Source organism: Engystomops pustulosus, chromosome 5, assembly GCF_040894005.1.
Source record: "Engystomops pustulosus chromosome 5, aEngPut4.maternal, whole genome shotgun sequence".
Lineage (NCBI taxonomy): Eukaryota > Metazoa > Chordata > Amphibia > Anura > Leptodactylidae > Engystomops > Engystomops pustulosus.
The window spans coordinates 150,801,770-150,870,535 of NC_092415.1; the positions used below are offsets into that span (position 1 = coordinate 150,801,770).

General features: G+C 41.4%; 2 protein-coding genes across 3 annotated transcripts in view; one reads left to right on the forward strand and one right to left on the reverse strand.

Moving 5' to 3' along the window:
• Positions 1-5,273: 5,273 nt before the first annotated feature.
• On the forward strand, positions 5,274-50,943 carry CDCP1 (CUB domain containing protein 1). Its single transcript, XM_072153406.1, has 9 exons — positions 5,274-5,593; positions 25,364-25,570; positions 29,741-30,094; positions 31,737-32,093; positions 33,274-33,489; positions 34,811-35,200; positions 37,921-38,289; positions 45,173-45,257; positions 46,068-50,943. Exons 1-9 carry the CDS (start codon positions 5,545-5,547, stop codon positions 46,510-46,512), a joined length of 2,472 nt encoding a protein of 823 aa, XP_072009507.1. The 5' UTR covers positions 5,274-5,544; the 3' UTR covers positions 46,513-50,943.
• Positions 50,944-61,424: 10,481 nt separating this feature from the next.
• CLEC3B (C-type lectin domain family 3 member B) overlaps positions 61,425-68,766 on the reverse strand; it is a 10,075-nt gene continuing 2,733 nt past the window's right edge. Inside the window, exons 2-3 of one of the 2 annotated variants that reach the window (XM_072154817.1) lie at positions 63,289-63,387; positions 61,425-62,098 (exon numbers count right to left, since the gene is read on the reverse strand). In XM_072154817.1, the coding sequence (XP_072010918.1) occupies positions 61,698-62,098; positions 63,289-63,387 (500 nt within the window). In that variant the 3' untranslated portion in view covers positions 61,425-61,697. Of the gene's footprint in view, positions 62,099-63,288; positions 63,391-68,766 lie in introns of both variants that reach the window. The other variant, XM_072154816.1, reaches the window with a different exon arrangement.

Below are 68,766 nucleotides of genomic sequence, written 5' to 3' on the forward strand. Positions count from 1 at the left end.
TACGGTAGCATCGCTATAACACATATGTTTTGTAAATCTAAAAGCAATGTATTTAGGCAAATCTCCTTTCCTCAGCTGTATTGTGTTTTAAAATACAATATAAATGCTACATGTGAACACACCCCAAGTGTACATGTTCTGTTCAGACAAGCAAGCGAGTACATGTTTTAAGTGAAGATGGCAGACAATGCTGATTGTCCAATAGCCACAGTCACTGTCTGCTCAGCCAAAAGGAATGAAGATATGATTTTTGAGATTGCTTCAAAAAATTAAGAACTTTTTAAATGTAAGCCTTAATCTTCACACTGTGTAGATGTATATAATAACCAGCAGATGGCGCCAGTTTGCAGCTGTTTTTAAATTAATACAATTTTCTCATCTCATGATCACAGTATTTGCTCTCAGTGGGGAAAAGTGCAAAGCTACTAGGCAAGATGGAGTTTTATTCTCTTGCAGTGAGTTTATTGCTCCCTGCCCTCCTATAACTTTAACGCCTTTGTGACTGAGGGTCATTGGGGTCTGAATGTCTAGGTCAATTTTTGCATCTCTATTCTGCTCTTTAAATAATTATATCTTTGGAACCGTTTTACGTATCATACAAGTATACATCGCATTAGTCTACACACCACTGTTTCAGATACTCACTGAAACACAACAATGTACAAATCTTTCCATTATATGTTTTCTCATTAGGATATACCCCTGGCTTCCAAATACTAATGCAAAATACAGACACATGAGAATTTGTCTCAGATCCTATTGCAATGTACAGGAACATTATGTAAGAACATTATGAATGATATTATACAAATGGGATCTCAGCATCTTGCAGAACACACTGCTGGAAATCCAGCCATGTGTCCCAAAATTTAGCCTACCTGTAAGCAAAGTTGCATTGTCAGATCACAAAAAAACAAAACCTGGGGTCCTTTGTTTGAAGTCAACATGTAACCATTTTATGAGGTATGCTCACATGCTGGTGACAGAAGAAATGATATCTCTAGCTGCAAACTCCTGTAGGAAAAGGACCAGCTCTATGGTTCAGGCCATGGAGCCATGGAAATAACATTGTATGAATTGTGTCTGCTTTTTTTTTCTCTCTTTTATGAGATTTTTTAGTGTAAATTTGGCAAAATTTGTGACTTTTACACTCATTTTGCCTGTTGCCGCAACAGGGTTTCACACTTTTCCGTCTGATTTATCATAAAAAAAACAGATGTGTATTTCTGAAAAAGTTTCATGTTTTTGCACAATCATGGTAAAAAGTTGCAATTTTTTGTGGAAATTAACCCCCGGCCAGAGCAGGTGTAGGCAAAGGGTTTCTTAAACCTCTACAACCAACAGACTCACATGCCTCATTTATTGACAATTAAGAGAAATCAAGCAGCACAGTTATAAATAGAAAAATATGGAAACGATCCAGCGCATATGGTAAGAGATCCTCCGATTTTTTTAATAGATTCCATTAAATTGTAATGTACAAAATCACATAGTCCAGTGATGGCGAACCTTTTAGAGACCGAGTGCCCAAACTACAACCAAAACCCACTTATTTACCCTGATGTGCCAATGTGCCATTTTAAGCAGTAACTTACTGTTACCTGTTCTTCCACTTATTTAATTGTATCGGCCGCCTGAGGCCACCAATACAGTTGAAAGAAGGAGGGCAAATTCAGACTCTCATTGTAGCTTCTCTCCAGGGTCTCTCTGCTTAGGAAGAATGGTGGGTCCAGAATGAGGACCTCCAAAGATAATGCACTTCGGTCAACACCTTCTCACTTTTCAAGCAGTTCCAAACAGTCAATAAAGTGTCGCTGTAAAATAGTGCTGAGAGGAGCATCTCATAAGTTGCCTGTAACTGTGGGAAAATGTAATGGATTTAATCCTGTTTGGTGAACTCTGTCCTTTGCTGATGGCCTGAGTGCCCACAGAAAGGGCTCTGAGTGCCACCTCTGGCACCCGTGCCATAGGTTCGCCATCACTGACATAGTCCAATGCTCTGCGTCCATGCAGTAGACTACAGTTTACACACTCTTAGTCATGAAAGCTCCTGTGTGAAGTGGAAATCGTGTGAAAGCGCCCGGAAGCATTAAAAACGCAACATTAGACTGGTGTGCAAATGCCTTTTGCAATCCTAATCAGATAAAGCAATTGTCTTCTGCACTCTTAAAAACGCATAAAAATTGGGAAACTACTTCCTAGCAAAATGCAGATGCAAAAATGCATCACGAAATGTAATGCAATTAGAAGTTGGTATATTTTAAAAAAATGCAATGCAAAGGCAAAAATGCTACGTAGAGACAGGAGGGCCGCAAACACATAGATTTAAATGTAAATGGAACGGGAGTGTCTTTCTAGATGTGTGAGAAGATATCATTGAGCAAAGCGGTTTCTCCAGTCTTAACTCCATTCCTGGTTTGGGCATGGGAAACTGCATCTGAACGTGAATGTGCCCTTAGACTGGCGGCACACGTGGCGTTCTGAACCTGTTTTTGGGCAGTTCTTAAGCAGTCTGCTAAAAAACGCTCGCGTTTTAAAATTTTTTTTTTACCAACTATCTTAATTAAAATGGGTCAAAATCAAATGGGCGTTCAAAAAACACATGAGTTTTTCAAGAAATCATGCGTTTTTTAACGGACTGCTTAAAAACGGGCCAAAAATGAGTTCAAAACGCTCTGTGTGCTGCCGGCCTTAATCTTTTTGGATCTGTAAAAGTTTTGACTTGTAAAACAGCATCAAAAACATCACAAAAAGACCTTGGGTAATTTATCTAAAAAGCTACGATGTATGGTATGAAAAAGTTGTAATTGTGGCCCACTGTACTGTTTGCACTACTGGGATTTAGCACCCTACTTGCCCTCAGTACAATGTTTAAGACCTTAGACTGGCATCACACGTGGTATTGTGAACCTGTTTTGGGGCCGTTTTTAAGCAGTCCATTACAAAACGCATGTGCTTTTTTGAAAACGCATCCATTTTTGACCGGTTTTACCAATTATATAGTCTTTTACTAACCCTGTCCAGTTCTAGGCACCGGTCCATAAAAAGGATGCCCTGGAGCTGGAGAGGGTTCAACATAGAGCCACAATAAATGATAAGGGGTATGGAGAGTCTCAGTTATGAGGAAAGATTAAAACATCTAGATTTATTTAGTCTGGAAAAGAGACGACTACGAGGGGACATGATTAATCTATATAAATATATGAATGGTCCATACAAAAAATTTGGTGGTAAGTTGTTTCAGATTGAATCAAATCAAAAGACGAGGGGTCTCTGTTTGGAGAAATCAAGGTTTAATCACCAGAGGCGAAAGGGCTTTTTTACTATGAGAACTGTCAATCTGTGGAATAGCCTGCCTCAGGCACTGGTCACAGCAGGGACAGCAGAGAGCTTCAAGAAAGGTCTAGATACCTTTTTACACCTCAATAACATTGATGGTTATATTATATAGAATTATTTCCCCTAAATCCCTTCCTCATGCAATCCCTTCCCTTCCTCGGTTGAACTTGATGGACAAGTGTCTTTTTTCAACCGTATAAACTATGATATTATCTTAAGGCTGCGGTCACACGTACCTCTAGGCGTCCGTTCATAAGGCGACGCTAGCGCACAGGGAGAGGTCCTAGGCCCGAACGTACATGCATTTCCAGGGAAACGCATGCGATTGATAAGCCGATCGCATGCGTTTCTCTGGAAACTCATGTGCTTTCGGGCCAAAGACCGCCCCCTGTGCGCTAGCGTCGCGTTATGGACGCCTAGCGGTACGTGTGACCGCAGCCTTAAGATAATTCATAGTATCATAGTTTATACGGTTGAAAAAGTATAATCATCAAGTTCATCAAGTTCAACCGAGGAAGGGAAGGGATTCGATGAGGAAGGGATTTAGGGGAAATAATTCTATATAACATAACCATCAATGACATAGCATTTTGAATGTGTTTTTGGCCCGTTTTTAAGCAGTCAGAAACCGCATGCATTAAAAAAGGCATGCGTTTTTTGAAAACACATCCGTTTTTGACAGGTTTGAACCATTATCTTAATTCAAACTGGTCAAAAACGCATGCGTTTTCAAAAAACGCATGTGTTTTTGACGGCTTCAGCCTTGATCACATGCTGAGGTTACATTGGGTTTTCACTACAGCTGCTAAAATGCAGTGTAACCTCAGCATGTGATCAGGGCTGAAGCCTTTGGCTGGTGGCACATGTGCCGTTTTGTCTGCGTTTGCAAACATCGGCGGCTCGTTCCCGATTGCAGGCGTTTGCAAACGCAGACAAAACGGCACGTGTGCCACCAGCCTTTGCAATGCGTCCAAAACGCTTTAAAAAACGTGATGCAACGCACCGTGTGAACGTGGCCTCAAGGTCGTAATTAAACAGCTCATGTGCCTGAATTCAGCCATAGTTCTTTGAAAATAAAAGCAATTCTTTGCAGATTTTTCTTGAAAGCATTTTTGCAACAGAAACCTGGTTCCTACAGATGTTACAAATTAGTAACAGGGAATTATGAAACACCCTACAAACAGATGTTTTGGTAAAAGCAAACAAGCTATTTAGTTTATTGCGCACTACAGTACACATTGCACATATACATTTTGGTGGCATTTTCATTGCGTTCTGAAATGCATTACAACAGCTGAGATGAGCTAATTACATCACTGTTAAAATTAGCATTTACAAAATGCTGTGTAAACACGATGTTGACATGCGTTAACAATTCATTTACATTTTGTTAATGTTGCTTTTTGTAAACGCAAATGTTCATAGTAATGTAATTAGGCAAATCACCTCAGCTCAGCTGCTGTAATGCGTTTTAAAACTCAGAACGCATCGTGTGACCGCACCCTCACAAACATAAAAAAAGTGTGCCCAAAAAAGCACAAGAACAACATGTTTCAAAGCAATTTTTAAAATGACCAAAATTACCACAATAAGACACATTTATCATGTTTATAACAAGCTGGAAACTTTTACAAACTTTTTGAGCCTGAAAGGAGACCCTGGCCACCTGTACTACTTGTAGTAAAGCTATAGCGAGAATTACTTTGTACCTATTTCTTTAGAATACAAACACTGATGAAAATCCTGCTGTATGAATGGACTGGACTGAGAATGGATGATTTGTGTGTATCACAACAATAACAATCACTTGTCTGGTAACTTCTCACCTATCTACAGTTCTCCATGCATGACCTGCCTTCACACTACACAGCAGCTGTAACCTGAATTTAGCTTCTACCTGTGAGCAGGTAATAAGGAAGCACTTGGAGGACACGCCTTGTGCAGTCTGTAATTGGGAGGGAACAGGTTTGGATTTCATATGCATTTCCTGTAAGCTGTGGGCTGGGTCCTGTGGAAAGCCAAGGAGGACAACATTTCACAGCTTTAAATGTGAAATCTCCAGGGATTGCTGAGAATTAGTTTTTGAAATGGAGATTATCTCAGGATATTGGCAGAAGCAGAGGAAATAGTGTATGGGGTGGCTAGAAGACTCTCTCTGAGGACTATTTCACTGCAGACGGCGGCCTGGACTATAGAGATCGAACAATGCTGCTTCTGGGATGTATACTTGCTCTTTCGCTTTCACCACTAACAGGTAGGGGTCCACATGACCTGTGTTCTTGTTTCATTCTACATGGTCCAATTACTTATATCACAATTACTCATGGCAGGTAAGGTGGCCATGCAAGGTGGTCAGAGACATTCAATGTGATCATTGTGCCAGCCATTCAATGGATAGATTATTTTTCCGTGATTGAACCATTTTCATATGTGAAGATTATATTCATGATTTCATGTCATGGTTTACTCCAGTTAATGCTATACAACTTGCTGGTAATTTGCTACTTTGTAAAAGTGTAGATTGTTATGTGAAGAGTAGATTATTGCTACGTCTTCTTGCTGTTCAGATTGAGCCATATTGACTTGAAGCAGTGATCTGAGGTAATGTACAATCACACATTCATTTTGTTGTAAAATGCTTAGAATTTGGGGGCTGACTAATCAGGTCCTGCATAAAATGCTTAGAATTTGGGGGCTGACTAATCAGGTCCTGCATAAAATGCTAAGAATTTGGGGGCTGACTAATCAGGTCCTGCATTAAATGCTTAGAATTTGGGGGCTGACTAATCAGGTCCTGCATAAAATGCTTAGAATTTGGGGGCTGACTAATCAAGTCCTGCATAAAATGCTTAGAATTTGGGGGCTGACTAATCAAGTCCTGCATAAAATGCTTAGAATTTGGGGGCTGACTAATCAGGTCCTGCATAAAATGCTTAGAAATTGGGGGCTGACTAATCAGGTCCTGCATAAAATGCTTAGAATTTGGGGGCTGACTAATCAAGTCCTGCATAAAATGCTTAGAAATTGGGGGCTGGCTAATCAGGTCCTGCATAAAATGCTTAGAAATTGGGGGCTGGCTAATCAGGTCCTGCATAAAATGCTTAGAAATTGGGGGCTGGCTAATCAGGTCCTGCATAAAATGCTTAGAAATTGGGGGCTGGCTAATCAGGTCCTGCATAAAATGCTTAGAAATTGGGGGCTGGCTAATCAGGTCCTGCATAAAATGCTTAGAAATTGGGGGCTGGCTAATCAGGTCCTGCATAAAATGCTTAGAAATTGGGGGCTGGCTAATCAGGTCCTGCATAAAATGCTTAGAAATTGGGGGCTGGCTAATCAGGTCCTGCATAAAATGCTTAGAAATTGGGGCCTGGCTAATCAGGTCCTGCATAAAATGCTTAGAAATTGGGGGCTGGCTAATCAGGTCCTGCATAAAATGCTTAGAAATTGGGGGCTGGCTAATCAGGTCCTGCATAAAATGCTTAGAAATTGGGGGCTGGCTAATCAGGTCCTGCATAAAATGCTTAGAAATTGGGGGCTGGCTAATCAGGTCCTGCATAAAATGCTTAGAAATTGGGGGCTGGCTAATCAGGTCCTGCATAAAATGCTTAGAAATTGGGGGCTGGCTAATCAGGTCCTGCATAAAATGCTTAGAAATTGGGGGCTGGCTAATCAGGTCCTGCATAAAATGCTTAGAAATTGGGGGCTGGCTAATCAGGTCCTGCATAAAATGCTTAGAAATTGGGGGCTGGCTAATCAGGTCCTGCATAAAATGCTTAGAAATTGGGGGCTGGCTAATCAGGTCCTGCATAAAATGCTTAGAAATTGGGGGCTGACTGCTCTTGCACAACTAAGATTTCACATAACAGAAAAGTTTTGTGCACTAAAAATGAAAAATGGGTTGTGTATGAGCCCTAAACCTCATACTAAGCTATCATCTAAAAAGTTGTTTAAAAGCATTACAACGCATAATGAAAATAACGAAGATATGCTCCGGCACCAGCTTACCCTGAGCTGGTGCACGGTATGTGATGCTTAGGCCGGCGCCACATGTAGCGCTTTGTCTGCGCTTGCAAACGCAGACAAAGTTGCGCCCACCGGGGCGGGCCTCGGCTCGATCGCATTGGCGTTTCTATGGAAACGCCGGCGATCGGGAACGAGCCGCCGGTGTTTCGCGTTAAATTAACACAAAACACCGGCGGCTCGTTCCCGATCGCAGGCGTTTCCATATTAACGCCGATGCTATCTGGCCGAGGCCCGCCCCGGTGGGCGCGACTTTGTTTGCGTTTGCAAGCGCAGACAATTTGAAAGTGGTAGGTTTCCTTTAAGTGTTTTTAAATGTATTGTCTGGTTTTTGGTTTTGTATATTTGAGACCTGTAATACAATTGCTATTTATTTGGTTTATATGGGCCTATGTACAGTGTAGGAATGGAGTACCTTGGGCCCACCAGAGAAAATTTGGGGGGGGGGGGAGAGGACACCCCTTCGTGTAGCAAGAAAGACCAGCAGACTACTCCTAATTGAAGTGTAAAACACATTCTGGCGGATTTATTAGAAGAGAGGAGCGGTGCTCACTCCTGTCCATAGGAGATAGCGGTGCACACTGGGACAGACAGCGCATGCGCTATCTTTTCCCCATGTAGGGTGCCACACGTGTGTGGCAACATACCACCAGCTGGATGTGAATACCAAAAAAACGTATATAGGATCAATTTAACTCAACATCAACAACAAGTCCATATCATAATATTATAAATTCATCTTTTTATTATTGTACGACAAAATAGACAATCCAAAAATATATTAAAAACATGATAAAACCACAAAAACAACAAGACATGAGGTGGTGGTCATAAGTTAACAACAATGTATTCCATAGTGGGATATTGCACCTAGGCTCATGAGAGTAATCACATAGCAAAGTAATATCAGGTATCAGCAATGCCCAAAACAGGGCATAGTATAGCCTACAAGTGCCTACCAATTAAATGTAAATTACCAGGCCACCACCACAGCACCCCGACGCACGTTTCGCCGTCGCTTCCTCAGCTGGAGCCTATTGCTGTCTATGGGGAGGTATATAAGGCTGCAAACTTGCAGCCATTTATGCGTCCGCACAATGGCAGTGTGAATGCACCCTGTGTCCAATCATCGCTGGGAAAATATCTTATTATATGCGGCTGCGTCTGTGTGCTGCGGCTGCGTCTGTGTGCTGCGGCTGCGTCTGTGTGCTGCGGCTGCGTCTGTGTGCTGCGTCTGTGGCTCCATGTGCGGCTGTGTGCTGCGGCTGTAGCTCCATGTGCGGCTGTGTGCTGCGGCTGTAGCTATATGAGTAAAAGTATGATTTTCTCCTCATAGGAGAGGGGGAGTCACAGCACAGGAGAGATGCTGCAGCATTGTGAGATTAGGGGTAATACCAACACTTGCTATAAATCTTTCTTCTTCTTCTATGACCTAGCCCGCTGTGTTGGCTTCATGAAGCCCCCATGCTCTTTTCTGTAGAACACAAAAACATTTTAGGCTCCTCACTTCATAAACAGTATAACAGCAGGCGCTGGGCACTGAGGGCTAGAAGACACTGGTCGCCATGGCCCAGCAGGCGCCAGGGCCCACTGGAGGATTCTCTGGTGGTCCAGTCCGATGCTGCCTATGTGTGACGTTCATTTTGAATGGTCTATCTACTAGTGTATCTGGCCATCACTGTATACAGTGCAGTGCAGAACCTCTCCTTGTTTTAGTTCATATGATATGATCGGTGTTTGTCTCAAGAGCTTCATAAAGCATTTATTACTCAGGAGCGCACAAACAGTTTCTGTATGTTGTACAACCTCACCCTCAATGATTCACAGTTTGGCACCGGAGTTCACTGTTCACATCTTTGTTGTGTAATATAAACTAATGGCTGGCGGTAAAAGTCTGTTTTGTTCTTTTGTTTGTATTATTCCCTTTATGAATTTACTGACCGCTATATCTGGGCAACCTGTGACGTCACAGCACTGTATTCTACTATACCCCATCATTTAGCCATAAGACATCTTAGACGACATCTGAACACCCATAGCACATATAATTGAAAAAATACTTGTTACTGATTACAGAATATTTACTTCATCACAACTACTTTATGTTTGACTGTGAATGCCATCTTTAAATGAAGGGGGCCCCTTGGAGGCTAAATTCTCACCCTCACTAGCTAACATATACATGATATAGTGGGAAGAGTGCTATGTATTTTTGGACCGCAATGTATTCGGCATATTCATTAAATAGATTGGCCGTTTGATAGACAATCGGCTATGGATCTGGCGGGGCACACAGCAATCCTTTGATGAGTTCATGTCCTACTTGAACATTAATGACCTGAATCATTGACATTTACCCATGCATTTAGGGACAACCACATCCATTATTTGGATGTATCCTTTAGCATAGAAAGAGATGAAATGGTGGTTACACCCTAACGTAAGAAAGTAGCAGGGAATTCTATTCCGTTGTTTTCACCAGCGCACCCTTAATATGTTATCCAAAACATTCCTTTTGGCAAATTCATTTGGACCAAAAGAAATTGCTCTATTACAGATCGCTTCAAAGAGGAAGCAGAGAAAGTGGAATGGCAATTCCTGGCACAAATGGCCATAAACAAATGACCTACATATAGTAGACAATTTCACAATGTTAAAAATTAAGTTAGAAAACCTCTTCCTATATTATTATAATATTTGGATTTGCATGATATAGTATAATCAGGTGTCAGATTCGCATTGAGAAAAGCATGCACCATAGGTGCCCAGATTTCCCCAAGTGTTCTCCAGTAAAAATAGGGATTATCACAGCATTACATGGCTCCACATTTTGCTGTAGACTTAATATTTGCTTTGGCATTAAACAGACATCATGTCATTACCTGTTATTGAATAATTTTATTTTCAGTAGCTTGCCAGCATAACAGTTATACAGGGGCTATGGCTCTTTCTTTCTGTAATGCAGGCAACCAAGCATTTACATACTCAACATTCTATGGATGAGGAATTGGAGCCAGTCTAGCAACTCTGCACTCTGTGTGTTGGGCCGAGCGTTATACATACCTTCTTCGAGTTGACCTAAAACTGATTCATCTTACTATCCCCAGCTGATCTTATGACATATCCGTGGATAAGATATATAGCGATTCTTGGCAAAGTTCCACACAATAATTATTTTACAAAGTGACACCACTATACAAACTTACAAAAGGGAATTGAATTAAATTGCGATAAATAAGACTCTGGTATGTATATATTCGCATGAATTCCGGGAGTTGTATTATCTATTATGCTTTATGTCAGTGATGGCAAACCTTTTCGAGACCGAGTGCCCAAATTACATCAAAAACACACGTATTAATCGCAAAGTGTCAACACAGGTATTTAAGCAGTAACTCTTTGTTCTACCACAAATTCAATAGAAGAAGGACCTCCATCAATAAACTGCCCCTGTCCATACCTTCTCACTCTTTCTACAGTCCGAGGATGTGTTGCTTTGAAATAACGCTGAGAGTAATATCTACATTGCCTGTGCCTCCAGGTGAATTCTTTAAGTCATGTCTGGTGAACTCTCTGCTGGGGCAATGTAGCCTGGGTGCCCACAAAGAGTGCCCTGAGTGCCACCTCTGGCACCTGTGCCATAGGTTCGCCACCACTGCTTTATGTCATCATAATAACTTTATGTAACATGTTAGAAACTTATAGAAAATGATAAGCATGTGGAGTACACAGACACACACCACATTATTTCCTATGCGTTTTGGAGAATTCCTTCCTCATGGCATGATGGAATTCTCCGAAACGCGTAGGCAACAATCTTGTGTTTGTCTGTGGAGTCCACATTCATTGTTTTTCTATGGATTTTAAAAAGATTAAATAAATTTTCTACGTACTTATATGCTGTGGACTTGGAACTAAATTGACGGTGCTCCAACACGCCAGGCATCATTGCATAGCCTTCATGTGAACTGACTCTCCCTACTTGTAATATATGTTCGAAACTTATTTATATACCGTATATACTCGAGTATAAGCCGACCCAAGTATAAGCCGAGGCCCCCAATTTTACCACAAAAACCTGGTAAAACCTATATATTTTTTACTCGAGTATAAGCCGAGTTTGGGTTTTCAGCACATTTTTTTTGTGCTGAAAAACTAGGCTTATACTCGAGTATATAAGGTATTATCTAGAGTTGCATTGTATACTCACGGATTTTTGTTCTATTTGAAGACTACTACGACAGCCCATTGTAGTGGATTAATTCCAACCGTATGACTGCTATATCTGGGTACAACTTCACTTCTCTATTCCTGATTTTTTTTTTTTTCAGAGGAGGAAAAGCAGAGCTGTTGCTTGCTATATCTTCAGTGTGGTACTGTAAAGGGGTATTCCAGCATAGACGGAGATAAAAGGCTGAAATATTTCTTTTAGGACTTCTGCGCACGACTGGGTGCTAAATTGGTCCACAAACCGGGGATTTTTGTGGCCGTTCTGGTTATAGGAGAGTGGCTTGGTCTCGGAGCAGATCCTACACTCACCGGCCACTTTATTAGGTACACCATGCTAGTAACGGGTTGGACCCCCTTTTGCCTTCAGAACTGCCTCAATTCTTCGTGGCATAGATTCAACAAGAAGCTGGAAGCATTCCTCAGAGATTTTGGTCCATATTGACATGATGGCATCACACAGTTGCCGCTGATTTGTCGGCTGCACATCCATTATGCGAATCTCCCGTTCCACCACATCCCAAAGATGCTCTATTGGATTGAGATCTGGTGACTGTGGAGGCCATTTGAGTACAGTGAACTCATTGTCATGTTCAAGAAACCAGTCTGAGATGATTCCAGCTTTATGACATGGCGCATTATCCTGCTGAAAGTAGCCATCAGATGTTGGGTACTTTGTGGTCATAAAGGGATGGACATGGTCAGCAACAATACTCGGGTAGGCTGTGGCGTTGCAACGATGCTCAATTGGTACCAAGGGGCCCAAAGAGTGCCAAGAAAATATTCCCCACACCATGACACCACCACCACCAGCCTGAACCGTTGATACAAGCCAGGATGTATCCATGCTTTCATGTTGTTGACGCCAAATTCTGACCCTACCATCCGAATGTTGCAGCAGAAATCGAGACTCATCAGACCAGGCAACGTTTTTCCAATCTTCTACTATCCAATTTCGATGAGCTTGTGAAAATTGTAGCCTCAGTTTCTTGTTCTTAGCTGAAAGGAGTGGCACCCGGTGTGGTCTTCTGCTGCTGTAGCCCATCTGCCTCAAAGTTCGACGTACTGTGCGTTCAGAGATGCTCTTCTGCCTACCTTGGTTGTAACGGGTGGTGATTTGAGTCACTGTTGCCTTTCTATCAGCTCAAACCAGTCTGCCCATTCTCCTCTGGCATCAACAAGGCATTTCCGCCCACAGAACTGCCGCTGACTGGATGTTTTTTCTTTTTCGGACCATTCTCTGTGGACCCTAGAGATGGTTGTGCGTGAAAATCCCAGTAGATCAGCAGTTTCTGAAATACTCAGACCAGCCCTTCTGGCACCAACAACCATGCCACATTCAAAGGCACTCAAATCACCTTTCTTCCCCATACTGATGCTTGGTTTGAACTGTAGGAGATTGTCTTGACCATGTCTACATGCCTAAATGCACTGAAGGAGTGCTTGCGAATACGTACCACAGCATGTCACTACATCACACAGGGGACATTGCAGTGGTAGATCCTGCCTGGCAAGGCAGGAGTTAAGTGTTTTGTCTGATGTAAGATGTGTCAGCCAATTACCTTTGTTATATTTTGTCTCTGTGAGCAAAGATGTAAGCTGAGATGTAATTGGAGGAGCAGCCACCACCTGACCAGGGGAGTTACAAGACCCTGTCAGGAAACTTCCAGAACAAGTTTAGTCTCTCTCAGGAGAGAGAAGAGAGGAGTTAGCTGAGCTCTGGCTCAGGGAGGAGTCTCTCCCAGGAGGGAGAAGAGAGCAGTCAGACTAGGAGTCTGCAGCAAGCAGACTGGAGTAACTCCAGTCTAAACTCTAGACAGCTAGCATACCAGACCAGAGCAGGAAGAGCCTAGCCCCTGCCTGAAGAGTGTAGCTAATAGCTAAGAGTTAGGCCCCTTCCACACTCGCGTTGCATTTCACGTCAGAGTTTGATCAGGGTGCGATCAGGGTTTGGTCAGTGAAAAACGCACATTTTGCATCAGAGTGCAATCAGTTTTCAGTCAGTGTTTGTTCAGTGTCTCAGTTTTTCACGCGCGTTTTTGATGCAATTTCAATGCGTTTTTCACACGCAGAAAATGCACGTGAAATGGACTCAGGGCTGAGCTCTATCTTTTCTATAGCAATTGATGCGTGAAAAACGCATTGCACTTGCATTGCACTTGCAAGTGTCTCAGAGTGCAATGCGTTTTTGATGCATCTCCATAGACTTGTATGGTGCGTTTTTCACGCGCGTGACTTGCAAAAGTAGAGCATGTCGAGATTTAAACGCGCGTTTAAAAAAACGCGCGTGTGTGCGTGAAAATAAATGCAAGTCTGTAAAGACCCATTGGTTACAATGGGTCAGAGTGCAATGCAAGCTCTGCGCGTCAAAAGCACGCGCAGAAAACGCGCGTGAAAAACGCAAGTGTGAAAGGGGCCTTAGTGAGGAAAGGGGTATCATCCTACCCTTAAGGGTGATACCTGAAGCAACCCAGGAGAAAGCTGAAGCATCCTACTAGGACACAGCTACCTCCCAGCCTGCCATCTGCATCCAGGCTGGCGCTCTACCTCCTGTGGCGCCCTCCAACTTGCATCTCAGCACTCCACCATCTTGTTAAAGGCACGTTGCTGTTGTTCCTGTCGGTTCCAATAAAGAACTGTACTCCGGCTGTCACCATCACGGGCACCCTTTCCACCACACAGAGACTCATACTCTAGACACCAAAGGGTTGCCCCAGGGAGATCCGCTATAGCAGCCTCTCCCTCATCATTTCTTGCCAACACCACCCTGCTGGAGACCTGCCAGGCTGTAGGACAGCCCTCCGGTTCCCCATACCAAGCACCGTGACACAAGCGTGCTTAGGCCGCAACCGCCAGCCACTCAGGTACTGCGGGCCCAGGCTGTCTCCAGGCCCCAAGAAAAAGGCTAGGCCCCGGTGGGGGATGTTGCATTAGTATCTCCTGTCTGTTGAAGTATTGTCCAAAAAAAGACTTTTTTTTAATTCACACTCGTTTTTCTAATGGATGCAGTCAAGGAGGCGGGAGAGCTCTTGGACCGAGTCAAGCTCCCCCCGCCGCCCACGGCTGTTGTGCCTGGTAAGCCGGCCCCTCTGCACACCCATGAATACTGCATCAAGGTCATGTCACAACAACTGAACTGACGACCACCTCTTGCTCACACGCGCAGTTGCATACTGTACTTGGGAATTACGGTGCAGCTATAGAGACAGCCGGGGATGAGCTGCACGGAGGAGCAATTTTTCTGCTGCCCCGTTTCGGGTTGCCTTCCTTCTGATGTTATTGTATGTATATATATATATATATATATATATATGTGTGTATCAGGATTTAAGATGAGCGAGTATACTCGTCCGAGTATACTGCTCGGTCGAGTATTAGCATGCTCGGACCGGCTCGTTACTCGGACGAGTATCTCGCCGGCTCGAGATCGAGCAGTAAATTAATAATATAAATTGAATAAAAGTATTTTTATTGTAAAAAAAAAAAATATTACACATGTTTGCAGATGTTTTACTTGTAAGAACACATTGAAATAACACTATTCTTCACTTTCCAGGTGTTCACGCGTGTCTCCCGCTAAGTTAGGAGATGTTTGGAACATCTGGAATGTGAAGAATAGTGTTCTTTCAATGTGTTCTGCACTTAAATGCTCCTGTGTTCACTGTTTTTAATGTTTTAATTCTATTCTTCACTTTGCAGCTGTGCGCGCGTATCTCCAAACCTATCGGGAGACACGCGCGCACACCTGCAATGTGAAGAATAGAATTAAAACATTAAAAACAGTGAACACAGGAGCATTTAAGTGCAGAACACATTGAAAGAACACTATTCTTCACATTCCAGATGTTCGTGCACATCTCCTAACTTAGCGGGAGACACGCGCGAACACCTGCAAAGTGAAGAATAGTGTTATTTCAATGTGTTCTTACAAGTAAAACATCTGCAAACATCTGGAATTTTTTTTTTGCACTGTTCTTTTACTGTTCAGTTTTATTAAAAAAATGCTCGGGTCTCCCATTGACTTCAATGGGGCTCGTTATTCGAGACGAGCACTCGAGCATCTGGAAAAGTTCGTCTCGAATAACGAGCACCCGAGCATTTTAGTTCTCGCTCATCTCTAATCAGGATCTTTCCCAACATACATCCCTGTGTGTTCAGAAAATGAGATGGGAACCCAGCCTTACACACTTTTTGGTATCCATTTCTACTTTTAGTGTCCGATAGCCAACCTTATTAATTTCTAAAAGGGGTATGATGATGACCTGCCCTGATCTGATGAACAGTTTCCATTGAACAATGCATTGAAGATTTATAAATTCCCAACAATGTATTGATACTTTTGAATCTCCTTCTATTTTCTACTTAGTAAATTCATTTTTAGAGCTGTGCAATGGAAGAAAAAGGTAAACATGTTACATTACATACATTTAAAACGATGAAATACGCCTTCTGTTACCCAATAGTAGGTTGTATTAATTACACAATGTGTCAGTGACAATGTAATTTCTGGAATCATTCCATGTTAGTCTAGCTGTATTTCCAGTAAAGTGAGAATGTGGAAATAAAGTATATTAAGCTTTTCTATGCAATACTCTTATGTTTCCATACATCTGTTAAGTGGTTTTTATGGTACCCCATGATGTTGTTGTTTTTTTGTTTATTTTTTAACAATTTGCTTTATTGGTAGCAGCAATGCAGATAAAAGCCAGGAACGCAGTCCTCGTCCCATCATGAGGACAAATGTACACAATTGGTAAAATGAAAAATGAATATCAGCCAATTTATATACTATACACAAGGATCCACATTCCCAGCTTCCATCACCCTCAAGCCAACCCCTGCTAATAAAAAGAAAACAAAAAAAAAATAGGAGTGGTGGAGGGAAGTAGGTAACAGTAAAGACAGGAAGGGGTGGAAGAGAGAAGGGGGGGGGGGGGAGAGAAAGGGAGCATCCAGTCTGGGGAGGAGGGGGAAGTAGCCATAAAACTGATGGGGGAAAGACCCCTCAGGATCTCAGAGTTCATCTATATTCAGCAGATTGCTGAAAGAGAAGCCATGGTTGCCAGGTTTTATGAAACTTGGCATGTGTGCAATGGGGTAAAGATAAGGTCCTCATTGGCCCCCATGGCTATTATCGGTGGAGTAGTCTTTTCCCAAGTATCGGAATGTAAGATCGGGCTGCCATAATTACAAAAGTTTTTTTTTGCTGCGTTTTTTTTTTTTTTAAGTCAACGTCTAGATATTGCAGTGGTGGAGGATGAGCAGAGGAGGGTCCAACCTTATCGAGTCTCCTCAGATGAGGAAATAAGACGTTGTAGGTCCTGGCAAAATGGGAACCCAGCATGACCAGAACACGTGAAGGAAGGATCCCTTATCTTCTCCACATCTCCAGCATGTGGTGGGTGCTTGTGGAAAAATAGTATGCAACCTGGTTGGGAACCGGTATCATCTGGCCATAAGTTTATACCCCGCTTCCTGACAGAAACTGAGATCAACATTATACAAGACTAAACAAACTGAGGTAGTGTGAAAAGGTCACTGCAAATGTTTGACTTGGGTGACAATAGTCTTACCTCACCTTATCTACAAAGGTGTTGCCTTACTATTTTTATGTATAAGAAAGGTTGATGAGACTTCTTAAGGACGCAGGGTTTTTTGCTCCTTTCTTGCTCTCCACAAAAATCCATAACTTTTTCATTTTTCCGTGTACAGAGCTGTATGAGGGCTTATTTTGTGCGTAACAAATTTTATTTCTCAGTCACATTATTTATTATTCCATACCGGGTACTGGGAAACTGGAAAAAAATTCCAAATGTGGAAAAAAAAAAAAAAAAAATGTTCGTGTCACATTCTTGTGGGATCAGTTTTTACGACTTTTACAGTGCAGTCCAAATAACATCTCTTTCTTTTTTCTTTGGTTCAGTACAATTACGTTACCAAATTTATACAGGTTTTATTGTGTATTAATACATTTTCAAAAATTAAATGAATGCTAATAACTTTTTTTCATACTTTGTTGTATGGAGCTGTGTGTGGTGTCATTTTTTGCAAAATAAGCCGGCGTTTTAATTGCTACCATTTTTTTAGGTCTGAACGACATCTTGGTCACTTTTTATTCCATTTTTTTAATGTGATGTAAAGTGTTGTAAAAGTCGCGTTTTGGACATTTGGGCGCTATTTTTCGTTATGTGGTTCACCGCCGGCAATAACTGTTTTCATATTTTGATAGATTAGGCATTTTGGGACATGAGCTTTTGGGACTTGATTTTTTTTTTTAAAATTGTTTATAACCTTTTATTTCAGTTCTAGGGAAAGGGGGATGATTTGAACTTTTAGGTTATTTTTATTTATTTTTTTTACTACTTTTTAGACCATCTAAGGTATGGCACTCTTGCACTGTATTTATTACAATGAGCCACTGGCTTATTGTATCGAAATCTGCAGAAACCATGCAGCCTCGGGTCTGACGAAGACCCGAGGCTGTCATGGCAACCGATCGCTTGGGGGAGCGACAATTGAATCCAAGATGACGGCGCCCGCGCCGCCGTCTTTTAAATACTGCGGGCAACTAGTTCATAGTGTGTGTGTGTGTGTGTGTGTGTGTGTGTGTGTGTGTGTGTGTGTGTATATATATATCTCCCTCCCCCCCAGCACATAGAATACATCTGCAGGTTCTGTGCTGCACCTCTCTGCCTCTCAATTACATCAACGTCTAAACCCCTTCACACTCGCCGACGGATATATCTGTCGGATATATGAAGGGTGTATGAAGAGGGCTCAAGGGCTGAGCCCTTTTTATTCAGAGATGGGTTTTGCTGCATATTGCAGCAAAGACCCATCACTAACAACTGAGGGCGGTGCTAACCGCTTGTGTACCGTCAGCAAACATGCCGGCATCATTTAAAAGACAGTGGGCGCCGTAATCTTTGTTGAGATCGCCGCTCCCCCGAATGTCATCAGGGGGCGGCGATCAGATGCCATGACAGCCTTGGGTCTTCGTTCGACTCGAGGCTGTCTGATTTCTGAAGATTCGTTACAATGAGCCATATGTAAAAACGCTATATACTGCAATACAGTAAACGCGACTTTGACACCATTTTACATCGAATAAAAAACTTGTTGCAAAAATGTTGCATAGTCCTCAAGATCAGCTTATTTTGCAAAAAATGACACTTCGCACAGCACTGTACACCAAAGTATGAAAGTTATTAGCCTCAGAAGATGGCATAATTTTTTTTTTCTTTTTTGTACACATGCGTTTAATTTTTTTCAAGTATTAAAATGCAATAAAACCTATATAAATTTGGTATTGGGGTAATCGTACTGAACCTAAGATTAAAGCGGAGGTGTTATTAGGAGGACACAGTGAAAGTCAAAAACTGAGCCCACAAAAAAGTGACACAAATGTATTTTTTCCAATTTCTCCACATTTTGAATTTTTTCCAGCTTCCCAGTACACAGCATGGATTAATAAACGTCACGGAGAAGTAAAATTTGTTACGCACAAAATAAGCCATCACACAGTTTTGTACACGGAAAATTGAAAAAGTTAACGAAAAAAAACTTCCGTCCTTAAAGGGTTAAAGATGCCAATATGATTGGTTTTGGTCTATGGCATCCTTCCTTCTAAAATCAACTTTTAAAATTATGCAGATTCACAGTCCGTTAAACTGTACAGGAGCACTTCACCCCCTTCCCACTGTGTGCTGAAACTTCCTCTGCTGCAGTGGGATAACTTCAGAAAGATGGAGGGGGAGGGGCTGAAGGAGCCGGGGGGGGGGGGGGTGGCGGGGTTGAGACAGTGTAGCAGTCTGTAAAGCCAGAACAAGAATGGGCTCTGATAAAGATCCCCAGAACCCTTCTGGCTCAATAGCATAATTTTATAAAAGTTGATTTTACAAGGAAGGAGGCCATAGATGACGTATTAGAAGATAACCACAGTCGCAGCTCCTGGATCTATGAGTAAGTGCCCCTGGATTATCATGATGGATTTTGCAAAATTAACCAGAGTGGGAAAATATTATTGTTAGTCTATATCTTTCTTCTCTTTGTAATTTACTGAGTAAACCTATAGATCAGTGATGGCGAACCTTTTAGAGACTGAGTGCCCAAACTACAACCAAAATCCACTTATTTACTGTGAAGTGCCAATATGGCATTTTAAGCTGTAACTTATTGCAACGTGTTCTTCCCCATCTTTCAATTGTATCGGCCGCCTAAATCTACCATTACAGTTGAAAGAAAGGACAGATAGCTTCTCTCCAGGGTGTCTCTGTAGAGGAAGAATGGTGGGTCTAGCAGGATGACCTCCAAAGATAATGCACTTCTGTCAACATCTTCTCACTTTTCCTGCAGATCCAAACAGCCAATGAAGTGCCGCTTTAAAATAGCGCTGAGAGCAGCATCTCTTAAGTTGCCTGTGACTGCAGACAGATTTGGTGGATTTGGTCCTATTTGGTGAACTCTGTCCTGCAGTGATGGCCTGAGTGCCCACAGAAAAGGCTCTGAGTGCCACCTCTGGCACCAGTGCCATATGTTCGCCACCACTGCTATAGATCATCTGATGTAACTTGTTATGAAAAGTGTAAAGTTTTAGTATACTGATGGTGATGCTGGACTTGGTGCATTGCAGGGTCACTTGTTCAAGTAGATGGGGTAGACAGGCAGTTTACTGTATTGGTCCTTTTGGCCATAAAGAGAAATGGGTACTTTAAAGGGAATATGTCCACTACCAAACACTCAACAAACTAGACATCATTGCTTCTAGCTGAAGTGTCCTCCATTTTTATGCAAGTTAGCTTTACTCGGCAGTACAGGTCTGCTCACCTTCTCCTGCCCAGATTTGCAGACGGATCATGATCTCCAATATCTCCCACTATGATTGAGAAAACTTCTGACCTCCTCACTTGCACACAACTCCACTGCCTGTTTTATGTAGCCAGCCCCTAACCCTAGTACTATGTAGCGAGCTGGCCAGCCAGCCCCTGCCCCCCAGTAGCATGTGGCTAGCCCGCCAGTAATTCTTATTGCTTCCTCTTCTTGCATCCGGCAGCAGCAGGTCCTAGCGCCCTGACCACGCACACGCTATGATGTCAGCAGCGGCTGACATGGTGTGTTCGTGGTCAGTGCTCAAGGTGATCTCCCTCTTTTGCAATCATACACTGTGCATTTTAACAGTTTAGTAGAAATACATCATTTTTGGTTTTATTAAAATCTTATAGCTGTGGTGTCTAACTATCTGGCCAGCAATACAATAATGTCTTAAAATTAAGGTAATGAGTTTTCCAAATCCTGCGTCATCTCTGCAGGTAAGCGCCGGTAACCTGTGGTACATCCTGTTAAGCTCAGTGTATGTGATAATGCCTGTGGCTAGTTCCTCTTCCTGCCCATCAGTGTTCATCTGAAAATTCCTCCGTGACAAGTCATTGCCTGACTAGCTTAAAAATATGCTGACTTTTTGGTACACTCTGACAGATCCCTGCTCCTTCAGTCTTTTCTTTTGATTCTGTTCGCTACCTAATTGAAAGTCCTGTCTTGTAGAATATATTTTTTTTATCTAAAATCCTTCATAAAATACAGTTTGTCGTGTTTCTTTTTTCCTGTAACACATTGTAAGTCATTGTTAGTTTAAAGTATGAACCAAACACACCTTGTGAATGATGTACCTGATGTACACTGATGCAGAAGCACATCTTGTTTAATCTCTGAGCTGAGTGGTTTTACTGAAAAAACATTTATAAAATTCAAGACCTTGTTAAGGCTGGATGCCTACATAAACACATTGCACATGGAGCTTCCTGAACTGTGTAGGCAGAACTAATCAACCAGAGCTGGATGACTCCTACACAGCAGCTGGGGGTGGTGCAGAGATGGATTACTTCTGCCTCTCATGGGTGACATAGTTATTACATCATTCTCTGGAGTAGTGCATAACTAATGTGAGAGAAGAAGCAGTGGAGCCAGGCAAAGGAGCGAGAGCGCTTCATTATCATAATTTTTTTGTAGTTTTTTTCTGCAAAACCATTCAGCACAGGGATTAAAGATTATGATTCTTCATCAGTGTAGCTACAGCACTCTGAGGGAGCGGTCACACGTTACAGTTAAAACTGCATCGCAATTAGTTTTGGGTTGGTTTTAGGTGGTATTACTTATTTTAAGTCAAATCCAACAGATGGGGGAGCTAAGGATATGGGCACCAAATCCAAATGCCACTGCAAAATCCTGTGCCCCAAAATATAAGTATCAAAAAATAAAAATTGGTACTATGCTCACAAACAATTGTAAATATTAAATACATTTTATTAGTTATGCAAAAAATTATTAATAACAGCAAATTTACATAGCATGGTAGTTATACAATGGGAATACATGATTAAAAACAGTGCATAGCCACATATAGAACAAGCAAAGTGCCATAGGGAATAAAATGAATCCGTATGGAGTAGGAGACCTAGTAACTAGAGGTAGAAAACAGCTATATACAAGCCTTAGCTTGCTAACATGAACGGCTCTAAAACAATACTAGAAAGTCACTACCATACCAGGATACCGGGTGTGCACTGTGTAGCCCCAACACGTGTTTCGCCCACTGGCTTTCTCAAGGGGAGTGAGAAAGCCAGTGGGCGAAACACGTGTTGGGGCTACACAGTGCACACCCGGTATCCTGGTATGGTAGTGACTTTCTAGTATTGTTTTAGAGCCGTTCATGTTAGCAAGCTAAGGCTTGTATATAGCTGTTTTCTACCTCTAGTTACTAGGTCTCCTACTCCATACGGATTCATTTTATTCCCTATGGCACTTTGCTTGTTCTATATGTGGCTATGCACTGTTTTTAATCATGTAATCCCATTGTATAACTACCATGCTATGTAAATTTGCTGTTATTAATAATTTTTTGCATAACTAATAAAATTTATTTAATATTTACAATTGTTTGTGAGCATAGTACCAATTTGTATTTTTTTATTTTAACAAGTGAAAGAGATCAAATCAACAGGTGAATGAAATTTGTGGAACAGTTTTCTCCTTCAAAATCTAATTCACCCATTCAGTTCATGTCTTTCACCTGTGAAATTGACAAAACTGCACCTAAAACCACCTCCAAACTGATTGCGATGCAGTTTTAACTGCAACGTGTGACCGCACCCTCAAGGTATGTTTGGTTCATAATGCATCCCATCAAATGGTAGGTTTCCTTTAAATGTTTGGTCGAAAAGTTTGTGTTTTATCATAAAAAAGTTATTGTCAAAAACTTGAAAAAGTGTTATTTATTTTAGACAGATATACATACTTAACATAGATTTATTTTACTTGAACATTCAGAAGAGGTTTATTAAAAGATACTCACTCTCTGAAGTGAGTTCTGCAAAGTAACACCCTTTTGTAAACCACACCCACATGGAATTTATAAAAGGGTATGGTGATTATTTTGACACCATCAATAGATTTGCGCAACAATTATGTCAAATTTTTAATAAATTTTTTTTTTTAAATGTAATCCTTTTATTTTTAATTTGCTGAAGGGGTTAAATTTCTCCCTCTAAATGTCCTAGGTTTCAGAAGTAAAAGGACAATATGGACCTTTTGAGGGCTAATCTTTGTAAGTCCCCATATACTGCAATACTGTAGTACAGTGGAGGCGAACCTATGGCACAGGTGCCAGAGGTGGCACTCGGAGCCCTCTCTGTGGGCACCCGGGCCATCTCCAAAGAGGACTCAAGGTGTCTTCATGGATTCCCAGACAGCCCAGGACTTTCTGTGCTCAGTGTTACCTTAAAGCAACAGTGCTGCTTGTGGCTACAGGTGGAATGGGAAGGTGTAGATAGATCTGGTTTTTCATTGTAGCTTTGCTCCAGGCCTGAAAATTCTTCCTATTCAGGGGAACCTGAATTTGTCAACCTTTCTTTCTACTGTATTGGTGTTCTTAGGATTATGATACGTTTTTAAAGCTATAACAGAGAAGGGAGCAAGAAGTTAATGCACAAATTGCACTTAAATGTTGGCACTTTGGGATAAATAAGTGGGTTTTGGTTGTAGTTTGGGCACTGAGTCTCTAAAAGGTTCGCCATCACTGCTGTAGTATGATCCTACCTAGACTGCCAATTAGTCAACCTAAGATGAATGTACTGTAGGGCAGTGGTCCTCAACCTTTTTGTATTCAGAGACCGGCTGCAGACAAATTTTGGCGTGCCCAGCAAATGCCACATATCTAATCCAACTTATATAATGTGTTCATTTCCTGCAGCCCCCGATCTAAAATGCCCTCAGCCCCCATAGTAATGTCCCTAGCGTAGCGCCCAGCCCCCACAGTTATGTCTTCTGCAATGCCCCCTTAAAAATAAAAAACTATACTTGCCCCCGACGCTCCTCTTCTCTCACGGCTCCAGGTTGTCGTTCGTCCCTCGGCTTCCCGGCAGACGGCTAGAGGCACTTCTTTTTAACATTTTAATCGCTCAACCTTTCCCTAGAACTGATAAAAATAAACAGTAAAAATCATAAATATGTTGGGTATCACCGCATCCAAAAATGGCCAATCTATCAATATATTATAATTTTTATTCCCGTGTATAACCCTGTAAAAATAGCGGAAAAGTTAATTGGGTGTTATAAGCAACTGGAACAGTTTAGATCTGACACATTTGATAAATTTCAAAGTGTCTGATGCTGGATAATCCATTTGGTGTTTTCTGGCCTCAAAAACAGGCCGTGTGTCAGCCCTATGTAACCCATATGCCACTGTAAACTGAACTTGTCAGAAAAAAAATGCTGTGGCAACTCGCCACAAAAATGGGCCATATAAGATGGAAAACACCTTTTTTATGTAGGTTTTTATTATAATAATAATAATTATTATTTTCGTAAAACCCATAGACCATGAGGTTTAAGACTGTCTAGTCTAAGCTGTTTTAAACTATAATTTTTCGGTCCAAGAACCACAAACCTGTCTCCCGGACTGACAATGCTGCTGGGGACAGGACGGACTGCTTGCATCATGGAGATAACTTATGCAAGGAGTCTCTGCTTCTTCACAAAACATCAGCACCGATAATGTAATCAAGTCCATTGTACTGTTTACATTAATATAATAATTTTTTTTTAATCTAAAAAATATTTTTATTACCACTTTTTTTTTTTTTTTCAATTCCTAGCCTAGAATTTAAATTAAACATTAGCACAACTATGAATAAGATTAACGTACCTACTTGCAGCTCATATTTAGTAATAGATTTATATGCTCTTGTTTATGGGCAAATAAAGCTCCTTTAATATCCCATATACATAATACCATAATACAAAAATGTGTAAACTGCATAGATGCAGAAGTTGGAATACATAAAAGTATATAAATCAGTGCACACACATCTCCTGACATGTCTGCTTTAGTCATTACTTGTTTTCTCAATGGAAATAACTGTTCTAAATCACAATTTTTACAAGAATAATACAAGGACTTGCTGTAAATGTGGTGACTCGCTGATGATGATCGGAGGAGTTCTTTCATTTTGGTCCTGAGGCTAGATTTGGCGACACAGAAATCTTTAGTTTCTCACTATATTTGGGATTTAACTTTAACCTTTCATCCTGCTTGAAGGGTTAATAATATGAACTTGAACTTTATTTAAATGAAGAATAAGTGCTTAGGGGGCTGAATTCATTTCATTTTCTAGATTTCTCAAAGAATAAAAAATCAAGTAAAAAATAAACCTTTCTGCTTGTTAGTCTGTGATTGTATTGTTCTAGCAACTTTTACTTATGATTTCCCTCTTTTGCTTCCTAGAATCTGCCACCATCTCATTGCAGTCTACTGACAACATAACTATCCATATAAAACCCGGTTTAAACAAAGTATTACCACCATGTTACATCTGCACTCCGCAATGCAAGGAATCAAGACTTGAGGTATCAAGGGGAAAAAAAGTAGATTACACCTTCAGCTGCCCGAATCCAGAAATGCACTTCATCATGGAAATTAATAGGACTATTGGTAAGTCCAGAACACCTTAGATTTTTTTCATTTATCACTTCTTAATTAAAAAGATAAATCTAAATATAGTACTTTTTTTTTTTTTTCTTTTTTAGTTTCAAAAGTTTTACTGACATGGAATATGGGATACAACCAGGGGTGGACTGGCCATAGAGTTAACCGGGAGGATTCCCAGTGGGCCACAGCTCTCAAACAGCTGATGGGGCCGGTCTCTACCTCCCTCCATACTGTGCTGACTCTTCTTGCTCCCTGTAGACAGGCTTTCTGCACTGCCCTCCCTCCCTTATGCATCCACATGATAATCTATGCTTATTAGGCTATATTCACACAAACGTATTGGGGGCGTATTTATGGCGACGTATGTACGGCGTATATACGTCCCCCATACACGGCAATGGACTCAATGCCCTACAGGAGTGATACTGTGCAGCACACCATACCGTTCTGTAGCCGGGAAAAACATCTTTCTTGCGTAATATGGCACTGTGGCCATATATCGCTATGGAGAGGGTTGGCACTCATCCCCTCCTCCTCCTCTTCCCGGTGCCAATGTATGCCCGCCGTATTACGGTACGGCAGGCATACGTCATGTGAATGCACTGGAGGGGTGGCAGTGCAGCCTGTTCTCCCCTGTAGACCTCCGTCCCGGCACTGGGCTTCTTGCTACTTCTTCATCCTGCAGATAACACAGACCTGCTGCAGCCAGACACAGGAGGCTGCACCCCCACAGCACAGCCTGGGCCTGGCAGCATGGAGGATGATGAGGTGGTCCTGGAAGGTGGGGGAACGGGGCTTGTATATTGTGAGTGGGGTAGGGGGGCTTGTATATTGTCTGTGAGGGAGGGGGGGTCTTGTATATTGTCAGTGGAAGCGTTGACATTTTGGGGATGTGTGTTAAAACACATGTGCCTGAATGAGTTTGAAAGCGTTTTTCTTCATTGTTGGAAGTGTAAGCAGATGTGTTATCACTTTCCCAGCTGCTTACACTTCCAGCAAAGAAGAGAAACGCCTTTAAAGTAACCAAATGCATGGTAACATGTAAAACACATGCGTTCATGGCAAGATGTGGGCCCCTTCCATCCCAAGGCCCTGGTGAACCCTCTGTGACCATGCTAGTTGTGCTGCTTGCCTCCCCCACTCACAACTTACGGGGTGTGTTCACATGTGACGTTTTGGGGATGCATTATTAACATGTTACCATGAGTTTGGCTGGTTTGAAAGCATTTTTCTTGATTGCTGAAAGCGTCAGCATCTGTGAAAATAACACCGCTTAGACTTCCAAAAGACAAATTTTAAACCAGCAACTTGTAAAACACATCCCTAAAACACCACATGTGAATTTTTAAAAACGGACTGAAAATGCATGCTTAAAAACTGAGCAAAAACACCATGTGTGGCTTCACCCTTATTGAGAGGAGGCTGCTGCTGGATACTGGATACTACGTATAAGGTGTAAGATTATGGTGCTGTGTGTGTATGGCGGTGTAGCACATTATAACCAGTGTAATGTGCATGAGGGGGTTGGCAGCACAGTTTTAGTATATGGGGCCCTGTTCCAAAATTTGCATGCCTGTAGGAGAAAAAAATTAAAAATTATTATTTTTTTTTTAATAAAGTTAATGTTCCCCTGCAGAATTACTGGTGCTTCTCCAGAAATCCACAATACCAGTATTGCCCACAGTTTAAAATCCCAACTTATCGATTGTAGAACATCAGCATACGCACCTCAACTGTTGCAGGACCCCACTGGTACACAAACTGGGATAAAATCCAAATGTGGTGGAATTGGCAATAAAACCACATTTGACAATTTCTGTGTTTAGAGCTCCCTGGAGAAATGTTACCCCTGCAACTCAACAAGGCTCTGAGGGTTCTTCTCCCTTCATTGTATCTCCACACTGACTCACTCACTCGATAGATGACAGATCGCACCATAGACAGTAGTGCATGTATGGATGATACATTTTATTCCATATACTCACAAAATCTGTACACAAATGTTTTCTAAAAAAAAGTCTGATCAATATAAGAATTAGGCGGTTAATGTCCTGCCAAGCGGCGTTGGCAGGTTAAAAGATCCGGAGCCTATTTGTCCTGCTGCCCGGGCATTCCTCCCTCTTTCATCCTGATCTGTGTCATTATAAGGGATTTGTGTGGGGGACATTACAGGGAGGGCTGTGTGGGGCACATTACCGAGGGATATTACAGGGGGACTGTGTGGTGGACATTACTGGTGGGGGATTGGTGGGGCACATTACTATGGGGCTGTGGGGGAAATTTCTTGGGGTGTGTTCACACACAGCAGTAGGCTGGGCCTCAGTTTGATCTCACATTGAAGTGAAGCGCATGTTATTGATAACAAGCACCCCGCAAACGTGTGACCGCAGCCTTACAGTATTTTGGGAGAGTGTTAGGGGCAGCAGCTGGATAACACTGTCGGGGCGCTTTCATATGTTGCAGTTACAGCTGCATCACAATCCGTTTTGAGATGGTTTTAGGTGCAGTTTTGTTAATTTTAACAGGTGAACGACATGAACTGAATGGGTGAATTTGAGTTTGAATGGGAAACCTGTTACACAAATGTCGTTCACTTGTAAAATAACAAAACTGCACCTAATACCACCTCAAAACTGATTGTGGTGCATTTGTAACTACAACATGTGAACGCACCTTCAGAGAACCAAGATTTCGGGCCATGATAGACATAAGATGTCTGTGTGGTGAACTCCACTGGAAGGGCACATGGCTGAAGAGGAGACATGGTGGTTCTGGGTCTAATAGTGAAGTGGACACGTCACTGGATGTAACAAGTAGAGATTCCTCCTGCTGTGGTTTCTGTAGCTGTATATACTAGAAGTAAAGTTGTCACAAGCAAATGTGAGGGGGTTATGTACAGCAGTGGGTATTGAAGCCCGTGCCCCAGATCTTTTACCACCCTAGCAACGTCCCTGGTCCTGCCCAACTCGAGTTTCCCTTTCTCGACTTTGTCTCATTGCCCCAGATAAAGCCGAGAAGGCAAAACTCAAGTCGGCAGAATTTAGAACTGAAGTCAGAATAAAAAGTGACCATACTCAAAATGGCAACAATAGAAACTACAGTCATACTTGCCTCGGTCTTGCGCTATCAGTGCCTGCACAAAATGAAGCCAGGGTAGTACACTTTGGCTTCACGGTATGAGCACAGTACCTACACCATGAAGCCGGGGTATTATCCCAACTTCATTGGAACAATGCGAGAAGCGCCAGCGCCAAGATCTTCTGATGTGCTTCACCTCTAGGTAGGTATTCACTTCTGATTTTCTGTCCCCATTGAGAGAGCTCATTCTGTAGATTTGGGACCCTAAAGCTTAGGTCTACAAGGACCTGTAGATGGTTAAGGGTCCCAGATCAACCTGAAATGTTCCTTTTAAAGAGTTGATGGATGGTGAGCAGTTGTCTCCCATCAAGGACCATAGCTGCGAATCTCTGCTGTGGAAGCTCTGCCTCTTAAGCTCGTAAAGTATTCCTGACCTGAAACGTGTCTCATACTCATTGTTTTATGTGTTTTTAATTAGTAAATTTGAGTGTTCATGGTGAATTACTATCATAAATGTACCTGGCAACTTATCTTGATTTATCACATTCAACCCCATTGGAGGAGCACCCTAAAGTGTTTGTTTTGCACTGCACTGCAGACCCTCTTCACTGCATGACCAAATTCTGAAATAGATCATCAATATAATATGGGCTGGAGTGTGACATCCTTGGTCTGGTGGGAAGAGGGAGCAGAGTGGTCACCTGGCCTGGTTGTATCTCAGTCACTTTACATTGCATATTAGATTTTCACTTAAAAGTGGTTTGTTTAGTAACTATGAACACAGTTTCACTCGAATAGAGGCTACCTATTTACAGAATAGCAGTAAGTAACTTTAGATGTTTTGATCATACAATATGTAAGGGCTCACTCTTAGTATGCCTAGATGCAATAGCTATCTAATGATTCTATCAAATTGGAGGAGAAAATGTGCCACAAATTCATAATGTAGAACATTTTTGATTCTGTTAGAGGTTTTTTTTGTGCAAGGTGTCAGTCCCTCACTGATCTGATATGGATGTCCATTCCTAAGGATATCTTGGTCACGGAATTCTTAATCTTAAATAATTTGTGTATTCGTTTTCTTTTAATTTCCAGATTGCAGCTCTGGCATATGTCCAATGAATATTAGTCTACAACCTACAAACTTGAATGGATTGAATCGCACATTCATATGGGACATCTTGACCTCCAAAAATGATGGTCTTGTACTTGGCTTCTCCACTCCATGGCTGAGACAGATACATCCTTCAAGCCTGTGTTCAGATCTTGTTAGCTTTAAGATTGGCACTTATGTTCGTGAATCATCCTATGGGATTGGAACTTTCTGCAGAAATGGTACCATAACACGTATTAAAGTCCAAGGAAGAGGAGTTGTTGCTTTGACTATACCATGGAATGTTAATATCAACAATCCAGGAATTAGCATTACTAACAGATCTACTATTAGAAGTAAGTGTTCCACAAAGGATGATTGCGTTGGTCATTTTTTTTGTTTAATTAACTTTGGCGTTACAGTTGTGCTTCTTTCCATTTTCTTGGTTAAAACATAGCTGCCAGTTCTTTCACCACCATTCTAAACACAGCACCATATCTGTCCTCAGGTTGTGCTCGGTAGTAAAGTTCATATTCCTATTCATACTCCTCCAATTTAATATGGATTTACGATAGATTTGCATGACTGACAATGGCAGGGTGAGACTGCCTTAAGAAACACTTTATGCCAACATAAATGAGAGAGACGGTAAAGCTTAGTTTATTAATTTGGGTGTTAAGACTATGTATCTGAACAGCAGAAAATTAAAAAGTTTGAACATTTTAAGATTTAAATTTAAGATTTTAAAAGTCATTTTTATCAACCAAAATTTCCCACTGACATGAAGTACAAAGTTTCAAAATAACTTGGGTATGTTCATTTTTTTCTAACCTTGAGGCTAAGCCAGAAATCTAAAATTGCATGTGTCCTTAACCGTTTCACAACTGCCATTCATCTATATATGTCTCATTACACATAACACATGCAGATAGCACATGTATAAACTTCAAGTGGCTTCATCTTCCGAATTGTTGCACCTAGAAACTCAGTTCTGGTTGAGAATCTCCCCGTAATACTGCATCAGGATTGTGTTTCTAGGTGCCACATAACCAGAGATATCCACTGTTAACCCTTAATGCATCATGACTTAAGTGTTTCCCTCTTTGATGGTGCCCTGATTATGAGTGTCAACCATTTAATGGCGTCAGCAGAAGCAATGAGGGCAATCAGTTGCTATAACAGCCTTGAGTCTGAGATTCCAGGATTTGACATTCGGAACAATCTGTAACAGTGTGCCGGTGGCTTTATTTGGCTTTGAGCAAGATATGACATGTACGTAACCCGGGGACTGCCTGTACTGGGAAATTGACAAGATAGGTTCTGTAGGTTTGTTCTTAAGTTGAATTTGTATGTAAGTCGGAATTGTATATTTTATCATTGTAGCTCCAGACAAATTTTTTTTTTTGCCCAAGTGACAATTGGAGTTAAATTTTTTTTGATGTAATTGGACCAAGGATTATCAATAAAGCTTCATTACAGACACCTTACAGCTGGACATTGCAGTCTGGGACTATAGTAAAGCCTCCAGAGAGCTTCACCAGAGGTCACAGGGGGCAGAGGGGTCCGTCTGTAACTATGAGTCGTCTGTAAGTCGGGTGTCCTTAAGTAGGGGACCGCCTGTATCTGCTCTATCCCTAGAGACCGGACTGCCAGTTCAGGTTCAAGGGGAAGTATATTCCCAGTTATTGCTGATATTACTTGAAAGAGCTCTTGGTAATATTCCCTCGACTCAGAGCAGCTCCAGAAGGTTTGTGCCAATGAACTTGCTTAGGTTCGTGCTTCCAACACTCTTTGGCGAACTAAGCGAATTCTGGGGTACAATACATAAGGTTAATAACTTACAATGGGCCTCCACCAGACTTATGCTTTTAGATGCCTTAGAAGGTCACTGTCATTTGGTTTATTCATAGATAACTTGTGGGTACACCCAACCTAGGAATCTGTATTTGGATTGTGCATTGGAGATGATGTACTGAAAGTTTTTTTTTCTCTTTACAGGTCTGAGCATTGTTGAATCCACTTTCCGTCAGGAGTCCTTTATAAATCTGCTTTCTGCAAACTACCCCGACCCATTTCCTAATAGTGAACAGATGATTTGGAAATTCAACTTGCCTGATAAGCATGCAGCCACAGTCCAGTTTCTCAATTTTACCAGCCCCACATGTGTGAAAAATGAGAACAATGTAATTTACCACCCAAACTACCAGCCAAAACCCACATTGTTAAAACTTGCAGATAAGCAGCCAGCAAATATTCTCGGTAACTTCAATTTTACACTGCAAAACTGTGATGTAAATAAACAGATGATTGGGCTGAGCTTGAACTTCAGCGTCACCGTTCAGAAAACTCAAGGAAGTAAGTTTTTAAGTAATATTCTCCACCTTATGCCTCTTGTTCTATAGCTACCCCCCTCTCCACCTTATGCCTCACTTTCTTTAGCCCTCTACCTTGATGCGTCTTTTTGGTAGCTTTCCTACCAACATCTTTGCCCCCTTTTCTGTTGCTCCTCTTCCCACTCTTTTTTTTTTAGTCAAAATAGAAAAAAATCAGATGCTCTCTTTTTCCTATTTTACTGTAGCAAACCTCTTCACTGCCGATGTTATAGCAGCTTTACAGCTGGCAGACATGTCATCACATCCTAGCTCACAGCGGGAGCAGAGACTCAATACTGTGGGTTGCTGTTTGTGGCCCTATTTACATTGGCGGCTGAGTACCACTCACCTTGCCAATGTCCATAGCAAATGACAGGCGGCACTGCAAACCTAGCGTGGCCGGTCTGTGCGTTCACAGAATAGTGAGAAACTGTCCCTCGCCACACTGAACTTTCCCAATGGAAGCCTAGCTCTGCAAACAATTGTGTGCATGAGGCCTTAGTAGTATGACCCAGCCCTGCTAAAGCTCTAGGTCCACCAGTGCATTTATAGTACTGTCTTTTCTCTGTATCCTTCCCTCCTGCACTGCACAATCTGAAATATCAATAACTGGCTAGAATATGTGAATTGTATTGCAATTGATCCCCATTCACTTTAAAACATAAACTGTTTGGACAAAGCTTTTTCTTATGTCTCAAATGTGTTGCCCAGGAATAAAAAAATGTTTTGCATATATCTGGTGGGTAGGGAGCTTTAAAAATAATAAATTGCTTATACTTGCTTCTCTGTTTCAATTAAGAGGCCGGCAGTGACCTCACAACCTATGACTCCTGCTGTAGTAGGTGCACAGCTGTGATCGCCACATCACTACTGGCATTGAAGGATGGTGCAAAGAGCAAGAGCACAGAGAAAGGAGTAGAAGTAGTCTGTTTGTTTGTTTTTTTTGTTTTTTTTTTATCCCTGGACAACCTCTTTAACACTTTGTAAAAAGTGAATTATTTAGTTTGCTTATATACAGTAAATACTGCATTCACTTATATACATAATATATTGCATTCTATCTGCAGTGTAAGACGGCCTACATTAGCCAGAATTAATTTTTCAAATTTTTACTAATCTATGTTTATTATTATATGACTTTATGTATTTGTTTCTGTGTCCAGATATTATCTACCCCTTGGATTTGACAAATGAAAAAGGACTAGTTGTGCGTATAAGCAAGAGATTTTTTGGACGCACTTTTACTCCTGTCTGTGTCATCTGTAAAGCCGCTACAGACTGTGAACCTGAACTTGTGATTGAGGGAGGGAAATACTACAGAATCTCCTTTCTCTGTGAGAATCTAAACAGTCTGGTGGTAACTGCAGAGAAACAAATAGGTAGGAACATTAAAATGTACTATATTGTGGGGTTTTCTTTCCCTATCTTACAATTCTTATTTATGTTTTACAAAATTTACTTTACAGGCATTCCCCGGGTTACATACAAGATTCTGTAGGTTTGTTCTTAATTTGAATTTGTATGTAAGTTGAAACTGTATATTTTATAGATGTAACCCTAGCCAAAATTTTTTGGTTGGGGTTACATTTTTTTTTTTTTTTGGTAACAATTGGCTTTTAAAAATGATTGATTGAATGATGATTGAAATGAGAAACCAGGATTAACAATAAAGCTTAATTGCAGACACCTTTTGATAACTATTACAGCTGTTTATTGTAGCCTAAGGCTAAAATACAGTAAATTACCAACATCAAGGGGTCCGTTTGTAACTAGGGGTCATCTGTAAGTCAGGTGTTAAGTAGAGGACCATCTGCATTTGTTTTTCCAAGAAAATGTAGACCTTGATACCATGCATTTTATTTTCTACATGGACTGTGATTCTTAACTCAACTTTTATTTGTGAACATTATGCCATTTGCAAGATATTCCCCGTTTAATCTGGGACCTGTGGTTTAGAGTTCCAAGGTGGGGGCAATAAAAAACAAACAAACATTAATACTTGCCTGGCAATGAATCCAGAGTTGCACATGCCAGCTTTACTGCGCATGCTTCATGGGAACAGCGCTTGTGCAATGGAGCTGGAGTCATCTCCCACATTGCGAGAACTTCAGATGCGAGTCTGATGTGCGTCATCTGACTTGCATCTAGGTCCATATGGACTTGTATTTGGGTTAGAGGTCCAAAACTGGTGACAGGTTTGTCTTTAAGTGTATTCATTTATGACATTAAAGGGGTTGTCAGAGTGTGTTAAAATTTACAGGTGGCCGGGATGGGAGGAGGGCTGTAAAAAAAAACAAAAAAAACAAAACAAAACAAAAAAAACCTTCTACTTCCCTCCTGAATAAATCTCCGTTCTCGTGGGCCACCGTTTGTTTACAAAGACAGGCATGCTCCACTCCGACAATTTCTGCCCGTCTGGCATGCCCATCTGTACCCGTGCCTAATACAGCATTAGTTTTAATGTGTATCATGTTTTAGCGTTATGTGCGTGTGCCAAGCTGGCAGAAGTTGCCGGGGGAGGGGGGGGCGTGGATGGCACCGGCAGCCCAGGAGTGCCGGAACGATGGAGGAGGGAAGTATAAACTTTTTAGTTTTTTAGTAAAAGATGAAGTTTCTGCATTTTCTTTTATTACTTATTTGCCTACTTTTTAATAACTTTTCAGCAAGATTGATATCAATGATAACTTTTTGTGTTTTTAGAATGTTGGGATGTCTCCACTTGTAACATCAGCAATATGCCCCTTACCATCCCTCAGTCATTCAGTGACTTTCCTGTACGGCTGCAGAGTTACACTTGGAAGCTTATCGCTCCGGAACACATCAGTACTGAAATCGTATCCAAGTCTATGTTCTTGCAACAGAATGTATCAGATAAACCATGCAATGCAACAGCTCTGGGGTTTACGTATGACATCTTCAGTTCCACTAACACAGATGAATTTACACTCGGAACTTTTTGCCCTAATGGATCAATTGAAAAGATTCAGATGAGGGACAATGTTACCATCATTTTAAATACACCAAGCAATGGGAATTCGAAAAAACTACTAACCCATGACCTCAATGTATCATTTGTATCTTTCATTGAAGGTATGGTGCCATATAATTTGCATCTAAATGTTATTTAATGAACTCATCTAAGGATATGCATACACTCTGTAGTGCTGGGGTATGTTGTCTCTGAATTTTTGTAAACTCAGCTGATCTCATTACACTAGTCACTTTTACTGTAGGGGAGAGAGTCCCAAAAGTCTGAATAGGTATAGATAGAAAGAGAGAGAAAGTAGAGAAAGTAAAAAACAGGCAGCACTCCATGGTTCCAGTTTCAAAAATAAGAGGTGAACTTTATTGAGCAAGTGGCAATGTTTCGGTTTATGACACCTTCACCGTCGCCACTTGCTCAATAAAGTTCACCTCTTATTTTTGCTTTTTACTTTATCTAAAAAGGATCAATCCTGGACATGTTGGGGTGCTCCATCCCTCCTTGTATGGAGTCTCATTGAACTGTGCTGTCTTTTGTGTAGATATGTGCTTCAGTTTCTATAATGCATGTAGCTACAGTAAACAAATGGGATACATGGATATCTATCTCCAAATATTGGAGTTTGCTGTATATAAGGTAGCAGGAGAGTCTCATTACTATCCCCATACCTTTTTAACATTTGTCTGGGCATCATTTGCCTTTGTATATTAAGCTATTAAAAGGGACGATCGAGAGAGAGAGCGATCACGAGACCGGGAAGAGAACGCATAGAAACAAACCTAAGAAATGGTTGATGACAACTGGTTATTGCCATAAATAACCAAGAGACCCACAATGTAGCTGTCCCTGAGCCCTAAAGCCGCAGCCCTAGATAGCTGCCACTGCAACGGCAACCTTTATAAATGGGGTCCATGAAATATAGATTAGGTCAATAGATACTGGCAGTTACTTAGAGGTATGATCTTGACATGCCATGTTTCACCATAAAAAGGCTCTTTAGGGGATATTAAAAATAGCCAGTACAAATATCAAATGGTTTACAGATGCTACAAAGTTTGTTCTGTCAAGAAAATGTAGATGTTTATGCCATATAAACAACATCCAGATAAGTCGCAATGGCAATTCTCCCATGTATGGCTGGAACTCTGATCATTCAAAATTAGACCTAATAAACAGGTCTAATAAGGTTAGAAGGTCTAATTTGGCATGATCTGGGTTACTGCCATTCACGGTAGAATTGCCATTGTGACTTACCCGATGACCGCTTTATGCAAACTTTGAAGCACTCATCTGTAAACCCTTTGAAATTTGTACTAGGTCTTTATAATATCCTCTGAAGAGCCTTTTTATGGCAAAACATGGCATGTCTGGATTATATCTCTAATTAACTGCCAATATCTATTGACCTGATCTACATTTCTAGGACCCCTTTAGATAGAACCTTGGTTGAACTTGAAGGACATGTGCCTTCAATTGTATAAACTATGATACTAGGTGTATACCAGGGATTCCTATCTAGGAATAGGTTCCCTTTGGAGTAGCAGCTATCTGGGGCTGCTGCTTAAGGGCTCACTAGCCTCTTTCGTGGAAATGGTATACCAGAGACAGCTACATTGTGGTTCTCTTTGGTTATTGATGGCAAAAACCAGTTGCCATCACCTATACCTTATGTTTGTTCTTTCCCGTCTTGTGATCTATATCTGTCCCTATCTCTTTGTCAACTCATACGTGGCAGCCGCCTCACCACAGGAAGCATCCGAGATGGTAAGAAGTACTTTTCTTCTTACTCATAAGCCACTAGTGTATGAACATTATTTTGTGACTAAGAGACTGGGATGGTGTTAACCCTTTCTTTGTGTTACTTTGTTGGTGTCTGTAGTTCACTTTTTGGCAATTTATTTTTGTGCCCACTTATCTCCGTGTAAAAAGTTTTATTGTTTTCTAGTATTTTTACGCTATAATAGAATTAGAATTTGAAGGGGTATTCTCATCTGGGCATTTACATTTAATTAAATTCATTTGCCATGTGTAAACATTTCATCAATTGGATAGTATTAAAAAAAAATGTTCCTGTATGAAGATAATTTCTCATGAAATACCACTATTGAACTTGGAGTGCTGCTTCCCTGCTGTTGGATTTACATACGTAAGGGTCTTTTTGAGCCAGATTCCCTGAAGCGTGCACCCACACGGATCTTAATCCAATACACCACTGTGCTACTCCTTCAACTTTTCCTCTACTTTGTGCCTTGGATAATTTCTCATAAATGTAGCCATGTTGTGCCTTAGAAATGAGAAAGCTTCCTCGGATACGACCACCTCACATTTTGGCAGCAATGGCCAGCCTTGGGTTATTAAGTCCTGCCTGACCACCTGGTATCGGCGTTCTTTACCACAGGACGGCTGTGGGGCATACAGTAACTCCTGGATATTTCATATACAAAAAACTTTTTGTTTCTTTGTGCAATCTCTCCAGCAGAGGTGGCCGTATCCGAGGACACAGTCTTGTTTTAAGGGACCATATCACTACATTTATGAGAAATTATCTTCTCACTGGAACATTTTTTTAATGACATCTAATTGAAGAAATGTTTATACATGGCAGATTAATTAATCTGGATGTGAATGCCGAGACTAGAATACCCCTAAATTTTTTGAGAAGCACTATTTGTATTTATTCTACACATCATTTAGGTTTTAATGTTACAACTGAGCAATGTATATTTACACCTCATCCCTAATCATATTTTTTTCTAGAGTCTTGATCTCTCAATTTTAAAATGGACATAAAGTTTCTGTTGATCTTAATCATAATATGTTTTTACAGAGGAATGTATATTCACTGTGTCTCCAAAAACCAGTGATGCCATTTACCTACAAACGCCACACTGGGAATTCGGGCTTCCAGATTATGTGTCTGTTTCTTGGAAAATAAATTTACCTACAAAACGATCTGGAAGGCTGAAATTTGGAAAAGACAAGATGGATATATCATGTGAAATGAGCCATGCCAATATCTATATCAAACCACAGAAAGGTTCAGGGCCTGACATAGTACGAAGAGAGGATGAACAACTGCCAGGTTCCTTAGATATGTACTCTGGATTCTGGGTCAACATTACGAACTGCAAAACATTGAAGGCATCGAAGAAGCTTAAGCTGCAGTTGTATATTACCTTTGATGAAATATCCCAAGGTGAGATAAAACTATGGTCTAGACTAATTATTTTGTCTAGGGACTAATTTACATTTCCGTGAATACAATAACGCCGAACACAGACCACACACACACACACATGAAGCTACTCTTATCTGAATATATCTCTGGATGATCCATTTTCACTTAAAATAGTGGGCCAACCAATGCTTTTCTATATGTGAAAATTACACCATGTGCTGTCTGTGATTTTCATAGTCCATTTGATTTTACTGGACTAAAATGGAGCATAGAAATGTCAATATACCCGAAATATGGAATTAGACTTACCGGTAATTCGGTTTCCACTAGTGACCATGACGGCCCCCACCTGGAGGATGCTCCTATATCCTGTAGGGACAGGAAGTGCAAGAGATTAAAAGCTCCTCCCTAGCACCCAACACCAGTGTCTACCAAAGTACCACCCGGAAGGATGCAAGTGCAAAAAATTTATATAGAACCATCTCCAAGAAGGAAGACAGGGAGGGAAATAATGGGGGGCCGTCATGGTCACTAGTGGAAACCGAATTACCGGTAAGTCTAATTCCATATTTCCACCACGTTCCATGACGGCCCCCACCTGGAGACTTACCAGATTACCCCATTATTTGGGAGGGACCACCGCCTGCAGGATTTTCCTGCCGAATGCCAGGTCCTCCTGGGAGGCAATATCCAAACGATAGTGCTTTGCAAAGGTTGAGGAACTTGACCACGTTGCTGCTCGGCATATCTGGTTCAGAGATGCACCCCTTTTTTCGGCCCATGATGTTGCCATGACCCTAGTGGAATGGGCTTTAATATCCCCCGGAAGGGAAGTGTTTGCCGTCTTGTAGCAGAGAGATATGGTGGATTTTATCCATCTGGCTAGGGTCGCTTTTGAGGCTTTCAACCTTCTATTCTTTCCCCCAAAGTTGATTAATAAACTAGAATCTTTACACCACCCTTTTGTTGCTTCTAAGTAAAAGAGAACACATCTCCTAACATCTAAAGTCTGCCACTTCTTTTCCCGTTCAGATTTAGGATTAGCACAAAAGGAGGGAAGAATAGTTTCCTGTTTACGGTGGAAATCAGACACTACTTTAGGGAGGAAGAGGGGATCTAGTTTGAGAATTATCTTGTCATCTAGAATTCTTAGAAAGGGTTCTCGGCGCGAGAGGGCTTGGATTTCGCCCAGTCTGCATGCTGTGGTAATTGATATTAGGAAGATCGTTTTAAATGTGAGGATTTTCATGTTTGCAGAATCCAGAGGCTCAAAGGGGGGCTCTGTGAGAATATTTAGGACCAGAGAGAGATCCCAAGAAGGGACTGGGTTGTGTATATGTGGTTTAATACGTGAACAGCCCTTAATGAATCTTTTGATCCATCTGTGATATGCTAAGGGGAAGTCAAAATATATACTTAATACCGAAATTTGGACTTTAAGGGTGCTTGGTTTAAGACCTAGAGAAAACCCTGCTTGTAAGAAATCTAAAATTTGACTTAAGTTTGTTTTTTCTGGAGAAGGAGGATAATCCCCGCACCATGTACAGAATTTTTTCCAGATCTTGGCATAAATTGCGTTAGTCACTGGTTTCCTGCTTGCTTGAATAGTGTCGATCACTTCGGTAGAAAGGCCCTTAGTCATTAGGTATGCCCTCTCAGGATCCAGGCCGTAAGCTTTAGATGTTGCACGTCTTGATGATACAGTGGACTCTGTAGAAGAAGATCCTGACGATAAGGTAGATGAACAGGATTATCTATAGCTAGCTCCTGAATAACTGGGAACCAACTTCTTTTTGGCCAGTATGGAGCAATAAGAATTAATAATACCCGTTCTGTTCTTAATTTCTGTAAGATTTTGGGAATCAGGGGTATGGGAGGGAAGGCATAGACTAACCCCGACCCCCATGTATGACTGAAAGCATCTAACCCCATAGGAGAGCCCCTATGGTCTAAGGAAAAGTATTTAGGGGATTTATTATTTAGATGGGTTGCAAAAAGATCTAAGGTTGGAGTCCCCCAAATATGACAGATTTCCCTGAAAGTTTGCGGGTTTAGCGACCATTCATGTGGATCTAATATAACCCGGCTTAAAAAGTCTGCTTCTATATTTTCTGTACCTTTGAGATGGACAGCTGAGAGGGATAGAAAATGTGTTTCCGCCCACCTAAAAATTTTATGTGATAACTCTGACAAAGGTTTAGACTTTGTGCCCCCTTGCCTGCGCAGATAAGCTACTGTAGTAGTGTTATCAGAAAGGATTCTTATGTGTTGATTTTTTATGTGCAAGTGGCTCTTTTTGAATGTTTCTAGGACTGCCTTTAACTCCCGGAAGTTTGAGGACCTAGAACAAGTCTGGCTGTCCCACTGACCTTGAAAATAGTGGCCTGCCAACGCAGCCCCCCAACCTGACAGGCTTGCGTCTGTTCGTATTGTTAAGATCGGGTTTGGATTCCACAAAACTCCTTTCTTTAAGTTTATGGGATTCTTCCACCAGGATAGTGAATGTTTAACTAAAAGAGGAATTTTTACCTTGTGGTCTAGATGTAGAGGGTTTTTGTCCCACACCCGGATTGTCCAAGCCTGCATAGTCCTTGTGTGATTCTGAGCCCAAGACACGCACTGGATACAGGACGTCAGAAGGCCCAGAAGACTCAGAGCTGCTCGAATGCTGCACGACTCTTTTCTCTGGAAGAGGCTTATATTTTCCTTTATTTTTTGGATCTTTTCTAACGGTAGGAAAGAACTCTGTTTCACAGAATCTAGTTTTACCCCTAGAAACTTTTTTACCATCTCTGGTTTTAAATCTGATTTTTCCTTGTTTATGACCCAACCTAAGTCCTGGAGGAGATCTATGACTATCTGAAGGTGGGTCTTTAGTTCTAATTTGGACTTGGCAACTAGAAGTAGGTCGTCTAGGTAAGGAACTATAATTATGCCTTTCAACCTTAGGTGGGCCACTACCTCTGCCATAATTTTTGTAAAAATACGGGGTGCCGAAGAGATCCCAAATGGTAGGGCTTTGAACTGATAATGAAGAATTTTTCCCCCCGGGGAACGAACTGTGAATCTTAGATATTTCTGGTGATCCTGGCAAATAGGGACGTGGTAGTACGCGTCTTTTAGATCGATCGTACATAAAAAATTATTTTTTCCTATCAGGGGGTTGCTGACTTCAACGATTCCATCTTGAAGTGTTTGTACTTTATAAATCTGTTTAATCTTTTCAGATTTATAATTAGACGGTAAGACCCGTTGGTTTTTTTTATCATAAATAGAGGGGAATAAAATCCTTCCCCTTTTTCTATCTCCTGGACTGGAACAATCACATCCATCTGAAGTAACTGTTGGATGTTGGTCCAGAGATGGAGAGTTTGATTTTCTGGCAGATTTGGATTCTGAAAATGTTGTGGGGGAATATGGAGAAACTCTACCCTGTAACCTGTCTGGATGGACTGGAGTATCCAAAGGTTCTGGCAGATTTTTTCCCATTCGGGCCTGAAATGGGAAAGTCTCCCCCCCACCTGTAAGTCATTGTTTCTTCTGCTTGTGGTCGGGGTTAGAGAAAAACCCTCGACCTGCGCCTCCTTTTGCGTAGCTCCATCTACCTGTCTTTCCTTTGCCCCTAAAGGGAGGTTTCTCTTCCCTGGAAGTACGAAAGGGAAAGGGAAAGGAAGGTTTTTTAGGGGGAAATCTATTAACCGGAAACCCCTTTTTTCTGTCTGCAGCATTCTCTAGTATAGAGTCTAATTCGCTGCCAAACAAAAATTCACCTTGGAATGGGATACCGCAAAGCATAGATTTAGATTTTGTATCCCCACCCCACTGTTTTAACCAGAGAGATCTCCGGACAGAATTGGTCAAGGCCGCCTCTTTGGCTGAAAACCTTAAAGCTTCAGCAGAAGCATCCGCTAGAAATGCTGTAGCGGATTTGAGGAGGGGTAAAGACTCTATAATGGAATCTCTAGAGGTTTTATTTACCAGGTGTGATTCTAATTCTGACAACCAAAAATATAGAGTCCTGGCGACAGAAGTGGAGGCAATGTTGGTCTTAATATTTAAAGAAGACGTCTCCCAAGCCCTTTTAAGTAAGGCATCAGATTTACGGTCAAGGGGGTCTTTTAATTGGGCACTATCTTCAAATGGGAGATCCGTCTTTTTTACTACCTTAGCAACTTGTATGTCGACTTTAGGTATTTCATCCCATAATGTATTATCCTCAAATTGCAACCTATTTCGGAATTCTTTGGGGATAGAAATTCTTTTTTCTGGCTCCTTCCACTCCGATAATACTAAATCTTTTAGTGTGTCAATTACAGGAAAGAAACTTTTCTTCCTGTATTTAAGTCCCCCAAAGAGGTCACTCTGTACTGAGGTTGGTTCTGACACATCTTCTATTTCTAATGTGTTTCTCAGGGCTTTTAATAAGTTGTCTAGATCTTCGGACGCAAACAAATACTTTGTGTGCCCCTGATCTTTAGAGTGTCCCCCCTCATCTATAGAACAGGAAGGGAAATCTGAATCTTGATCAGAAGAGGATGACTGAACGTATCTAGGTTTTTTCCTAGGTGGTTCGGGTAAATGAGCAGCAATAGAGGAGGAAACTTCTTCCTTTATTGTGGATCTTATTTCGTCCATTAATGACGATCTTTCCTCTTTTAAAATTTTGGTCAGACAGTCTGAACACAGGCTTTTCCTATAATCCTCGGGTAATTTAGAATTACATAAGCCACATCTTTTAGAGGGTTTTTTAAGGGGTTTATCTCTCTCTCTCTGTTCTTTCTCTTTAGGTTCTTTCTGCTCTTTTCCCTAAGAGAAGCATATATGATAACAGTTAATAGACAGGTATGAAATGTATGGTGAGAGAGAAGAGGTCAGCCCAGGGCTTGTACTTACGGGTACCAGGACCTGGAACAGGTTGGATGCGTCATCAGCCATATTTGCTGGAAGCACCAGAGCCACCGACTAGGTTTCTCCAGGGACGCTTAAATCTGTTTCCTGCCGCGTCTGGAGAGGCTCGTCCCTCCTCCCCCTTCCGGTGAAACCGGAAGCGATCGGGCTCCTGGACATGCGCATGCGTCCACGGAGCCGGCTTTCGGGTCCGCCCCCAATGACGCGACCCTGTCGCCTTGATGACGCACTCACCGGAAGTCGCGTCATTTTGATGACGCGACGCGGCCCGACTTCCGGTACGCGGCCACTCCGGAACCGCGCACCTAGGAAGCACGTGCGCGCGCGCCCGCCGTCATCTCCGCCCATGCCGGAACCCTTCCACCGCCGAGGACTGATGCCCCTCGAACGCCGGTCCTCCAGCAGAGAAAAGGGGCCCCAGCCCAGGTATTGTTCTGGCTGTATGTCCCCCCGCAACCACCCAGCATTGGTCTCCCGGGACCGTTGGTTGGGCTGGAAGAACGGGGGGTGGGGAGGAGGTATATTTTGGTGTTCCCCCCCACTCGGTTGTGAGGCGGAACCCAGCAAAAAAATGTAAAAGTAAAAAATAAAAAGGTAAAAAAAGAAAAAGAGAATCTGAATCTCGTGTCTCCCTAGGGAGACTCTCTTGCATCCTATATCCCGTAGGGAAAGGAAGACACTGGTGTTGGGTGCTAGGGAGGAGCTTTTAATCTCTTGCACTTCCTGTCCCTACAGGATATAGGAGCATCCTCCAGGTGGGGGCCGTCATGGAACGTGGTGGAAAAGTTTATTTTTTTTCTGCTTTACTGCTATGTTATTATTGTAATGTTATTTACTGTATGTTATTTTTTGGGGTTTTTTTCCTTCAAGGGGTGGGTGGAGGTTAGGAATTTTAGTAAGTAGGGATTGCTGTTTTGTTGTTGAGGGTAGGGGTTTGAGAAATTAAATTTAAAAATTGTTATTTATTTTTGCATTGTGTTTTCACTGTTTACCATAAAAGATTTTTATTTAATTTGGGGGGTCAGTACAAATGTAGCAATACAGGCAGTCCCCGGGTTACATACAAGATAGGGTCTGTAGGTTTGTTCTTAAGTTGAGTTTGTATGTAAGTCGGAACTGTATATTTTATCATTGTAATCCCAGCCACAACTTTTTTGGTCTCTGTGACAATTGGATTTTAAAAATGTTGGGTTGTCATAAGAATCAAGATTAACAATAAAGCTTCATTACAGTCACCTGGGATAACTGTTACAGCTGATCATTGTAGCCTAGGACTAAAGTACAATAAATTACCAATATCCAGAGGTCCGTTTGTAACTAGGGGTCGTATGTAAGTCGAGTGTTCTTAAGTAGGGGACCGCCTGTACTATATTTGTATATTCTTTTTATTACAACTTGGTATGTTTGCACAGTAAAAACGTGTTTTGTTTCACTGACCTATTTTGTGAATAAGTAGAGGGCATAGTGTCTGGGCACTCGGGGTTTGTATTTTGAGAATCCCTTTGGAGTGAGGTTCCCTGAGACATCTGTGTAAATGAAGTAGTACAGTTCACTGTTTTTACCAGCCCATTCACTTCTATGTGACCAATAGAACACGGTGTTGGAACTGGAGAAGCATGTGCCAAACCACGTGCCAAACCACTTAAATCCCACAGGGAAATGAGGAACATGTGATTTTTTTGTGATCAGTGAGGGTCCCAGAGGCTGGACTCCCACCAAACACATAATTGTTATCTATCCTTTGGAAATACTAGGTAATGGGTGCATGGAAGACATTTTGTCATAAAAAAAATAAAGGTCACATGACTAATATCCTGCCTACCTTCTTATTAAGGGCTCAAGGGCCCTTGATTTACTTTACTATTTTACAGCTAAATAAAAAGTGTGGGTAGCTTCAGTGTAGTACCAATTGTTGTACCCTTCATTCATATTTGAAAAAATATCAATATTATATTAAAAAAAAAATTTCCTTTTTTTTTGTTTGTTTCCACAGTATTAAAAATCATATTGATAGCGGTATCTTCAGCAGTTGGAGTTGTTTTGGCAGTAATAGTGACAATTTGCTGCTTGAAAAAAAAGTAAGTATGCTAATTGTATATTAAAGAGCAAATTTAAGAGTATAAATACTTTGAACATTTTCCTCAATCTGCATACTTGTCATCATAAATTATTATATCTTGAATAAAGTAATGGAGGGTGCTTCAAAAGTATGCACAAATATGAAAGCTGCAAATGCACTTTGAGCTATAGACACCTGTATTACTATTTTCTGAGTTTTGATTAATTTCCACATTGGTATATTCAATATGATATAGTTTAGTGTGTAAATGCATGGGCAGGGCAGAAGGTGGCAGGGTTGCAAATTCGATGTAGCATGAAAGAGTGATTTTGTTTTAATGGGCGTAACTAGGAGAGGTAGGACCCTGTAGCAGAATTCTAAATGGGGGCCCACCTTCCTAAAAAAAAATACATATTTGTACACACACATCTTTATTCTAACACACATATATACACACACGCTGTATGTGCCGCGACTTCTGGTGCATTTGCGCCTTTTTGAAAGAAAAATCCCAGACACATATAGAGCATAAGAACATTTATTAAAGGGCCAAAGCCTTTTTAATGATTCTGATAAACATATAGTATAAACATACATGCACTATCCATCCATACATCCATACATCCATACAGATCCATTGAGGAGCTGAAACATCGCATCTTGCCCTTAGATGAATAAAACTTTTCAGAAGTGCAGCTTCCCTGTGTGTTCTTTGGGGATTACCCACATATACATAGAGTTCCATATACACCCATACAGCATATACATATGCTGATGATTTTATTGTATCTTTGTATATTTATTTATAGAGCTTTTTTTCTACCTATAGGAAAAAGCAGATCAAATCTCCGGTGGGTATATACAACTCCAGAGTGAACACCGAGGCACCTCGAAGGCAGGCTATTTTTAAGAAGGGAAGAAAGACTAATGAATCTCATATCTATGCAGTCATTGATGATAACATGGTCTATGGCCACCTCTTACAAGAAACCAATGGAACAGATCCAGAAGTTGATGTATACCGACCATTTGAGGGTCCTATGGGTGATGCTCCCCCGGTTCCCCCGCTTAATTTCCCTAATAGAAGCACCAAACAAGATGTAACAGATGGAAGTGTCAATGGAGATATAAATGATGATCCTCTTGCTCTTTCCATGAAAGATAATGAAATTTACATATTCTCTAAATCAATTTCAAGACAACCAGTAGAAAATGAGGATACTAGTTTATCATACATGGATGATTCAAGAAGTGGAACTATCCCATCTTTGTGATGTGTCTAGGAAAGACGGATGGTTATTTATTTTACATGTTGCAAATACATGTGACCTACATCATATTCATTGAGCAATGACTCCTATGCACAGTACTGTGATACCAACACAGAAGAGCTGATTTATTAATGCAAATATATTGCATCCAGAGGTACAAGACACAGCTTACAGGGGCTAAAAAGGAGCACAATATTGTATGTTATTTTTTTAATTTATAGAAATTTTTGAAATGTGTGAAGTTGTGTTATTTTACTGTAAGTACTATGTAAACCAATTTTTATGAAGTTTTATGAGCTCATACATTTTAGTAGAACATGGATGCTTAGCTCTAAGAATAAAGATAGATGCAATTCCTCCACCATACTAGTATACCAAGAGTCCCCTTGATATTTCCGCTAGGCGGGTCATTAATCTGCTATAGCTAGTGCACAGGGGAGGGGCAGGAACCCCCCCATGCTGGCCCACTTAACAGCCGGGAAAGATCGCTTCAAATCCCTCCTCCTCCACTTGCTCTGGAGGTGGCGTAAGAGGAAAAATAAAAAAAAAATTGAGTACAAGCTTTGATAAATTTGGGGAAAAAAGCCATTTTTAAAATCCTTAAGCAATAGTTTTCACTGACTGTTTCCGGTATGAAATAAAAGCTGAACAGTAAAAGTTCTTATTTAAAGAATAGCGTTACATATCACAATGGGCAAGTGAATGAAAAACCTTTTTGGCATTACTCATGTCTTGGATCAAAACATTATTTACCCTTCATGAGATGTTGAAATAATCCATTTACTCTCTGGAAATACACGGATTAAAAGAAATTCTAACCCGATTTCCTTCTCTCTCCATTTGTACTTGTTTCTGCTCTGCATCTTATGTGTGATATTCCGGCTGAGAATGATTTTTTGCCTAAAACCCCATTTAGACCTAGTACCTAAAATTAAACAAAATAAACTTTACAACATGTTCATGTTTAACTTTTATATTCGGTTCCTCCACAAACTCCTACACAGTTTACTGTAAATATATTTCATTCCAATGAATAGCACAACCTGTGTGTATGGTAACAGGCCTGCTCTGTCTATTGAAGTTATGTCACAAACTTGTTGTATCAATCTGGGATGTTCTTATCTTGGTCCAAGAGGTGGTTTTGAGTAATTCATTTGGGAATTTATTTAATACATTTTTAATTTAGTTAATCTGCTATCAAAATTAAGCATGGATAAACCAGGGACATTTACACATATATATCCATGCGCTTTAACCGTGGTAATCTTGTATTTGTTATCCATGGCCTCCTTTCTTCTAAAATCAACTTTTACAATTTGTGCAAGGACTTCTCATCTGCTTCCTGGACTTCCGTGCTGTCACTGTAACCGTTAACACACTGCCAGCGCTGCAGTCCAGTTCTCAGGCGAGAACTCCTTGCATAATATTTTGCCTGTAAGTGAGCATTTGATGTGTAAAAACATTTGCCCAAGCACTCCAGCAGCGGTGGTCATTTTCGTCAAGTCATCTTGTTTCAAAGGGATCATTTGGCTACATTTATGACAGATTTTCTTCATGCAGGTACATTTTTTATCTTCCAATTACAAAATATATGTATATGGCAGATTATTACATGAAATAGGAATATCCCCTTTTAAACTTTAGGTCTGTTATAAATGTCCCAGTGGGATTACTGCTTTAATGCACTCTATAACTTTAGGTGTCTTTTAATTGAGAAATTATGAAACTTCTGTTGTATTAAACATTATTTTTCTGCTATAAAATCCTGAACAGTAGACAAAGCATTTGCATGGTGTAATCTTTTATCGGCCACAAGGACTTTTGCAGTTATGGTAGTCACACTATATTACCCTGTCTCAAGGTGTAGCACCATGTACCTGTGGAGTCTTATCTTAAATAAGATTTAATTATTCAGAAATATTGTGTGACCCATTATGTTCTTTACTATACATATAAAAAATCTGCTGAAATATACATTGTATGGTAGGTATTTATGGCCCTGTGGCCGAGCGAGTGGGTGCTTTTTGTTGGGTACCCCTTTGAGGTTTCTCTGGTTGGCTGAAATATACATAGTATGTGCACGATGGGATTTACATTTGCAGAATATCAGTTGTTATGAAAAATCCTAAGCGTTTCCATACAAATGCACAAATAATTTTTGCTTTTTCATATATCAGGAGATATGCCGCAACTTTTCCTGATAAATTCAACAGCTTGTCTGTCCTTTGTGGCCGCACCCATAAACAGCTTATTCTCAGACTAAAATCAATATAAAAATAACACATACTTCTTGGATCTCCCAATGCTTAATTTCAGCTGAAGACCGTTTCCTTGAATGTCATTGCTGCAGCCATTAGACAACTGTAATGGTGTTCTGCTAATGTCCCACCAATAAACTGAACATTGTTCATAGTTGTAGCTGGCCCCTAGCTCTCACCACAGATGTGGACCCTATCAACATATATCTTGACTTTCAAAGCTCCAAAAGATGCATTGCACTGCACGTACCAGGTATAGTTTTTACTGCAATAGTCTGCCCATGATTTTCCTTTATCACCACCCACTTAGTGTACCTTATTGTATTATTGGCCCCTTCACTATATAATGTCCCACACCTAGTTGAATGTCTCCCACTATCCATAATGCACCTTTCTCTGTAGTTTCGTCTTTAATAATGCCACCTCTACAGTGGCCCCCATTTAAGGACCTGTCAACAAGCACTGCCCCCCCCCCCCCCACATAGTACTTTTATAGATGTCTTTTATACCTGTTCCACTTATGGCTTCATTTACGAGATTAAAGCCACCATTTAAAAAAAAAAAAAAAAACTTTTATTGATGTCCTCTATTCCAGTCATGGGGGAGTGGAGCTGCAGTATACAGTCTGTATACCCCACCTCCTCACTGACACTGCTAACCCTGCACCCATCTTGAATGAGAGAGACATGTGACTCTCTGAAGACAAAACAACAATAACCCGGCACTCCAAATTCTTATAGAAAGATAATTTTCACTTTATTTTATAAGTTTATAGTAATCCAAAAATCATTTGACGTTTCGGTCTCACTGACCTTCATCAGAAACGGATTACTGGGGGTAAAGTGGATAGGGTAGTAGCCCTAGGCTGTAGCTAGCATGGCGTCTTGGTGTGGTGCGGGGTCTCGCCGCTATTGGAAAAGTGCTCTCTGAAGACAATTCCTGAAGGTAGCTTGAGGTGGATTTCTCGTCATATCGCCAGGTCTCTCCCAGCCTCCATCTGTGAGTGGTTAATGATGTAGCAGTGCTGAGTCTCTGGCTTTTTACTCTTTCTACAAAGGAATTGTGTAGAATTTCCTACCTTTCCTACAGACCCTGCAGGGGAAAGTAAAGGAAGTTGTACGTGTCTGTAGTTGAATATTGTTAGACGGTCCCTAAGTACTAGTTCAATACCGGCAGCATGTTTTATAGCAGGAAGACCTGTCAATCTGGAACAGAGAGCCTGGGCAGTGCAGTGTAGAAGTCCATTAATATCATTGAACTTGCATCAGTTGAGTTGCATATAAGTTTGCAAAATGATTTTTAACATTGCAGCCATGGAAAGGAACCATTTAGGGATAAGGGCAATGCTTTTTTTAAATCATGGTTTTTAATGAAGTGTTAATTTGAATAGCAGGTTCCCATTTAAGGATAAAGTGATAAGCCAATGGATCTCAACCTCACCATTACATTCAATTCAAGTCTGTTAAATAACTTCTGCAGCCTGGGATGGTGAAAATCTTGAAAATCCCACTCAATCCAAGAAGGTTGGGGGAGTTATGCTATCAATGCCTACTCCCTGGCCCTTGCCTTGGAGTCTTCTATATTTGCAAGCCAGAAATATTCCTAACAATTTTATAGTGTGTTCAATCATTTACCCAGACTATCATTTGGATGCCGTACACTGCATGTAAATGTGTAATGCATTGAGTGTTCTGTGCTTTGTGTCAGTCCTATAGTGGGTAGGGACCATTAGAAAATTCATGTTCTCCCCTGAGCAGTAGGGAACCATACAGGGAAATGGGGATCCATGATATATTTGGAACAGCTTTTTTTTGGTACAGATGGCGAAGCACATTTAAGTCTATATATATTTTTATAGTAAAACCCCTTGCTTGTACATATTCCCTAGAGCTGTTTCCGAATATATTTATTACCTTGTTATTAGCTGTTGTTGTGCAAATGTAAATCAAACCATGAACTCTTCCATTGTTCGCACTGCATGTTTTATTTAGGTTTTTCTTCCATACAGTATAAAATGTATCTTTGTCTTGGTGACATGTTGGGATCTGTCAGAACGAATATTAGATTGCACTGAACCTATGCACATATCACAGCAATTTATAGCTTTATTCGTTCTTTGTATATTGCTTTGTATATATAACACAGCAGCATGTTGGTAATAAAAACTATTTTTCTATCTATTGTAACGTCTTATTTTCATACATTAATGCTCATGTAAGTTAACCCAAGTTATACCCAGCTGAAATATATATATATTATGCGTTGTACTAGAGTAGATGTCTATAGTGGTAAAACCATGTTATAAGTGGAGAACATCTCTGTAATATGGTGCTGTACATTGGTACCACACATTTGCATTCAAGGACATCTTCCATCAGGAAGAAGAATTGTAAGCCAAGAATTGGTAGGATCAACTCCTCTTAACTGTTGGTCTAATGACTTGCAGTAATTACAGCATAGATCCCTATTAAGCTATTCCTTTGGGTAACGATATCAGAAATCATAGAGAAATGCTGAGGTAGATAATTCATATTTTCCCCTTAAACTGGGAACATCCTTTACTAGACCAGCATGCACTTCATATTTTTGATTATAATAGTGAACGTTGCTAGAGCTGCTGCCACTCCCTAAATGTTGGCCTTATTGACAGATAACCCAGCCAGGAACATTTTTCTTCCTTTAGACTTCTTAATTCCTCAGAGCAAAGTATCTGCTAGAATAATTCAAACAGCTAAGCCTGGACTTGCATGCTGCTGTTTGAGTCATAAAAGCCTATAGTGTTTCAGAGTCTCGTCATTATTCTTTCCGTAATGTAAATGACTGCAACATTCATATCCTTTTAGACATTCTATATTAAACATAATAGGCAGAATGTAACCATGAATTTATAGCAGTGTATAATAGCAGGGAAAAATACATTATTTAGATATTGTTGTACACAATTAGAGGATTTTAAAGGGAACCTGTCACCAGCACAGAAAGGAACACTTACAAGTTATGAATAATAGAATTACCTGTCCCCAGCTAAACTACAAGCACCCTCAGGTTGGGGTGCTGCCTCCAAAGCCATATGCTAATTCGTTGTGAATAATCACTTTTAGTGCCCAGATAAGAATAAGATCTTTAAAATTACTTTACAATTATTTCCTGTGCACTACAGAACTGGGAATACAGGCAGGAAAAAATATCAAAATGTAATGCCCTTCTCATATATTTTGTTGTCAACATTCACCACATTAACCAGTTGCCAATAGGGGCACTTTTTTAACCAATTTTACTGTCTTCAACTAAAACTACCTCTAGTTCAGACTTCATTGATTATATCAAGCAGTTATGGTTATGCTACTAGATATTACTTCAGTAAGCTGAAATCTGAAACCTTTACACAGGTTGATTTTTAATTATATTCTGCAAAAGGCTAACCCTGGATGAACCGGATACACTGGGGGAAATAATTTAAAATTAAAATTCATTTAAAATGCCAGTCTTAAAATTCCTTACCCCGGCATTCCATATCTACAAGGCTCCAGCCATCTCAGGTCGAACCTGTTTAGAGCAGGTCTGACTTGGCGGAGATTTTAACTATAGTAAATGTGGCGGACCAGGGCATTCACTAGTGGGGATGGGAAGAATTACAGTGCCTCGCAAAAAGAGCTTACTGTAGACACTCGCCAAACGAGTGAGCAACATGTAGAGGCTTGTTGTCCCTGGCTAGATAGGTGGCCATTGGTTGATTTGGCAGGACTGTAGGTACTTTCATGCCGCTATCCCATGGAAGTCACTGTGACTTGCTCTATTTATACCTTTTTTTTCTATGCACAGATCTAGGAAGTTCCCTTTAATGTCACGCTTATATTGAAAAAGACCTTTAGGTCAGTTTATAATACTCTTGAATAGCTATGTTTGTCACCAATTGTATTGTATTTGTAATTCATTCCTATGTTGCTATGATAACTTTGTTTTCCTGCGTATAAGTGCACTATGGGTAATCTTGCTTTTTTTTTTTTTTTAGACTCTCTTTTTTTTGTGTTTTATTTTTATGTACCTGTTCAATAAACTGAATCATACAAAACTTACAGGGGAGTAATGGCAATAAGGAGGCTGATTTGGATATTGTTTTCGCTTACAAAACGTAGAAAAGGAAGTGTTACACAAATCATAAAATAAATAGCTATGTGAGTAAAATGTCAATTACATGCCTCAATAAGGTCTTCACCATGTCTGTTTTATATTAAAGCATGTCTGTGTTTCCAGTTTAATTGCAGCTGTACCGACCTAACTGGTTGACATGAAAGCATCAAGCCAATAGCAAAAGAGGTCTCCAATGTGTAGTTTGCTATGGTAGCATGGTGGCTTAGTAGCTAGCATTACAGCCTTGCAGCGCTGGGGACCTGGGTTCATGTCCCGGGTCAACATCTGCAAAGAGTTTGTATGTTCCCTCCGTGTTTGCGTGGGTTCCCTCGAGGTCCTCCGGTTTCCTCCTACACTCCAAAACATACTGGTAGGTTGTATTAGATTGTGAGCCCCATTGGGGACAGTGACTGTTCTGGCAAGCTCTGTGCAGTGGTGCATAATCTGTGTGTGCTATATAAATTATGAATTATTATAATTATCATATTTCTGGCTTTGAATATATAAAATTGGTGAAGAATCAAAAACATTTTTGGTGAAGAATCAACAACCAGTGGGACACAATTGTGAAATGGCACAAAATGCATTGGATATTTTTAGCTTTTGTAAAAAAAAAATAATAAACTGAAAAATGGGGCATGCAATATTATTCGACCAGCTTTAGTTAAAACTTTGCTGCGATTACAGAAGCAAGTCAATGGAGTATGTCTCTATCGGTTTTGCACATCGAGAGACTGAAATTCTTGCCCATTTTTCCTGTTTAGCTTGAGCTCAGGTTGGATGGAGAGCATTTGTGAACAGCAGTTTTCAGCTCTTTTCACAGATTCTCGATTAGATTTAGGTCTGGACTTTGACTTGACTATTCTATCACTTGGATACGGTTATTTGGGAACCATTGCATTATAGATTTTGCTTTATGTTCTGGATTGTTGTCTTGTTGGAAGATAAATCTCTGTCTAAAGTCTCAGGTCTTTTGCAGACTACAACAGGTTTTCTTCTAGAATGGCCCTGTATTTTGCTCCATCCATCTTTCCATCAATTTTAACCATCTTCCCTGTGCCTACTGAAGAAAAGCAGGCCCAAACCATGATGCGGCCACCACCATGTGTGACAGTGGGGATGGTGTGTTCAGGGTGATGAGCTGTGTTTCATTTACAACAAACATATATCTTTTGGCATTATGGCCAAAAAGTTTGATTTTGTTATGGACCAGAGCACCTTCTTCCACATGTTTGGTGTTTCCTACCCTCTTTTTACCTGTCCTCGGTCTGCATCACGGTAGATACAGCACATAAACGGTGGTTTTGCGGAACCCTGCATAAAAGGGAAAAAGTACAGAGAACAGTGTACAGTTATACAGTATGCATACTTATACATGTTCACTACCATATCTGGATCGTCTCCACAGCAAAGAGAAAAAGGATCTTACAGGTGCAGAGTGTGCCATGCTACAATGCGTTAGAGTAAAATTTATCCCATACCATTGTAACGGCAAACAAATTGAAACATAAACAGCACAAAGCACCCATCCACCATATTCCCACCCCAAGGCCACCTCTAATGGTGTAATTAGATAAGGATAAGAAAGACCATACATAGCAGAGATCAGTCTAGGATGGAATTTCGGGAACTGCAGTAGAAGGGGAGTCAAGCCATTTGTCCCAAATGGCATGGAACCTCCTATTCTTCTTCCTGTGAATAAATAACCACTTTTAAGTGGGATGGTGTTATTCACTGCCTTGTTCCAGTCCCGGAGAGAATGGGGATGTGCAAGCCATCCAAAATATAGCTACTGTCTTCCTAGCATAGTACAAAGTTTCAGTAAAGAAAGCTTGTTCTGCAGTAGATTGGAACAATTCAGGATCTACCATAAGGAGACGGAGCTTGGGGTCGTCAGGGACAGCCACTCCCATTTTATCAAAGAAGAATATGCAAATCTGCTCCTAGAACGCTCTAACCACGCAGCAGGACCACATTAAAGTGAAAGAAGTTACTCAAATTCGCTCCTTGGGGTGTTCAAAGTTTGTGAAATCTTTTGGTATCCAAATCCGGCTTTAAACTTACCCACACCAGTATCACAGACCTGCCTGGTGTGCTCCTTGCTTTCCATGATGCTCTTGATTATACACAGGTGGATTATATCTAATATGATCAGTCATTTAGGACAACATTGGATCATTTAGAGATCCTCACTAAACTTCTGGAGTGAGTTCACTGCACAGAATTAAATGGGCCGAATAATATTGCACGCCCCACTTTTAATTTTTTTACTAAAGTTTAAAATATCCAATAAATTCATTCCACTTCACAATTGTGTCCCACTTGTTGTTGATTCTTCAACAAAAAGTTACAATTTTATAAATTACAATATTTTAAATTACAATATGTATGCATTTACTTGCTTTTGCATATATTTGCTCCTAAAAGCATTCTCTGGGAATTAATTTTCATCCAAACAAAGCTTATCATTTGTGTAAAAGAATGTGATTTTCCCATGTTTAGAATCTGTGCAACAAAATCCGGTCAACTTTTAACCACTTACAGCATATCTGTGGTGATTCCAGAAAACATTTTCTGTTGGAGATTCTGAGTAAGAGAAATGTGAAACAGGTGCCAGGATGGAATCTACATCCCAATAATTAACATGGGGGAGGGCAGGGCCTCCATCGGAAAAGGGTTGGAAACTGGGACTCCTTTCACCACTCTTTGCACCTAAGTTTGCAGGGATGAGTTGTGGCTGGAAGAAGCTGACATGGAGGTCAGGTAGAACTAGAAAAGGAAAAATAACTTCTACAATCAAAGATGCCATCTACGAGTCACCATATTTACAGTAAGTGTTGGTATTACCCATGAGCGCACAGTTCTGCAGCATCTCCCCTGTGCTGTGACACTTTGTTATCGTCTCCTTTGTGGTTAACCTACATTGAGACAGTCCTATACTACATCAGATGTATCCACATATATCATCCAGTATCAATCACTGTGATAAGTTAATGCAGTAAAAAGCTGTCTGTTGGGCTGCGCACCTTCTTCTAGGCTAAAACAGCTTGCACAGGTATTTAAGAAGTGTCTGCACCGCTATTGTGTCACACACGGAGCCCTTTTGTGGCGCAGCTGCGCTGGCTTCCATGCGACACAAAAGATGGCAAACTCTGTTGGGTCAGTGAGGGGAAGCGACAGATTCATGAATTCTGGTGCACGATCTTAGTGAATCGCCACCTGCAGCATCATACACAAAAATAACACTTTTAGTGAATTTTCCAACATTCTAAGTATATGTGGGCCAGAGGTCTTATATTAATTTTCGCTCCTAAAGAGTTGCAAGGTCTTATTTTCAGGGGATGTCTTTTTTTTCCATGAAAAAGAATTCACAATTATTGTTGGACATTAAAAAAACAAAATTCCATGAAAGAAAGTCTTGTTACTCTCCGTGTACAACCATCTCTGCTACATTTGCATTCCTGGTATTTATGCACAAAAAGCTAATTTTTTTTATATAAGGACCATTATGTCAAAAACTTCTCTAACATCCTTATAACTTCCCAAACTGAATTTCCTGCTGAATTTCTTGTGACTCCATTTCTATTAGAATCATTGGCCCCAATCTCTTATGTTTAGCACTTTCCTTCAATGACCGCTTCTTGTTCCGGCAGCTGCTCGTAGCGCATTTGCAACAGTCAGTGATTTTATCCTATGAATTCTTCATTGATGCCATAACCTTGTTTAGTCTAAATTACCTACTAATACTAATGTATGGTGCGGGGGGAGATGTAGCAATGACTCCCGTTAGGTTTTATTTTCAGGGGAGGCCTTATATTTCTAAGCTTTAAAAAAATTGCACTAGGTCTTATTTTCAGGGAAACAGGGTAGTAAGCTTGGTTTTGTTACCATATCTACATAATAATTTTAGTCCTGAAAACATATTTATGCAGTTATCATGGTTCTTTTAATATATTTGTGTAATAATCAAGACTCAGATAATGTATCTATGTAGTGACAATGGTTCTTGTAACTTCTCTGTGTAGTAAAGCTAAAGAGATAATTTTGCTACAAACTGCCTTTGTCTTATGGTCTCAAGAGGACCCTCCTGACTGCTGTTGGGGAGATAGGGTCAAGTGCTGACAAAGTGCTACAGTCCATCTCTCAGAGAACGGTGCGTTTTAAAAATGGAGTTTGGTTATACAAAGTGGATGAAAATCTGGAGTGAGCTGTGCAGGAGAAGTGAAGGCTGATATTACAGAGGGGATGAGTAGCTTGAGGGAGCTGTGCAGAGGAATCGGAGGAAATTATACAGAAGGGATGAGGAGGGAACTGTGCAGGAAAAGTGAAGCATGTATATACAGACGGGATGAGGAGCTGGAAGAAGCTGGTAAAAGAGTTGGCTCTACTACAGGGATTAGAAGCTGGAGGGAGCTGTTCAGGAGAAGTGGAGTCTGATTATATAGATAGGATGAGAAGCTGGATGGAGCTGGAGCTGTGCAGGAGAATCAAGGGATTTATACATGGAGGATAAGGAGCTGGAGGGAGCTGTGCAGGAGACGTGAAGGCTTGTTATACATGAAGGATAAGGAGCTGGAGGGATCTGTGAATGAGAAGTGAAGGCTGGTTATACTGAGGCGATGAGAAGCTGGACGGAGTTGTGCAGGAGACGTGGAGGCTGGTTATACTGAGGCGATGAGAAGCTGGAGGGAGTTGTGCAGGAGACGTGGAGGCTGGTTATAATGAGGCGATGAGAAGCTGGAGGGAGTTGTGCAGGAGACGTGGAGGCTGGTTATACTGAGGCGATGAGAAGCTGGATGGAGTTGTGCAGGAGACGTGAAGGCTGGTTATACTGAGGCGATGAGAAGCTGGAGGGAGTTGTGCAGGAGACGTGGAGGCTGGTTATACTGAGGCGATGAGAAGCTGTAGGGAGTTGTGCAGGAGACGTGGAGGCTGGTTATACTGAGGCGATGAGAAGCTGGACGGAGTTGTGCAGGAGACGTGGAGGCTGGTTATACTGAGGCGATGAGAAGCTGGAGGGAGTTGTGCAGGAGACGTGGAGGCTGGTTATACTGAGGCGATGAGAAGCTGGAGGGAGTTGTGCAGGAGACATGGAGGCTGGTTATACTGAGGCGATGAGAAGCTGGAGGGAGTTGTGCAGGAGACGTGGAGGCTGGTTATACTGAGGCGATGAGAAGTTGGAGGGAGTTGTGCAGGAGACGTGGAGGCTGGTTATACTGAGGCAATGAAAAGCTGGACGGAGTTGTGCAGGAGACGTGGAGGCTGCTTATACTGAGGCGATGAGAAGCTGGAGGGAGTTGTGCAGGAGACGTGGAGGCTGGTTATACTGAGGCGATGAGAAGCTGGAGGGAGTTGTGCAGGAGACGTGGAGGCTGGTTATACTGAGGCGATGAGAAGCTGGAGGGAGTTGTGCAGGAGACGTGGAGGCTGGTTATACTGAGGCGATGAGAAGCTGGAGGGAGCTGTGAAAAGGCTAGTTATAAAGATATAAGGAAGAGGAAATGCAGGGAGCTGTGCAGGAGAAGTAGGTTTTGATTATACTGAGGGGATGAGGAGGGAGCTGTGCAGAAAAGTGGAGACTGCTTATACTAGCAGAGCTGTGTATATTGCAAGTGTGTGTGACCACCTCTCAATATTCTTGGTATCAAATATATTTTCCTTTTTTAATGATGTCTTTTTTCTTAATGATCTGGGATGTGTCCAATCAGATGCATCTTATCATTAAAAAAATATGACTATAGTAATGTCTCTATGAAGTAATGTCTATGTAGTTGTATTGGTTCTGGTACTGTATCTACGTAGTAAGTTTGTTACTTAGCTTGGTATCGTTAACACATCTATGTATTAATCTTAGAAATGTATTTATGCAGTAAGTTTGGATCTTGTAGTCAACTTGGTTCTGGTACCATATATATGCAGTAATATTAGTTTTGGTAACATATCTATGTAGTAATCTTGGTTCTGGTACCATATATATGCAGTAATATTAGTTTTGGTAGTGTATCTATGTAGTAAGCTTGGTTCTGTAGTGTATCTATGTAGTAATCTTGGTTCTGTAATGTATCTATCTAGTAATCTTAGTTTTGGTAACATATCTATGTAGTAATCTTGGTTCTGGTACCATATATATGCAGTAATATTAGTTTTGGTAATGTATCTATGTAGTAATCTAATGTCTAACTCATATTTAGTTTGTATTTCTTGAAAGGAGCAAAGAATGTTTGTTGTGTAAATGTCTCCTAGTGTTGTTATGCCTTTCTGTTCTTAGTGTATCTGTCCCTGCAGTGTGTGCAGTTGGGAGAGTGTAGGGTTATGCCATAGTGGAGTCTCAGCTATTATATCTGTAAAGCCTGCTATTTGCTTGGCCGCTTTCCAGACCTGTCTAGCTAGCCTATGCAGGGGTAGTAAAGACATGTTTAAGTCTTGAGGTGGTTCTAGAACCAGCCATAGGGATTTGAGGCTCAGGTGGTGTTGCAGGTGGTGTTCTGACTTAGGTAGTGTCTGTCCTCCCATCCAGCTGTTTAGGTATTTGAGCTGTCCCGCTAGGTAATAATTATAGAAGTCAGGGAGTGCCATGCCAGCTTCGTCTTTTGGTCATTGCAGTGTTTGAAGACTGAGTTTGGCTCTAGAGGTGGCCCATATAAATACCCCTGTTAGTGAGTGCAGTTCTTTGAAGAATTTTTTGGGGAGAGGAACTGCTGTGTGTTGTAAGATATAGAGGCACTTTGGGAGGATTATGAGTTTAACCAAGTTAATTCTTCCCGCTACTGAAAGTCGAAGTGCCTTATAAACCTTGTATTTCTCCTTTGCATAGGAGAGTAGTGGGCCCGTATCTATGTAGTAATCTTAGATTTGGTAATATATCTTTGTAGAAATCTTTGTTCTGATACTGTATGTTTAGTAAGCTTGGTTCCAATGCTGAATCTATGTAGTAAATTTTGTTTTTGTACTGTCCCCACGTAATATGTTTGGTTATGCTGTATTTTCTAAGTAGGAAGATAGGTTGTATAACTGTTTTTATGCACTAAAAGTCATATAATCAAAAAACTGCAGACTGCTGGGAAGGCCACAATCTCTTTACAGCCCAGTGTTAAACATATGCTTGCAATATGGTATAGCAGAATATGATTTGAAAATAATGTGCAAGGGTGTGAGCTCACAAAATTTGCAGATGAAATTCATAGTGGCAGCCCTGGGGGGGTAAAGTAAAAATCTTATTTTGATATATCTCATAAATCTTCAGATTCTATAAATTCAACATGCACTGTATGTAACAGTGGATTCCAAAACTATTCTTCATTAAAGGAAATTTTAAAAAAAGTTCAGCTTCTGATATTAGACACATCTGGCACACAGTAGTCACTTGCATATGCTTCCTCCTGTGATATAAATTTTCTATCTATCTGGTAATACGTTGCAGGAGGTACTTAACTGTATGACGTACCGTATGTAGCATATGAAATGTTGATTATAGAGATCAAACACCGTCAATGATCTCACATATGCCCCACATCTGTACACTGTATGAATGCCATGAGATTGAACAAAGCTAATGTCAGTGAGGTGATACTGGAGACATAAATAAATACATTTGTTTATAGCGTCAGGTATTGAAAACCTTTTTATCTTATTAGTCCAAAACATGTATGCTATTACTTTTACATCATTGAAAACTTAATGCGGCTGAGGACCTTGATCCAATACTTCTTTGGTTCCATAGTGATCTCAATTCAGTTAGTTTGATCTACAGGCAGCCTCATAGACTTAAAGGAAATCTACAATCCAAATCAATATAAACCAGTGGCACTTACTTATAGATCCAGGCACCGTGACTGTGATAATCTTCTTATATTTGTAATCCATGGCCTCCTTTCTTCTAAAATATACTTTTACAATTATGCAAAGGAGACTGATGTGCTCCTTGGGTGTTAACGGAGCCCTTCCATGATGCAGCTCCACAGGCTGTACAGTCTTCTCCTGCCCTGCTGCTCTCTCAGCACTTCCCTCCTCCCTCTGCCTGATGTAATCTCACTGCAACATAGGACGTTTCAGCTCACGGTGGAAGGGGAAAGTAATCATTACACATTATAACAGCGTGTGCATCTGCAACACGGAGCAGACAGTGTAACAGTCTTTGAAGCCAGATCACGGAGAGGCTAGGTAAACCCCTAAAGCTCATTAAAATAATGTAAAAAGTTGATTTTTTTGATAAACATGGAAAACAAATATAAGATGATTACTACAGCCATGGTGTCTGGATTTATGAGTAAGTGTCCCTGGTTTATCATGCTTGATTTTGATTGGAGACTTTCTTAAGTACAGTTGTCTTGGTAAGCCTTAGACATGGTGTTATCATCAGTAATATGCATTTCACTAGAGCTCTTTAACAATAGACTCTCTGTTACTGCTTTTCTATTGGCTTTGACTGGTAGTGCAGCTCAGCCCACTCCTACCTGATGGGCAAAAATATCAATCTATTAACAATCATGTTATTAAAGTTACAATAATAAAAGTATTCCAGCATGGTAATATACAACAAAGACTTTATTTGCATATTTTAACATAATACAATTACTGATTGCACTTGACATTAATTACTTCCACTGTCAATAGCTATATACAATATAAAAGGTGTAAATAAATATACTTGTGGCAGCAAGTTAAAGTCTGGGTCTAGTGAATTACTAATATACTAAGCAAAAAGAGTTATAATGCTCTCCAGGTGACATTCTGGGTGAATTTTGCTACATTTGTGCTCTCAAGCGTGAATAGCTTAGTATAGTAAAGGAGGTTTGGTAGTTAGACGATTGAGAACTGACACACAAAAGGCAGTGTCTCCTTGCAGTTTTTATCAAACCACTTGCCAATTGCAACAGCAGAAAGAGATGCACAGTTCTCCTGCTTGCCCCCATCAGGTTGAGTGGTAATCTCAGTTTCCCAATTTTTAAAGGAGATGCGACTCCCAGTCATATCCACCCAGGTTCCCTCAGTAGCCATATCATTGATACCTATCCAAACTTCTGAACCTGAACCTAAGCTCTTGCGAACATAATCATATACAGAATCATTTTCATCTCCATTCTCTGGAGCACTCAGGGTCCCTCCTTGTGAAATGCAGGTGTCGCTGGCCGCATGGTATGTCTTTGCTTCCGAAAAGGACAGGAAACATTTGTTTAGAGCCTTGTGGCCCTTCAGGCAAACTGGAATGATAATAAGATTGTTTATTATATAACTTAGAATGTAAAAAATTAACTTACATGTCCCCTCTGCACATCATATGGGATAAGGGGTAAATTATGGATCACTTAAAGAGGTATTCCCACAAAATCAAATTCTTAAATATACTCAGGATAACAAAATAACACATTCTCCAATTCACTGTTATTAACAAAAATACAGCATTTCACAGATATAATTACGCATTTACGGTTGCCCCAGGATCTGACCGTAAATCTTCAGATTTTTTTTATGGTTGGGCAGGGCAGATTCCTCTCATGAATTGCTTCTGCTGTCTGCTCCATGAAGTATGATATCTGCCCCTCCCCCTCCATTAGAGGAATTGATACACAGACACGTCCTGCCAGCAAGCAGTGTGCACAGACTTACTCTACAAGCTATAAATGAGATAAAATGTTTATAGCAGAGGCAGGAGGCATGTAGCAGGGCTGACTGTGTGTATTATAGCAGAGTGTTATTGTGTTTTATATCCGTCTCATGGATCTCATCCTTTCTCATCTCTGATCTTTCTATTTCTATGTGTCAAACTAGTAGAATGTTTAGAAGCTTTATGAAAGTGTAGATAAACCTGTAGCCTGAGAAACTAACCACATTATCATCACACAGGGATCATGAAGTGTCTGCTTAGAGAGACCCTGCCGATACCCTGGAATTTTATACTATCCATTACTGAGTGATAGGAGCTAAAACAGCAATAAAACTGAGTAAAATTGTAAAGTAAGGGGGTTAAAATCATCCTATGAATTGTGTAAATACCACTAGGGGTTATAATTTGAGATCATTCTCAGATGATTAGAGTGTGTGGGTCCATGAGATGGGACTTTCAGCAATCATATCTATGATCATTCTGCATATTAGAGATTTAACCCCTTCAATGTATGGGGTAAAATCAGTGTGATTCAGAAGAATAATGCACAGCTTATTCCATTGCAACCATTCTGTGTCAGAGTCCTTTTTGGCCGATATCAGATTGGTGAGGATACATCAATGCAGATCATGCAGATCAGTTCCCAGACAGGAACAGGACTGTTCCATTCTCTGAGCCTTGATTTCTGAGAACAGTGGACCAGTGGGGGTGTTAAGTTTTGGACCTCCATCAATCAATCTTATATAGATGAACTATCCTTATGGGTTATACCTTAATGGTACTCACTTGTCTGCAATGCTTGTTGTTCCTTTAGGTGATTGACATCCTGATTAAGTTCTTCCAACTGCTTCTTTAAATCCTCAAACATTTTCAAGCTGACTACATCTGCTGAACAAACAAATGGAGTAACCAGTTTACAATGAGCAATCACTGACAGGAGGCAAGAAAAAGGGCAAGTCACACATGAAACGGCCATATGCCCTGCTAGGGGCTACCCTCTCTCCCATCTGTTTGCATACTCTCTTCTTTGACCTCTTTGACACGTGCTTACCCAGGACAAAGCCTAGGCTAGCATACAGCTGGGTGCAAGATGGAGGAGGGGTGAGCCCCTCACCTACACTCTCTCCATTGAAAGCTGAACAGCTGCAACATAAAAAAACTAAAAATTAAACTATTGGGCTACATTTACACGAACGTGTGGGGGACCTACGTACAGCTGTAAAAATATAGAGCATGCTCTATCTTCGGCCTTATTTAAGGCCATGCGTCATTAATTTCAATGGAGATGGGATCAGTCAACCTCTTCCTCTCCGGATGGGTATACGTTTGTGTAAATGTAGCCTCAGTCCTATGAAACATAACATCCCTGGTCCAATTAAGTATAAATTAAATAGTTTCTGGTAACCAAGGTTTATATCTTGTTCTACCCTTGTACCTTAAGGTATGTAATATTTGCCTTATTCCTATCGAGTAATCTATGGCAGAAATATAACATCTGATGCATATTTAGTTTAATCTACATGATTAGAGATAATTCACGTGGCAAGAAGTAACGTGTCACTTGTTTTACTGCCAGATGTGTTTCAAATTGGCACCAAGTAAGTATGCAGTTTCTGCTTCCCCAATGTTAGACTGTGTGCTCCCGCTCCGGCCACCGCTACAGACTCACCTGTCCCGGCTCCTGCTCTCCTGCAGACTGCCATGGGTGGGCGTCCCCGCCTACTAGGGCGCGCGCCGGCTGTTGGGGATTTAAAGGGTCAGCTCCCCGCTAATTGGTGCACATCTCCTTTTAATCCAGCACCTCCCTTCCTGCCTCAACAGATCTTTGAGTTCCTACGCCATTGAGAAAGCTTCGCTGCAACATTCCTGAGTATTCCTGCGTTCCTGTGTGTTCCGGCTCCTGAGTCCTGTGTGCTCCTGCGTATTCCTGCTTCTGTGTTCCTGTGTGCCTGCATTCCTGCGACCCCCGGATTGGACTTGACCTTCCATCTCTGCCGCCTGCCCTGACCCTGTGCCTGAACCTGACCACGAGTACCTTGGCTGTGACTGTGGGCTAGTCACACCTGTGGAACGACCTGGTGGCACCCTGCTTTGCGGAGGACTCTGGTGAAGACCAGGTGCCACTTAGACTCCGGTCGCAGGTGTCGGCTAATACCACCTCCCGCAGTGGTCTAGGGGATCCACTGATCCTGACACTAATAAAGTATATATAGGCAGCAAAGTGAATATAATAAAAGGGTAATAGAGATGAGCGAGCACTAAAATGCTCGAGTGCTCGTTATTCGAGACGAACTTTTCCAGATGCTCGAGTGCTCGTCTCGAATAACGAGCCCCATTGAAGTCAATGGGAGACTCGAGCATTTTTCAAAGGGACCATGGTTCGGGAATAAAATGTGTTAATTAATTGAAAAAGAATGTCTTCTGATAAGTTAGCAGATGTATGCAAACATCTGCAATCTATTCTTCACTGTTCCGCGCGTATATTATCTCCCGACAAGTTAACAGATGTGAAGAACAGTGAAGAATAGAATAAAAACAGTGACCACAGGATCATTTAAGTGAAAAACACAGTGAAGAATAGATTGCAGATGTTCTGCACATCTGCTTACTTGTCGGGAGATACGCTGTCCCGGGATCCGCTGCTCTTCTTCCACTGAAGTCTCCCCGATGTCTCCGTGCCCCTCGATGTCTCCGTGCCCCTCGATGTCTCCGTGCCCCTCGATGTCTCCCCGTGCCCCTGTATGTCTCCGTGCCCCTCGATGTCTCCGTGCCCCTCGATGTCTCCGTGCCCCTCGATGTCTCCGTGCCCCTCGATGTCTCCCCGTGCCCCTCGATGTCTCCCCGTGCCCCTCGATGTCTCCCCGTGCCCCTCGATGTCTCCGTGCCCCTCGATGTCTCCGTGCCCCTCGATGTCTCCGTGCCCCTCGATGTCTCCGTGCCCCTCGATGTCTCCCCGTGCCCCTCGATGTCTCCCCGTGCCCCTCGATGTCTCCGTGCCCCTCGATGTCTCCGTGCCCCTCGATGTCTCCCCGTGCCCCTCGATGTCTCCCCGTGCCCCTCGATGTCTCCGTGCCCCTCGATGTCTCCGTGCCCCTCGATGTCTCCGTGCCCCTCGATGTCTCCGTGCCCCTCGATGTCTCCGTGCCCCTCGATGTCTCCGTGCCCCTCGATGTCTCCGTGCCCCTCGATGTCTCCCCGTGCCCCTCGATGTCTCCGTGCCCCTCGATGTCTCCGTGCCCCTCGATGTCTCCGTGCCCCTCGATGTCTCCCCGTGCCCCTCGATGTCTCCGTGCCCCTCGATGTCTCCGTGCCCCTCGATGTCTCCGTGCCCCTCGATGTCTCCCCGTGCCCCTCGATGTCTCCCCGTGCCCCTCGATGTCTCCGTGCCCCTCGATGTCTCCGTGTCCCTCGATGTCTCCGTGCCCCTCGATGTCTCCGTGCCCCTCGATGTCTCCGTGCCCCTCGATGTCTCCGTGCCCCTCGATGTCTCCCCGTGCCCCTCGATGTCTCCGTGCCCCTCGATGTCTCCGTGTCCCTCGATGTCTCCGTGCCCCTCGATGTCTCCGTGCCCCTCGATGTCTCCGTGCCCCTCGATGTCTCCGTGCCCCTCGATGTCTCCGTGCCCCTCGATGTCTCCCCGTGCCCCTCGATGTCTCCGTGCTGCCGCTGCCCCATGTCTCTGTGCTGCTCACCGTGTTCTTCACACATATATATTGTTCTTCACATACTATTTTGTTCGCACCGTTCCGCGCGTATCTTCCGACAAGTAAGCAGATGTGCCGAACATCTGTAATCTATTCTTCACTGTGTTCTTCACTGTGTTTTTCACTTAAATGATCCTGTGTTCACTGTGTTCACTGTTTTTATTCTATTCTTCATTGTTCTTCACTGTGTTTTTTTAATTAAATGCTCGATCTCGAGCAGGGGAAATACTCGTCCGAGCAACGAGCCGTCTCGAGTACCTTAATACTCGAACGAGCATCAAGCTCGGACGAGTATACTCGCTCATCTCTAAAGGGTAACCCTCTTGTCCTTTAATGTCCCTAGTTTCTGTCAATGCTGGTAATGTATATAAATCATCTTTACCTCTGGATTGCACTACACCATGGCAGGGACCGGTTACTTGTCTAAAGTATGATTCGGTCTCACCTTTAAAAAGGTTCTTTGTATTATATTATCTTTGCTGGACATGAATTATTTATTTCTAAGGGTTTTTGGTCTGGTACCTTATTTACTGGATTACGGATATTGTGCTGTGATTTGAGATGAGTGGACACAATGTTTCCCTTTAGGTGTGGTCTGCGGAACCTGGACATATTGCTGGATTGGCAGCCGAATAGCCAATCCGTCAAATTGATGCCCCTACCAACTATCCATGGCTATGATTCCCCCTCTGGCCAATAATAGCCATGGCTAATAGCTAGGGGCTATGTTCGGGTCCTGCTGGCCAAAAGGAAACACTGGTTCCGCTCATCTCTAGATGTTAGCCATATTGTACCCACATGTGTACACATGTGTCACTATATACTTGTTTACCATTTCAATAGTAAATGTTTGGTCAGTTATCCTGTCTATGTATGTCTAATAAAGATTGTGATTTTATTACATTTGAGCCATTGTTGACATTTGTTTTCTTAATAAAAGCAGATCATTGGTTTAGCTTAATGTGTTAGCTCTATAAAGTTTTGGACATATTTTCTATGGGTTGCCCCACCGTCATCCTCCATTGTTCACTGTCCTTAGGATTGGTCATGATCATTAATCCAGATAATCCCCTTAACATTTGATTGATATACATTTCCTTGGTGGTAGTCTTAGATCTAGTCATCTTATGCATTAAGAAGAGGATCTGTTATCTCTTCTGAGGTGTCTGTTTTATGCCATGACTGCATTCCTCCTAAAGTCAATTCAGCATCATCTGTTCTTTCAAGATGTGCAGATCCTTTATTATTCATTATAAAAAGTTATAGTAGTTAAAGGAACCCTACTTTCAGGAATTTACCTATAAAGATAGATCTGAAGGTAGGTGTCCTCCCATGCACCGGACCCCAAAAGTGTGGCTCTCTAATCCTTTGATATAACTTATTCAGAAATAAACCTTATCTTTGTTTTATGCTAATTATCATCAGAGGCTACTGGGGCGTGGAGTAGCCTGTCCGGGTTGTTTGGGCAAATGCTACGCCATGCCACAGTAGCCTCTGCTATCCCACCTCCTTGCAAGTCCTAGTGTGCAAAAGCTGTAGTGGTGCCACCAGTTCCTTCATAGCTCTATCCATTCTGAGAAACTGGCAGCATAAATAGCGTTAATGTATCTGAATCGCAACTAGGAATGGAAAAGAAGGCGGAACAGCAAAGGCTAATGGGGATAATAGAGTAGCATTTGCTCCCACAGCCTGGATAGGCTACTCCATGTGTCAGAGTAGCCTCTGCCAACAATTTGTATAAAACAAAGATAAGGTTTATTTCTGGTTTAGCTATATAATGGATTAGAGAGGGATGCTGTAAGGCTGAGGGGGTACGGAGGAACCTACAATCGGAGGGTAGATTTCCTTTAACTGAATTGCACTAATTGAGGGATGGAGTGTCCTCTCATTGATTGATTCTTCTGTCTGCTAGATGTAGTGTGATCTCTGCCCCTTCCCTTCCAAGACAAGCTCACACACAGACACTTCCTTTCAGCAATCAGAGTGCACAGACTTACTCTACAAACTACAGATAAGATCTTTCTAGGAGGGGAAGGAGGCATGTAGTAGAGCTGAGTTAGTAGACTGTTGTGTGTTATATCCATCTCACGGATCTCATTATCTCTTGTCTCGTGATCTCTCTTTTTCTATGTGTCAGATTCTATTAGAATGTTCAGAAGCTTTATGGAAGTGTAGAAAAACCTATACCCTGATAAGCTAAGCACATTGTCAGTACACAGGGATCATAATGGGGCACACAATAATGGTCCGCGGACCGAATTTCCGTCGGGTTTCCCCCGACTACACCCGAATTGGGTGGGCTTGGCCGTCGGACAACCCGACTGATTTGGACTGGGATTTAAAATTCAAATTGTGTCACAAAACATGCACTCACATACACCGGGAAGAAGATGGTGAACTCCGGCGAACCTCAGTGGGGAAGCCACACATGCAGGATATCGGGCGCACGATCTTGGTGAATCGCGCCGTATTTCATCCTTGTTGGACAGTCCGGATCAGGGATTGCAACAGGACGGGTAAGTAAATGTGCCCCATTCTGTCCCCAATTTCATGTCTATAC

What these genes read in the sequence shown, in the direction of transcription:
- CDCP1 (XM_072153406.1), top strand. Translation starts at nt 5,545, where the DNA reads ATGCTGCTTCTGGGATGTATACTTGCTCTTTCGCTTTCACCACTAACA. An exon ending in TTCGCTTTCACCACTAACAG is followed by an intron (nt 5,594 to 25,363) that starts GTAGGGGTCCAC and finishes TTTGCTTCCTAG; the next exon opens with AATCTGCCACCATCTCATTG. An exon ending in AACTGCAGAGAAACAAATAG is followed by an intron (nt 33,490 to 34,810) that starts GTAGGAACATTA and finishes TTGTGTTTTTAG; the next exon opens with AATGTTGGGATGTCTCCACT.